General features: G+C 40.9%; 5 protein-coding genes and 2 long non-coding RNA genes across 9 annotated transcripts; 4 read left to right on the top strand and 3 right to left on the bottom strand.

Annotated features, from left to right (window-relative positions):
• The first annotated feature begins 3,644 nt into the window (after positions 1 to 3,644).
• On the top strand, positions 3,645 to 10,967 carry LOC111949261. Its single transcript, XR_002875274.1, has 3 exons — positions 3,645 to 4,053; positions 4,125 to 4,169; positions 9,216 to 10,967. It is a non-coding gene; the product is annotated as an uncharacterized LOC111949261 (long non-coding RNA).
• A 1,213-nt stretch (positions 10,968 to 12,180) lies between these two features.
• On the bottom strand, positions 12,181 to 16,152 carry LOC110017039. Its single transcript, XR_002875269.1, has 5 exons — positions 15,706 to 16,152; positions 13,560 to 13,898; positions 13,433 to 13,468; positions 12,751 to 12,838; positions 12,181 to 12,678 (listed from the first exon to the last, which is right to left on the bottom strand). It is a non-coding gene; the product is annotated as an uncharacterized LOC110017039 (long non-coding RNA).
• A 5,252-nt stretch (positions 16,153 to 21,404) lies between these two features.
• On the top strand, positions 21,405 to 25,852 carry LOC101175110 (Fc receptor-like A). 2 transcript variants are annotated; one of them, XM_020711457.2, is made up of 5 exons: positions 21,405 to 21,532; positions 23,305 to 23,562; positions 23,642 to 23,905; positions 24,513 to 24,645; positions 25,308 to 25,745. In XM_020711457.2, exons 1-5 carry the CDS (start codon positions 21,502 to 21,504, stop codon positions 25,357 to 25,359), a joined length of 738 nt encoding a protein of 245 aa, XP_020567116.1. In that variant the 5' UTR covers positions 21,405 to 21,501; the 3' UTR covers positions 25,360 to 25,745. The 2 variants fall into 2 exon arrangements, with proteins under 2 accessions (XP_020567116.1, XP_004079607.2); XM_004079559.4 differs by having other exon boundaries at positions 21,406 to 21,532; positions 24,513 to 24,656; positions 25,308 to 25,852.
• Positions 25,853 to 25,962: 110 nt separating this feature from the next.
• Positions 25,963 to 34,885, bottom strand: LOC101164928 (protein NLRC3). Its single transcript, XM_020711450.1, has 10 exons — positions 34,801 to 34,885; positions 34,049 to 34,157; positions 33,857 to 33,976; positions 33,238 to 33,357; positions 31,720 to 31,868; positions 29,860 to 31,633; positions 29,617 to 29,790; positions 29,366 to 29,536; positions 28,306 to 28,352; positions 25,963 to 27,631 (listed from the first exon to the last, which is right to left on the bottom strand). The coding sequence occupies exons 2-10, from the start codon at positions 34,123 to 34,125 to the stop codon at positions 27,087 to 27,089; spliced, it is 3,177 nt and encodes a 1,058-aa protein (XP_020567109.1). The 5' UTR covers positions 34,126 to 34,157; positions 34,801 to 34,885; the 3' UTR covers positions 25,963 to 27,086.
• Positions 34,886 to 36,568: 1,683 nt separating this feature from the next.
• On the top strand, positions 36,569 to 42,337 carry LOC101174866 (selection and upkeep of intraepithelial T-cells protein 6). Its single transcript, XM_023965976.1, has 6 exons — positions 36,569 to 36,902; positions 38,479 to 38,505; positions 39,081 to 39,449; positions 40,953 to 41,042; positions 41,122 to 41,197; positions 41,272 to 42,337. Exons 1-6 carry the CDS (start codon positions 36,830 to 36,832, stop codon positions 41,306 to 41,308), a joined length of 672 nt encoding a protein of 223 aa, XP_023821744.1. The 5' UTR covers positions 36,569 to 36,829; the 3' UTR covers positions 41,309 to 42,337.
• Positions 42,338 to 43,098: 761 nt separating this feature from the next.
• LOC105356317 lies at positions 43,099 to 48,359 on the top strand. The gene is made up of 5 exons (XM_011487198.3): positions 43,099 to 43,449; positions 45,367 to 45,624; positions 45,687 to 45,947; positions 47,975 to 48,106; positions 48,231 to 48,359. The coding sequence occupies exons 1-5, from the start codon at positions 43,419 to 43,421 to the stop codon at positions 48,257 to 48,259; spliced, it is 711 nt and encodes a 236-aa protein (XP_011485500.1). The 5' UTR covers positions 43,099 to 43,418; the 3' UTR covers positions 48,260 to 48,359.
• LOC105356326 (Fc receptor-like protein 5) lies at positions 47,821 to 54,468 on the bottom strand. 2 transcript variants are annotated; one of them, XM_020711456.2, is made up of 6 exons: positions 54,366 to 54,468; positions 54,178 to 54,273; positions 53,386 to 53,643; positions 53,043 to 53,306; positions 52,115 to 52,288; positions 47,821 to 49,214 (listed from the first exon to the last, which is right to left on the bottom strand). In XM_020711456.2, the coding sequence occupies exons 2-6, from the start codon at positions 54,206 to 54,208 to the stop codon at positions 49,093 to 49,095; spliced, it is 849 nt and encodes a 282-aa protein (XP_020567115.1). In that variant the 5' UTR covers positions 54,209 to 54,273; positions 54,366 to 54,468; the 3' UTR covers positions 47,821 to 49,092. The 2 variants fall into 2 exon arrangements, with proteins under 2 accessions (XP_020567115.1, XP_011485520.2); XM_011487218.3 differs by lacking the exon at positions 54,366 to 54,468 and having other exon boundaries at positions 54,178 to 54,351.
• Between the last annotated feature and the right edge of the window lie 4,578 nt (positions 54,469 to 59,046).

Below are 59,046 nucleotides of genomic sequence, written 5' to 3'. Positions count from 1 at the left end.
GTCATTATGAAATAAACTCCAAATATGCAAAATGATAGGAAAATTGGCAACCTCCAGAATAGGCAAAATATAATCAAATCTGCTTTAAACCTCATAGAAACAGTCACAACAGGGACACCTAGCGGCCAAGAAAAATAACTGCACGAATAAAACGAGTAAAGCATATAAAACAAAGGATTCAAACACGTTTTCTCAGTTACTTAATATTGAAAATACAGCAACTGGAATGAAGTGTGGTGTTAGACAGGGTTTTTTGGCAACTAAAGTCTCTCTCTGCTGCTGACCGGGAGCACATGGAAACAGGAATTAGCTCAAGAAACCCAGAAAACCACCGAAGAAGAAATGAACTTGGCATCACTTCCTGTGATGTCATCAACAATGTGCTGAGTCTTCACAACAAGAGTACTAATAATAATAATGACTTTTATTTAATTGGTGCCTTTCAGGACACCCAAGGTCACCTTACACACTGTAAAAAATGGTATATCTAAACCCATGATTACATGTGAAGATGTACGGGAGAATGCATTTTTATTATCACATTAATTGTGACCTGCATTCACACACAGAGATGGGTATCACTTAATTATTTTGTATTCAGATAATTTACAGTTGCTATTAATTAGTAACGTTTTACCATACATCCAAAACAAAAGTAAACAAAACTGTTAGTGCCAATTCAAATATATTTAAAAAATCCTCCTGATATTATACAGAAATCAGTTTTGTTGTTGAGCACACTGTGCAGTTTTTTTTTTTCCAAATAAATACCTATTCTATTTTGCTGCATTCTCATTGTGCCTCTTTGCCCTGGTTGTCCTCTGATTGCTGGGGTAACGCCCCGCTGCCCATCTTTCTGGTTCGCCTCCACAGGGTCTCACAATAAGTGGGGGTGTGTTTCTTTTTGTTTTCAAACATTGGTTTTAACTGTACTGAATGAATATCCCTTCTAAATTGTTGTCAAAGCAGCAGTTGGTTCCACACCAAAGACCCTGTGGAGACAAACCAAAAAGACGGGCAGCAGGGCGTTACCCCGGCAACCAGAGGACAAGCAGGTTAAAGAGGCACACATACCGATCAGTACTGGATATCACCTGAAGGGAGGGCTATTTTCTACGGTGGCCGAGAGGTGCAAGACACGCTTACATTTAAGATACAGCGACAGCAAATACCAGTACAAATGAACAAATCACGAAACACAACAGCAAATACTGAAACACAACAGCAAATCATGAAACACAACAGCAAATCACGAAACACAACAGCAAATACTGAAACACAAGAGCAAATCATAAAACACAACAGCAAATACTGAAACACAAGAGCAAATCATAAAACACAACAGCAAATACTGAAATACAACAGCAAATACGGAAACACAACAGCAAATCACAAAACTCAACAGCAAATCACGAAACACAACAGCAAATACTGAAACACAAGAGCAAATCATAAAACACAACAGCAAATACTGAAACACAACAGCAAATACGGAAAAACAACAGCAAATCACAAAACTCAACAGCAAATCACGAAACACAACAGCAAATACTGAAACACAACATCAAATCATGAAACACAACAGAAAATCACGAAACACAACAGCAAATCACGAAACACAACAGCAAATCATGAAACACAACAGCAAATCAAGAAACACAACAGCAAATCACGAAACACAACAGCAAATACTGAAACACAACAGCAAATCATGAAAATTACAGAGTCCTGAAACAAATACCGAATTACAAAAAAATAACCCCGTTACAAATGACCAAAACCAGAAACACAACAATGAAAGCGGAAACATGGCTTCTAACAGAAATGGACGTTATATAAAACTAATTGTGTATGATTTTTAAATGTTATTAATTACTGTTTTCTTTATGCGAACATTTTAAATACATGAAACAGTCCTGAAGCATTCTTGCTAGAGTGGTCTTAACGGAGAGGGAAAACCCTTAATACCGGAAAAGCAAAAACTTTACCTTGTTAAACGTTTTTGTCATTTTTATTGTAGTAATACAATTGAAGAAATGCTTTTGGACTGTCTCAAGTATTGAAAATGTCCACATAAAAAAGACAGTAATAAGAAAATGTAAAAAATAATACACAATTAGTTTTATATTACGTCACTTCATGATTTGCTGTTGTATTGCGTGATTTGCTGTTGTGTTTCGTGATTTGCAGTTGTGTTTCAGTATTTGCTGTTGTGTTTCGTGATTTGCTGTTGTGTTTCGTGATTTGCTGTTGTGTTTCGTGATTTGCTGTTGTGTTTCTTGATTTGCAGTTGTGTTTCAGTATTTGCTGTTGTGTTTCGTGATTTGCTGTTGTGTTTCGTGATTTGCAGTTGTGTTTCAGTATTTGCTGTTGTGGTTCAGTATTTGCTGTTGTGTTTCATGATTTGCAGTTGTGTTTCAGTATTTGCCGTTGTGTTTTGTGATTTGCTGTTGTGTTTCATGATTTGCTGTTGTGTTTCAGTATTTGCTGTTGTGTTTCAGTATTTGCTGTTGTGTTTCGTGATTTGCTGTTGTGTTTCACGATTTCCAGTTGTGTTTCAGTATTTGCTGTTGTGTTTCGTGATTTGCTGTTGTGTTTCGTGATTTGCTGTTGTGTTTCGTGATTTGCTGTTGTGTTTCTTGATTTGCAGTTGTGTTTCAGTATTTGCTGTTGTGTTTCGTGATTTGCTGTTGTGTTTCGTGATTTGCAGTTGTGTTTCAGTATTTGCTGTTGTGGTTCAGTATTTGCTGTTGTGTTTCATGATTTGCAGTTGTGTTTCAGTATTTGCCGTTGTGTTTTGTGATTTGCTGTTGTGTTTCATGATTTGCTGTTGTGTTTCAGTATTTGCTGTTGTGTTTCAGTATTTGCTGTTGTGTTTCGTGATTTGCTGTTGTGTTTCACGATTTCCAGTTGTGTTTCAGTATTTGCTGTTGTGTTTCGTGATTTGCTGTTGTGTTTCACGATTTCCAGTTGTGTTTCAGTATTTGCTGTTGTGTTTCGTGATTTATTCATTTGTACTAGGATTTGCTGTTGCTGTATCTTAAATGTAACCGTGTCTTGCACCTCTCGGCCACCGTAATTTTCCAATTCACCTTTTGTCAGTCACAAGCAGACCTGCTGTGTGACGAGGAATTGTGATAAAGGCTACACTAAAGACTAAAGAACAATAAGAATGCAGCAAACACACACAAAGGGACAATGTAAGGGCAGCAAGACCGGCCACAATGTCTGCACTGACAGGAGCAGAAACCCAAAAAGAGAGGCAGTGTCAGGCAGGAATGAGGGCGAGTCAGGTGCTCATACACCTGTAACCCAATTAGTTCATCCTGCCACATTTATACTGGCTTAATATTGCTTGAATTCAAAAACTCAATGTTTCCTTTTATTACCCTGAGGTTAAATAAAAGATCATTAAACACATAAAACAGTAGTTAAATTCATAAAGTTATATAAAGACAGTATTATTGCAAATAATTAGGGTGGATGTGCTAGTCTGAAGAAGTGGGTTTTGAAAATTTTTGGAAAATTGAGGGATGTTCTGTAAATCAGAGAGAAGGGAGTTCCAGGTCTGATGGGCAGAGTGGCTGAGTTCTGAACAACCAAATGTGTTTATCAATTTAACTATACATGCAGGTTAGTTGTGTTTTCATAGTGGTTTGTTAAAGTTTTATTTCTTAGCTTTGTTTAATAAAACAACGATTCAATCATTTATAATTCAATGATTTATTTAAAATAGAAAATATATTTTTTTTATTTGTGTTCAGAAACACAAAATTTGACCTTTAATTCTATTTTACTTTCTATTTTTGAGTTCTTTTGTTTCTCACAATCTCTTTGCTCTTCCCCATAGGATCTGGTCTGAGCTCTGATGTCATCAATGCCGTTGCTGTTTGCATTGTTTCCATTGGCATTGGTGTTGCTGTTGTTGGTGTTGTTTTTATTGTTTCTGGTGTTGTTGATGTTGTGGATGTTGGTGTTGGTGTTTTTGGTATTGTTCTTAGTGTTGCTGGTGTTTTTATTGCAGCGATCCTGAGTCCTTTTCTTTTCAAGGAGGTCAGTCATAAATAAATTACTTTTTTTTTTTTAACTGAACAGAACTGTTAACTTATAATCTCTTTGTTCAGAAACAGAACTGATCTCTGGACTGATTCTGCTTCCATCACTCTGAGGTGAGAACCATGTTTCCATTATTCATCTATTTGTTCCAACAAAATTAAAACAATTTTATTTCTAATTTTATCCTCATTTATAATCAGGTGATGATATTTTAGACTAAATTTATCTTCTAAACTAAACTGTTTAGAAGCTGAGATCAAGGTTCTGTAGAAAGAGACTGACTGATAACTTTAGCTGTGCTTTGCTGTCAGAGTTTATCACTTTAGTTTGTTTATTAGTTTAAAGCTAAAAAAAAACATCTAGAAAAAGCCGAAGAATTTCTGGAAATCCAAAAGAAAACCAGCAAAAAGCAAAGTTCATCAGAATGTTTTGATGCCGTTTATGTTTTTTTTTTTTTTGTGAAAGCTGCTGTAACTAAAGAAAAATGAACCACTGATGGTCACAAATCTGACTGATCGATTCTTTACACCCCATTAAGAGTCTGCTTCGTCGCACAATCCATATATCCAGCCATCAATCAATCAAACTTTATTTATAAAGCACTTTTCATAAAAAGGCATAACACAAAGTGCTTTACATTGAAAAAATTAACAAATAGGGCGCCCCTCCCCTTACCTACACTTCCCCACTCCTTTCACACCTCCTACCCCCTTAACTGATGGGAAAAGTCAAAGAGGAAAAAAGGCTGAGCACAAAAACAAGATGTTGGAGACGCTAATAATTAGAACCTCCCTCTCTGTGAACAGCTGCATAACAGGTTCCCATCTAGAGCCGCAGTGGCTGAACAGCAGCCGATCCAAAGGGAGAGGTTCCAGCTGAGGAAGCAGCGGAAATAATAATGAGGATGAAAAGTAAACATATTGATAATAAGGTACATTAAGATAACAAGTTAAAAGTCTAGTTTAAGTTCATAAAACAAGATGAAATAAATAACAATACATGAATAACTAAATAAATAAATATAATTGAATAACTAAATAAATAAATATAATTGAATAACTAAATAAATAAATATAAATGAATGAATAAATAAATAAATATAAATGAATAACTAAATAAATAAATATAAATGAATGAATAAATAAATAAATATAAATGAATAACTAAATAAATAAATAAAGTAGTAAAAAATTAGCTAAAAGCCAAGTTAAACAGATTGGTCTTTAGCTTTTTCTTAACAGCATTAATGCTCTCTGCGGCTCTCAGGTCCTCCGGCAGACTGTTCCATAAACGGGGACCATAGTGCTGAAATGCAGCCTCCCCATAGGTTTTGATTTTTACAGGTGCCAGTGCCAGAGGATCTCAGGGTCCGCGAGGGTTCATATCTTACTAAAGGTTCTGATAAATAAGAAGGCGCAAGACCGTTAATACATTAAAAAACTGTTAAAAGTATCTTAAAATCAATCCTGAAGCATATGGGGAGCCAATGCAGGGATTTTAAAACTGGGGTGATGTGAGCCCGTCTTTGGTCTTTGTGAGAACTCACGTTCTGGAGAAGCTAATTGTTGGTTTTTGGAAGAAGGCAAGCAGGGCGTTAAAATTTCATGTGAAATCATTGTGAAAACAATATATCTGAAATAAATTGTGATTTTTATAGTAGGTAAATGTAACCAGTACGGTGGTAAAAGAGTCTCAATACTTTTCACTTATGGAAGCGATTCTGTAGCATAAATAAAAAGCAAAGTCAAAACCAGAAATGCTTTTTCATTTTCAAAATGAAGCTGCATCTTTTGACTCAAAAATAGAAGGTAAAAGCAATCCACCAAAATGCTTTTTCATTTCCTTCCTCAACACAGCTTATTCTGTCACTTAATTAAAATGATAATGAAAATGGTATTTGACATTTCATATTCAAAATGGTTTTCTGGTAAATGTGTAGCATAATTCATTTAGAAATGTCTAATTTGACAATTAAAATGGATTAACAGAAATGCTTTTTAATTTTCAAAATGTAGCTGCATCAAATGGCTCAAAAGGAAAATGAAAAATCAATATTTCAAAATGCTTTTTCATTTTATACTTAAAACCGCGTATTCTGTGTCATAATAAAAACGAAAATGCAAAGAGGGGATTGCATTTGCATTTTAACATCCACCCCGCGCACCTTGTCACAATATTCATTTCGAAAAAGCATTAGCAGAGGGGAGGCGGGGTGATGACGTCACTGCTTTCTCCGTGTGTCCGGCCGCTGACTGACACAAACGCACCAGGAGCAGACTGTGTTAGTGGCAGAGAAGACAGTTTTGTGATGGTTGTGAACTTCTGATGAGTTTCCACAGATTCTCAGGACTAAGTAGCTGCATGTCCGCCTTCTGCGGTCCTCCTCCTGACGCACCGCGGACAAGCTTTTTTCCTCGGACCGCCAGCTGCCTTCGCACAGCGGAGCGCGAAGCTCCAGATCGCTGAGGTGGAAATGCTGCTGCGATCTGAGAAACCATCATATGAATTTGTGTTTCCAGTGGTGTCCAGAACAAAATAAAGACTGATGTAATGCCCAGATATTTACACCTTGATCTGCAGCTTCGCGGTGAATTTGCTGTTTGATGACAGCTGAAGCTCCATCATCAGACAGCAGATTTATCGATGCTAAACGTTGCTGGTTGGACCAAAAACACTCACTCAGCGCGAAGCTGCAGGAGACTATCTTCATAATGTGCTTCTATTACTGTCATGATTATATTTAAGCCCCTGCTCTGCTCGATCATAAGTTTTTAAATCAGTGCGGTCAGGTCAGACGACACTGAAGTTGGCTTGCGATTCACAGCTTCTGATTCAATATCTGATCCGATAAGATCACCTAAAACCAGGTCCTGTTCACAAACCGCTGGACCTGGACTGCTCAAACCTGGATTCCTGGATCTTAATGCTAAAAATGCAGCGGAATGTTCCTTTAGTGCCCTCACGAATCAGAAGCTGTGAATCGCAAGCCAACTTCAGCGGCCGGACACACAGAGAAAGCAGTGATGTCATCGCCCCGCCTCCCCTCTGCTAATGCTTTTAAGAAATGATTATTGCGCCAAGTTTCCCAGGGTGGATGTGAAAATGCAAATGCAATCCCCTCTTTGCATTTTCGTTTTTATTATGACACAGAATAAGCGGTTTTAAGTATAAAATGAAAAAGCATTGAAGTATTGATTTTTCATTTTCCCTTTGAGCCATTTGACGCAGCTACATTTTGAAAATTAAAAAGCATTTCTGTTAATCCATTTTAATTGTCAAATTAGACATTTCTACCGTATTTTCCGGACTATAAGTCGCTGCGGAGTATAAGTCGCACCAGCCCATAAATGCATTATAAAGTAGAGAAAAACACAGATAAGTCGCACTGGACTATAAGTCGCATTTTGACGGGAAATTTATTTGACAAAATCTGGGACCAAGATCTAATAACTTGCACAACCTCATATGACACAATCATAGCAGACTTTTTATCTCATAATTTCACAGTAATTTTTTCTCATATTTATTTATTCCTTTCATGAAGCATCATTGTCCAACTAATACTCTGTTTTCATCCTGTATCTGTAGAAACAGTTGTCATTTTTATTGCATTTCTGAATCTATGAAATCATTGGAAAATAGAATATTATGTTTTTAGCCTTCAAGATCTTACTGTAAAAAAAAAGGTTTGCTGATTCTCTGAGTCACTTAACATACTCTTAACACTTAACATACCTCATACATCAGATTGACCCAGAAACATCATCTCTGTTCCTCACAAATAAACATAACAGGAGGGATAACAATGTATTTATTTCAATTTATTTCTAATATATGTCGCTGCGGAGTATAAGTCGCACCCATGGCCAAACTATGAAAAAAAGGGTGACTTATAGTCCAGAAAATAGGGTAAATGAATTTTGCTACACATTTACCAGAGAACCATTTTGAATATGAAATGTCAAATACCATTTTCTTTATCATTTTTATCATTGCTTTTTCCTTTTAAATTTGAGTCAAAAAATGCAGCTTCATTTTGAAAATGAAAAAGCATTTCTGGTTTTGACTTTGCTTTTTATTTATGCTACAGAATCGCTTCCATACTCACTAAGTTTAATTTTATTTTTTATTTTTTAAGTGTCTGAGGGATTCTAATGTAGAAAAAATAAAACAAATGTCTTTTTAAAAGTACCACTGCAGTAAAGAGGGTAAATACCATAAGTACAGGCACAGTGAAGGGGGGTAAATAACATAAATACTGGCAAAGGGGAGTACATATCATAAGTACTAGGAGGAAAGGGGGGAACATACCAAAACATACCAAAAGTACCGGCGCATTAAATGGGAGTACATACCAAAAGTAATGGGAGTAAAGGGGGGTACATACCATAAGTATAGGCATAGTAAAGGGGAGTGCATATCATAAGTACTGGTGCAGTAAAGGGGAGGGTACATAACATAGGTACTAGCGCAGTAAAGGGGGGGTAAATACATTAGGTGCTAGCGCAGTAAAGAGGGGTAAATACCATAGGTACTAGCGCAGTAAAGGGGAGGGTACATACCATAGGTGCTAGCGCAGTAAAGGGGGGTATATATTATCGGTACTGGTGCAGAAAAGGGGAGGGTACATACCATAGGTACTAGCGCAGTAAAGAGGGGTACAAAACATAAGTACTGGGATTAAAGGGGGGTACATACCATAGGTAATGGCGCAGTAAAGGGGGGTACAAAACATAAGTACTGGGATTAAAAGGGGGTACATACCATAGGTAATGGCGCAGTAAAGGGGGGTACAAAACATAAGTACTGGGATTAAAGGGGGGTACATACCATAGGTAATGGCGCAGTAAAGGGGGGTACATATAATAAATGCTGGCACAGTAAAGCGGGATAAATATCATAAGTCCCAATGCAGTAAAGGGGGGTACATACTGGCGCGTCGTAAGAAAGCACTTTTCTGTTTAGGAATCTGGTCACATGAGGACCAGCTTTAGTGGGTGGAGTCATGAAAGTTTGGACTGTGTTTCATATTTATTAAATTAATGTTATTCTATCATTAAATTGATTATTTTATTAAATTAATTTTACCGAATATCTTGTCTTTACCGTGGATGTTCTCTGCTGTCCTGTCTGTTCCTGGTATGGTTGTCATCGATCAGAAACGAGAACCCAGGAAGAACCATGAGGCACGGAGAAGAATATTTTACCAAAAACCCACCATGAGCACAGAAGACAATGCATGAAACCCAAACAATCACGTGTTGCATTTTTCTGATTGATGATGTAGGACTAATATGCAGAAAATGATGCTTAAATTTGTATATCTGAATATTTCTTTATTCAAATCTTTTGTAAATCAGGAGCAGACGAAAAAATTACTCTAAAAAATATTGTATTTGTCACGTAGACAATTCGCTGAGCGGGGCCACACGCTTACTGCTCATCATTTAGAGGTCAGTAATCACAACCACAATTCACACTTAAGGCAGACCGGATTCTAAGGTGAATTTTAAATGTGCCACATGCTCCAAAAAATTGGGCAAGGGTCACTTAATTAGCTTTGATTCGGTTTAGTTTGTTAGATTTATGAATTTCTCGTAGATACACCATCAACAATCAAAATTAAGCAGTGTTGTTTTTTTTTTTCTTAATATATTTTTTTATCAGTCTACCCACTAATACAGTTGCTGTGTTGAGATGATCCAATGTGGTACAATGTGTCTTTTGTTTTGAAAGGAAGTCATGTGAGTTTATGTAAAACAGTAAAAACTCTTTCAGTTAAAGCTGTGTTTTAAACCAGTTAAATTCCTGATCTGGTCCTGGTTTTCAGTCTGTCTGTGTGAACAAATCAGCTTTAATCCTCATAAATAAAAGAAATCAAACAAATGTTTCTAAATAGATTGGAGTCATTATTTCAGGTTCTTTGATTGTTTAAATTACATGTAGTGTTTTTGTTGCAGATTCTTTGTTTGCTGTTGTGAAAAAGTGAAGGAAAAGTAATAAAAACAAAAAAGTTCCAAACATTTTTGGAGATCTTTTTTTTAATGAAATTCACGAACAGATGTCAAAATTTTAATCCAAAAATACATACACCATGACAATATAATAATGGGGAGTAAACAGGAACAAATTATCTACAGCAATGTGGTCAACGATAAATATCTTCAGCCATTACAGGTCATGCTGACGTCACAGAAGAAAGTCACAGAATACATCAGTGATCCGTGAGGCAGCCGGTTCATTATTGATCATCCGTTAGCGTTAGCATTAGCATGTATTGTCATGATCTGGAGTTTATGACAAACACGTCTAAATTCAAGTCCAGCAGGATTGAAAGCAGCCTGTTTCAATGTTCTGGATCTTTCATGCTACGGTCACAAACACAACTGCCACCGCGTGATGGGGAGGCGTCCGCACAATCTGCTAGATTTCACACCATCGCACGATTTTTATGAAAATTGTTGGTTTGATCATGAATGTAGACGGAGGTAGTCTGGCGGCCATCAGGCGTACAGAATGACCCTATTTTTATAAACCCCCAGGTACTGGGCGACCAGTGGCCCTTGACACGAACAGCCACTGTCCAAAGACATTTACACATCGTCCAATCAGAGCTGCTACCGGCTGGTAATGCTGGCTGCCACCGCCATGTGGCAACCAGACTTCATAAGGTACATGGCCATTATTGATAAAGTGAGTTTTTTTTGTTTTTGCTGCCATCTTGACTTTTTCTCTCGGCAGAAATCTTTGTCACAACGTTACAACGTCAAAGTTTCAACGGCTTTAACTGGGATATAAGTTCAAGTTTTGTGGTTATTTTAGACACAAGTCAGATGATACGCAGTTGTATTTATCCATGAAGCCTGACCAGAATGACCAGATAGAGCAACTGAACGCCTGCATCAGAGACATCAAGACCTGGATGACAATTAATTACCTCCTCTTGAACCCAGAAAAAACTGAGGTCATTATACTTGGTCCTAAAAACCTCAGAGATACTCTGTCTGCTCAGATAGTCTCCCTGGATGGCATAAGTATAGCCCCCAATTCCACAGTTAGAAACCTTGGGGTTTTACTTGACCAGGATTTATCATTTAAGGCTCACATATCTCAGGCGTGTAGAACTGCCTTTTTTCACCTGCGGAATATTGCTAAGATCAGAAATATACTTTCTAAGAGTGATGCTGAAAAACTCATCCATGCATTTGTTACGTCGAGGCTGGATTACTGTAACTCCTTGTTAGCAGCGTGTCCTAAGAGTTCCTTAAGAAGTCTCCAGCTTGTTCAGAACGCAGCAGCTAGATTGTTAGCTGGAACTAGCAGAAGAGATCACATCATTCCTGTGTTAGTTTCACTCCATTGGCTCCCAGTTGATTCTAGAATCAAGTTCAAGATCCTCCTGAAGCTGGGGTAACTATGGTGCACTGGGGTTCTGTCCTCTTTTCTTTTCTACTTCTACCCTTCCTCTATTCTCTATTCTTGATCATCATTTATCATTCAGTTCTCCATGCCTCTGTTTGGTGCAGTGATTCATGTATTGTCCCTCTTTTCCTCTCCCCTCCTGGGGAGTGGGAGTGCTTCCAGACTCCAGTTGGCTCATCCGTGCTCCAGTTCCTGACCGTTTTCCTCGCCTTTGCTCCTGCTCCTACACCTGGCTGTGGATCCTGTCTCCGGCTCGACTCGCGCCCCTGACTGTCCCCCCAACCCTTTCTGGATGAAGCTCCTCTGCATGACTTGAAATGTGTAGTTGTAGATTTAGATAAGTTAATTCTTCTCTAAGAGTTCTGGTAAATCGCCTGCCCGTCCTGGGGGAGGATCCCTCCTTCATGTGGGCACCCCTGAGGTTTCTTCGTTTTTTCCCAGAATCCTTTTTTTACGAGTTTTTCCTCACAACGAAGGGGGGTCTAAGGGCAGGGATGTCCAGTTTGGCGTAGTCTGTTTAGTTAAAGTTTTAGTATTATCCTATTGAATTCTATGTATTCATGATCCATTTGATTTTATGTTTAACTTTTTCAATTACCTATACGAAAGCCCATCCAGATGACTGTTGTTGTGAATTTGGGTTATACAAATAAAATTGAAAAATTGAAAAAAGTTGATAGCGACTGATCACCTAACAAGATGTTTTTTGCTCCGTAAGTGCTGGGCTGCTCAGTGGTGTAGTGGTTAGCACCCTTTCCTCACAGTTTGGTTCAAATCTCAGAGTTCCTCCTCCTCTTCCTGCAGAGAGGGAGCATTCACTTTAGGACAAAAACTCATGGTCATCATTTCATCTGCATGCTGTCATTCTGTTACAGCAGCTTTCACAAAAACAGCATCAAGACATTCTGATGAACTTTGTTTTTTTCTGGTTTTCTTCAACTTTTTCTAGACAAACTTTTTCTAAACAAACTAAAGTGATGAACTCTGACAGCAAAGCAGAACCAAAGTTTTCAGTCAGTCTCTTTCTACAGAACCTTGATCTCAGTACAGTTTAGTTTAGAGGATAAATTTAGTCTAAAAATCATCACTTGATTAAAAATGAGGATAAAATAAGAAATAAAACTATGTTTTCATTTTATCTGAACAAATGGATGAATGACTTAAACATGGTTCTCACCTCGATGGAAGCAGAATCTGTTTCTGAACAAAGAGATTAGAAGTTAAAATATCTGTTCAATAAAAACATAAAAAGGTCATTTATTTATGACTGACCTCCTATAATATATAAATGCCAGGATCCCCCCAACAACAGCAGAAACAACAACAATGGCAGCGATACCACCAGAGCTCAGAGCAGATCCTACAGGACAGAGATGATGAAAAAAAAGAGAAGAATTACAATCAAATGTCCTACATTGTATTTTCAAAGTCATTAAGGTTTATGACACACATAACGAACAAAAACATGTGTTGTAACTAAAAAGAATGATTTTTAATAAATGGTTGTACTGATAAATAAAACTGAGAAAAAAACTTTGATGATCAGAAAGTATCAAACTAAAAACATTTAGAAATATTTGACAAAAAATCAACAATTTTCCTCCAAAGTAATGGTAATCCACTAAATATCATTGAAATGCTTCCTTTAGGATTGAATGTCAAAGTCTCAATAAAAATGGATCAGCCTGCTGCTCTGGAGGATTCAGATGTTTGAGGAATCAGAACTTTTTCACATGTTAGAATCTAGAGTCACAGCAGCTTCTACTTTAGTCAATCCTCCTTCAGAGTTTCTGCAGAACTGAAGGTAAAAAGGTCGTCGGGTTTTAAGCAGGGTCACTCAAGACCCTACACTCTAAACATCAGAAGAAATGAGAAAAGATGGTGTGAAAAAGTCTCAGATTCTATCTGATTCTACAGGCCTCAGTGTCAAAGGACAGGAAGGTGTTTTCCTCACCTGGAAGGTCGTGTGTCGTATTGTCCGTCTGTAGAACTGATCAGAAGTCGTGTTAGATCATATTTAGCTGGTTTCATGTTTGAAAAAAACAGTTTTTGGTTCATTCTGGTCTAAAACAGCAGCTTACTCTTTGTCAAGGTGACATCAGAACACATGAACGGCTTCTGCGTACGAAGACAGAAGGAGTAGTTTCCTTCATCCTTCTTGGTGATGTTGGTCAGTGTGAGGGAAACGATTCCATCCTTCAGGTTCTGGCGGTTGAGGATGGTCCGGCCTTTGAACCTCTGGACTTGAGGGTCTGGGTCGTCCTTCCTACTCCGATACACGTGAACAACATCTGTTCCATTTGTCCATTCCAAGGTCTCATTCGTCAAGTCAGATGGAGGTTCCACTCGACATGACAGAACCACGTCCTGACCCAGATGTGCTTGGACCGTCGATGGAGAGCAGACCACTTTAGGAGAACCTGAAGACAAAAAAAACCAGGTTGAGTTAAGTGGAATGTTTTATCATTTTTGAGGAAAACAAGCGCCTGCGCTCACTGAGACGTTTTTTATTTTTATATTATGTTTGATCCATTTTCGTTTGTGAGTCGGCCTGCTGTTGATCCAACCAACCGTCGCTCCAGCATCATGTGACCCAAAAGGGAAATGAGCGCTATCAGAAGATAAATGTGTTCAGAGAAAAAGACACAACGGTCCCGGTTCTACAAGAACAGAACTTCATCATGAAAATCAGATCTGCTGAAACAACAAATTAAAAGTTTCATTTCAAAAAGTCTGAAGTTCCATCTGCGTTCCTTAAACTAGAAGCTGAGAACATGACGTTGTTCTCCCTCATGGTTAGATGTTAGCAGGAAAAATCTCTTCTTTTGCTTTTTAGATAATAAAAACAAATGTGTTTCATAAATGAAGGCGATGTTCTGTTACGACTGCTTTGATTTAAAAGATAAGATAAGATATTCCTTTATTAGTCCCACGATGGGGAAATTTCCTTGTTGCAGCAGCAGTTCAGGTACAGAGAGTGATATATAAAGAAAAAAGAAAAACTATGGAGTCAATATACACACATATATACATAATATACACTCATACATTTCCAAAGAATTGCACAGGATGACCATATAATCAGTTTTTGCACAGGGTAAAAGAAGTATGACAGAGCTGATGATGATGGTTAACGTGGTTTACTGGGAGCAGCTACGGTTGTACAGTCTAAAAGAATCTCAGACTAAAGCCTCTTTCTCATCAACTATTAATGCAAACATTAAAATTATAACCTAAACATACATAAACACATGCTGTAGTACTGCTAACACAATACAAGCTAACTAGAAGCTAAGCGACAGACGAGAGTTTTAAAAAGAGTTGTAAAGAGTTTTAAAAAACCAAAAGTTGAATCAGAAAAATACCTGCTGCTGCCCGGATCAAAGGGAGAGGAACGACAAACAGGATCTGAACGATCAACATGTTTTACGAGTCACAAACAAATTTGTTTCTTTGTTAGCTGGCAGTCGGCTTTCAGGCCTGACGCGTAACAAAAAAAGATGGCGGAGGATCAGGAAAGTGGAAAAATACTGACGCGTCTATATAGCTAAGAGCTGGGTCCTCCAGGTATCCGTGTTGTCTTATTGTTAATTATTTTTTTCCATTTCTTTTCTGTTCTCTCGTGATCGGTCAGCGGAAAGGTGACGACAGACATACATGCGACCGAAGAGAATAATGATGGCATTCACTCACAAACGGGAAGAAAGGGAGTGAAAACAAATCTAGTTTATTTTTCTTAATAGAATCTGCCAGAAGAGAATTGAAGATTCAACAGGATCCACATTAAATCAACAAACAGACCAGAATTTTCACGACAGAAAAAACCAGGCAGAACTGGTAAAAAAAAAAAAAAAAATGTGGAACCAGGTTAACCTTTACTCTGATTAAAAATCTTCTAACTCAAATTTTGACTCTTTTTGTTTTTCCAGAAAGCAGAAATCAAGATGAGGACTTTTTTTTAAGTCTGTGACACACTTTGTGTATATTTGTCAAGTAAGTGTACAAACAGAATTCTAAACTTATTTTAACATAAAAACGTAGCTTCGTTCCCAGACAGACATTCAGGTAAGCAGGAATATTTCAGCCTTCAGAGGTTTTTAGTTGTTAATAAAAGGTGACAAACACAATCTTTGGAGTTATCAAATCCGTGGATCAAAAAGGAAAAAGATGAACGACCAAAACAGAACCATAAAGTCCGGTTGTTGAAATTTTATTTCAGAGACTTACCAATGATTAGAAGAAAAAACCTTAATTTAACAGAGAAAACATCCCAACTTGGTTCCAGATCAGCAGCTCCTCTGGAGATTTTGTCAGTGAAAAGTACTTTTTATAGGAGGAGGAAGTTCCACTCTGATGACTCCCCCACACTGATCCAGTTAATGTCAGAAGTTGGAGAAGATGGAGAAAGTTTCTGTTTCTGTGCTAAAAGATGGAGGGACTTGTTTTCCTTCTTCTCAATCAGATGGAATAGTCAGTACTTAACCCCTACAACTGAGCAGTTTCCATCCATTTTCCTTGTCAAGAAGACGTTAAAAAAAGGTTTCAGATCCAGAATGGCTAGTCTGACATATACAATGACTGAGTAATAAATGTTTGTTTCTGGCTCCCTGAAGCCAACCGGTTCCACCAGTAACCTGCCCCTCCCCCCCTCCAGGGGGAGGAGTCACTCAGTTCAGTTCTCATTTACATTTACAGTATATGTGATTTCCTGCATGAATGATTCTCTGAACCCAGAACATCAGCTAAGGAGGCTGTGTTCAACAAGTCTGGTTGTGGTATGAGTTCACATTTGTCCTCTGATTTAACCCTCCCCAGTCTAGGACAACTCTCTTTGGCTCAGGGAAGTCTGTTAAGGTCATGAAGGAGAGGTACAGTGGGGAAGTATGTTAGCCGTTAAATGGCAACATGTAGTTTCCTGTTATCATATTCCTTAGTTAAAGCATCTTTCTGCACAGATTGTTCCTTTTACCCTATCTTGTTGATAAAATCAGGACTATAGAGATTCTTAACATCTGGAATAGCAAACATTTCACAATCATTTTTCATCCACTATTAAAACCTAAACTGCTGGTCTGTTTTTTTTAAGGTAAAGGTGGTCTTCCCAGAATCCACTAGTCTCTGCAGGTCAAGCTTTGTATTGAAAGGTCCAGTGATTCCTTTGCCTTCTCATCAAAACTGTTTGAACCTTTGCATCATATTTTCACTTTTCTCCTCACTTTGTCTGAGGCCTGTCAGCGTATAGAAAGTAGAGGTCATGTAGAGCTTTGTTTTTGATGGATAGTCTGTTGTGTAGAACACAACGTTCTTTGGAGTTTGACCTGTGAGTCGACTGAACGATGTTTTGTCCTCACTACCGTCCCAGAGTGTTGAACCAAACAATCACATCCGCCAAAGAAACTAGAGTTTGGTGTCAAATGTTCTCTTAGCAATGTTAACATGTTCCTGGTGTGAGCAGGTCTTTAAACCCCCATCTACTGTCCTAAAGGTGACTATCCATCTTCTCAGATCTTCTTGAACCAAAGTTGAATTGTTACTCAAATGGTCACCTGTCCAGTTAAACTAGAGTCCTCGTTGGGAAGTAATCACTACACAACACGTTGGTTTAGATGATCAAATTGCATGGTGACCCCTCCTGGGTGTAACTCGCCCTTGGTCAACAGAAGAGGGATACTCCCCAGCAGTCCTGTGACCTGAAACAGGTTTAGAAGAGGTTGGCACATGTTGAAGGCTCTACTTTTAATCCCAAATGTGAGGAAACAATCACCTGATATTTGTGGGTCTTCTGTGAGATTTATTTAAAAAAACCTTGTCCTCACTTCCTGTGGTACACGTCCCAACAGCAGCTTCATTCCATCTCTGTGGGACGAGGAGAGGATGGAGAAACGAAGCTAATGCTGCTGAAGACCCACAGAAGACCAGTTCTGGAAAACTGTAAGCCACAAAACTGGTAAAAAAAAACACAGAATCAAACCATGAACACTAGAGAGAAAGATGTGGAAAGATTCCAACGTTCAGCAGAAATACTACATTTTATTTTCATACACAATACTCTAAAATCTTAGTATTTTTACTTTGAAAACGGTGACGGAGGTCTGATTGCAGGATTGTTGCTGAATACAGTTTTGGATCCCATTCTTCAGGTCATCTCAGGTCACTCCCACTCTGTAAGCAGAGAGCAACAGTCTGAGTATTTCCAGGAAACATGAAGAATGTCCAACCAGCTCTTTTAGGACGCCACTGAAAACGTTTAACCTCAGGATCCAGCATGAGGAGGATGAGTGAGTGAACTCCTGTGGCCATAACCTCAACTCTAAAATGAACCTCCTGTTTTCTTCCACTTGGTAAATCTGAGCTGTGCCATCTTTTAACAGACAACAGTAACCTTTAAAGTCAGAAGATTGAAACTATTTGAGTGTGCAGCTATCAGAACAGGGTCATTTGAGGACTCCTCTGTATTTCTAAAATGTCCATGATGATCCACGCCTTCACTAACTAGCAGCTGAGTAGGCTCCAGTGACCCCGTGACCCTGGACTGGAAAAAACACTTATAGGAAATAAATGAATGACTGGATTCTGCATTCATTAGCATACGAGGCCGGGCTTGGTTGGGTTGAGCAGCTTCTTCATAACAGTTAGTGTCATCCTGACATCTTTCTTGAAAAGACTAGAGCAGGGGTGTCCAAACTACGGCCCGCGGGCAAACTGCGGCCCGCCGGTCTGTTTTTATTGGCCCGCAGCAAATTTTAAAAAATATAATTGAAAATGGCCTGGACATGGCGCTGTTGCACTTCTCAGTTTCAACACTAGATGGAGTCGGTCACAGAACGGAGTGTGTGTGCTGAGCGGGGCGCGTGCCACGAGAGAGAGAGGGAGAGGAGCGCGTGGAGGTGGAGATGAGTGTGTAGGGATGGGTACCGAGCCCCGGTATTGAACCAGCCCCGGGGCCACATTCTTCAAGACCGCAGTATCGTTAAGATCTGACCTGAACGGTTCTGCTATCGGTACTGGAGAAGTCACTTTATTTTTTGTGTCCCACAAATATAAATGTTATCTAGCATATGTAACTCATCAAGTCAGTCAATTTTCCTTTAATTATGATGATGTTAATATCGCTGTTTTCGCTGAACAGGAGAGGTCTGTGCGCACGGGGGGGGGGGGGGGGGGGGGTGTGTTCAGACAGTACGCAGTACGCGCCGCGCGCACACACACAAGGTAGGCAGCGCACACACAGTCAGTGGTGATCTCGTAGGGGACACGTGAGCGCCCCCCGACAAAAATCATTTTATCCCCTTATACTCTAAGAACATCCATTTCCGTGTAAAATTAATAAAGTTTAACAGCTGCTTCCTAAAACTGAATAATAATTAATAGCTAGTGATATTCGTCATATGTAAAGTTAATACAATTTATTTGGTTTATTGGATTTAAAGAAAAGTAAATAAATAGAAACTAATCTGCATCAAAGTGAATTTGTTTCCATCATTTAACTTAACTTAACTTAACTCTGGGTGTTTGACAGACAGAACAGTCTATTCAAGGTTGTGGAAAATGGACAAAATATCAAAGGAAACATCACGCTCATAAAGAATAAAAATAATGAAATTAAATAATTAAATAAATATCCCATCTGGAACATTCTCATGTATAAAGTAAAATGTTTTGTTAAAAAAACAATGTTGTTGCATAATGAGGAAATAAAACACTTCATGTTCTTAATTTGTTGTTTATTTATTTTTCGTCCCAAAAAAGTATCGATAAGAGTACCGTATCGTTAAAATACCGGTTCGATAAGCAGTATTGCGCGGAGTGACAGTTTTTGATATGGGCGAGGTGGGCAGTGGCGGCATTTTCCATGCCCGTTGCGACTAAAGACGCAGCTTTGAGCTTTTATTTTGACATGCCTGCAGCTGCCAACACTTTGAACTTGAACTTTGTAACAGCGGATTGTGAAATATGTCTTTATCCTATTCCCTCTTCACACTTATGGAGCAGAAAAAAAGAAGATGAAATAAGTCAGAGTGAAATAACGTAAAACAGGCACATGAAAAGGAATTAGGCAGAACAAACACCCGTGCTCAACCCAATTTTGACAAAAGCAGGCAATGGGGATTATTTCCCACAATTCCCTGCTCCGTCACAGCAGACCCGACGTGCACGTGACCACCGCCCTCTGCTGCAAGACGCTTGGGCCCACACCTCTTTGCGGTGGTGTTTGGAACATAAGTCAAAAAACTCGAGAGGGGGGCGCAACTCACCGGTGGCTGGCTGAAATCACACTAACAGGTGATTGGGAGTCTTCTGACAATCTGACAATCAACTCTGGGCCGCAGCTGCGCGCTGTCGTCATGGAGACGGAGCCGGAGGAAAGGGGAGGGGTGATGGGCGCAGACCATTTTTTATGGATTGAGTTTTTTTGGAGGATTTCTGCTGTTGGTGTTGCACAAATTTACGGAAATGCCAAATACCTTTGGAGTAATTCCACTGATGAGTTCTATGATTTAGTTTTTAAGGTTTAATCAGACCTAAAAATAGTATTCACAATAAGTTTTTTTTAAGATCTAATCCCGTGGGGTTACTCGCCCAGGGAGTAAGTTAGTGTAAAACCACCACTGGGTCGATATATTGTGTGTTCAGAGGACGGAGCATTTTAATAAATAGCATTCTGAACTGTGAAAAAGTATTTCCTTTATGTTTGGAATTATTTTTGTTCATAGCTGCATATTTTCTCACTGTGTGTATTGTAAAATGAAGCTTTTTAAATTGTGTGCATTTAATGTTAAAATTGTCCTCGTTGGTCACCCATAAGCCCTTTTATTGGGGTCTACTTTTCTGAGAAAACAGTCGTCTCTTTATAATCTACAAAATCCTGCACTCTGCCAGTCAACCACACTAACGGCTATGCATGTAAAGATCTGCTGGCTTCAGCTGCTCAATAAATCCGTTCTGAACTGCCTGGTTGGAATGAGGTTTCATTGTCTGAGTGAATGTTTCATTTTGACGTGTGGCACAGATCAGCATCACTGCTCCCACTGAGAGCAATGTTCTCCACATTATAGGTGAGTTAGAAATACACAGTAATCATCTGTCAATATGTCACCTCTGTGTGCGGCCCGGACCTTTGCTCATTTTTCTGTATTTGGCCCTCACCAAAAAAACTTTGGACACCCCTGGTCTAGAGGATACCTGAAAAAATAAAAAGGTTGTTTACGTTTTTGGGAAGAAGACTGAAAAATTTCTTTGGGGTGAGTCACAGAGTAAAGTGAGTAAACAGTAAACAGAGTAAACAGATGTTTAATCTTTCTTGTGAGGAGAGAATGCTCAGATGACATCAAGCAGAACCGGCACCTTTTTGTTTTGACTGACCTGCTGCAGCCGCCAGTGGACGTGGTCTCTGTGCGTGTGTATAGATATATGTGCAGGTGTGTGTGTATAGATGTGTCAGTGTGTATATAAATGTGTAGTTGTGTGTATAGATGTGGGTGGATAGGTGTATGTGTTTTTTAAAAGCTTTTATGATTCACGGGTCAAAAATGACCCATCCAACAATCTTAGTGCTCTCTTGGTGTTCAGGCCACATGGAAACAAAGAATCTAATTTTTTCTACTGATGGACTCCATTTAGGAAATGTAAAGTATTCAAGTTGGAAAAGTACAGGTTAATGTATTTTTACTTCAACTAAACTTGGTAGTGGGTCACTTTTCACCCACCAGACAACATGAGAGGTAAAAAGGACCAAAGCAGTGAGACAGCAGCAGGCTGCCTCTGACGTAAATACAGGTTTCTGGGGAGCCGTCAGTCTGCAGGTGACCTCTATGCATTTCCTCTACAGGTGTGAAAAAAGCCAAACACTCGAATGACTGCTGCGGTTTCACTGTCAAGAAGGAAGAAGCTGTACGGAAAGTTATGCTGAAAGCATAGAACACTTTGAAGGATGTTTTTTCAACAAAACTAAAAAAACAAAAGGGGGGGGGGGTCGTTACAGTTCTGCAGCGATGTGGTGACTTCCTGTCAGAAGACAACAGGATGGAGGTCGCTCAGCTCTGCCTCATGCTCTGTGAGTACAAAACATTTCAGATTAAAGATTATGTTATAAATCAGAGAAGCTCATACGCTAATCGATTCCCCCGTTAAGGGATCAGTAAAGTTTTATTCAATGGAAAAGAAACTATGAATGTTGAGGAGCTTCATGTTGTTCATTCAAGTTATTTCTTTCTCAAAGGTCTCTTAGAGGAAGCCTAAGGTGGCAGACGGAAGTAGCATCAATTTCTTAGTACATTTAATAAATTAATTAGATCAGTTCATAAAAAAGGGCTTTGATCGTTGGATAACTGGGTTGATTTCTGCAGACAGTCGACAGGTGAAAGTTCACCTGAAATCCAGGTGGGATCAGAGCAGCAAAGCCTGCTCACCTGGATAAGTTCATCGGTGACCCGAGTCGTGTTCTGTAACCCAGAACCCAGAACCCAGACACGACTCGTAGGGGAAATGAATGGTAGCATTTCTACTGCATACGGTTGCATATCAGTCAAACACACGTGCTGTGCTACATTTAATATATTTAATATCATTTTATTACATGACACCAGGTTCAGTATAAACCTACTGGTTCATTGTTTCTTGCTGTTTAGCAGATTATAAAAAATGTTTTTTCTGAACGTTTTGTTCAAATGGTGGGGAAAGCGAATCGTGGCATCCCCATCTTTTACCAATTATAAGTAGAGTCAGGCATGGTTTTAACAAACAAATTATTTATTTCAAACATGCAAATGACAAATGTGAAAATAGAAGAAAATAAGAACAATTCTTTAGTTTAAACAACAAAAACAAAAAACAGTGATAATACTTTCAGTTTAGCAAGTTGGAAACTTTTGTGGACTGAAACAGTCTATAAAATTGAAACACTTCTCATAATTAGACACTTTCACCATAAAAAAACAATAAATTAAAAATTTGTAAAGCAGTATTTAAAGCGATCATTAGGCCTGTATGCAGACGTGTGCATGGAGACGTGTGCATGCAGACGTGTGCATGCAGACGTGTGCATGCAGACGTGTGCATGCAGACGTGTGCATGCAGACGTGTGCACGTCATGACAAAATCGGCCTGTGCAATACGCATATCACAAATGTGATCATTGTTGACTTTACATGTTTATACACACTGGAAATTGTCACTTTGTGCCTTAGAACCAGCTTCTGTGTTCAGAACACTCACATTCACGTGTCGCTATGCAAGGTTTTAAGTTAAATCTAAGGCTTTAAGTTTAAGGCTGTATGTGCAAATCGTTCATTTATCGCTCACTGAAAGTTGAGCCGGTTGAACTTCTTGACACCTAAATCACTACGACGCTGAACTCTGACCAATCAGACACTCGGATTTGGTTGTGACGTACAGGTAGGATCCTTTTCAAAACACGCAAGTGCCAACCGTTGTAAACATGATCACAGAAATGAATAATTGCGCTTTTTCTGCCCTTCTGGAATTCTACGATAGCAGATCTTTCAAATATCTGAATAGAGCTGTGGAAGAAAAAGCCTGGAGCTAGATTCACTAGATTCACACCGCTTTGACGTTTTACACTTAGGCGCTTTCAACTGTAGGTGGCAGACATATGTAAGCAGCAGCAACAGCAAAAGAAGGTGAAGCCCCTCCCTGCTTATCCACTGTAAACACTATGGGCTAAACACATGTTCAAGAACCTGAGTTTAGTGCATTCTGGAACATGTGTCAAATACTCTGTTTGTCCGTAGCTTTAGTGTAAAAGCAAATGTAAAGTAAAAAAACAAATGATTTTCTCTCAAACACACTAACCTCTTCTCTTTGCAGCGACTCTGAGCATCTCTCCAGAGCGGTCGCAGTTCCGCCGCTATGAGACTATCTTCCTGAACTGTGAGGCCAACTCCACCGGCTGGACCGTGAAGAGGAACACGTCTATGCGCTTCAATCAGAACTGTCAGTACGGATGGGGGATCCCCGAAGAGTCCTCCTGCAGGATCGACACCGCCTACCCATCAGACACCGGGGTGTACTGGTGTCAAAACGATCACGGGGAGTGCAGCAACGTCGTCAACGTTACAGTCACTGGTGAGCCTGAACCTCCACTCGGCCTCTGCAGGATGCCAGCCAAAGGCGGACCTTTGACTGGACTGTGGTTACATTTCAGAGTCACCTGTGATCATGGAAAGCCCCCCGTATGGCGTCACTGAGGGGGACAGTGTGACTCTGCGCTGCTCCTACAAGGAAGAACACCAAGACTCCTCAACCTCAAACTTCAGCGCCAACTTCTACCAGGATGGGGAGTTCCTCGAGGAGGGAAAGGAGGGGAGGATGGTCCTCACCTCCATCTCTCGGTCTTCTGAAGGTTTCTACACGTGTGAACACTCGTCCAGAAGGAAGATGTCAGCAAAGAGCTGGCTGGCAGTCAAAGGTAAGTCTGCTGTTCAGGCACAGATGAAGTGATGAAGATGAGGATAAGATGATGGTCTTGTGCTGAGAAGATACATCTTAGAAAATCACAGAAAAAAAGAAAATTGACTCAAAGACAAAAAGTTATTTAAAACCAGTTAATGGAAATCAGAGACACAGAAAACAATCCAGAGGGACCTAAAAGACTTTAGGAGGCCCTTCATCAGGGTCACATCACACCATCAGAAGCCATTTCAGCCAAAATGGACCTCAAGAAGAACAAAGAGGAATGTTGGAAGCAACAGTCCCCCCCCCCCACCCCCCCAAAAAAAAAAAAAAAGAAATGCATGCAGAAACATGCTGAATGGAGACGGGTCTTCCAAGCTGAGACCTGTTGGAGCAGCAGACCTGCAGACAGGAGCAGACGTCTCTCTGACTCTCAGGTCCACGGACTGAAGTGTTGAGTCAGCGGTCGGTCCTTGATGGTAGTTCATTCATAAAATAATTCATTTGTTTGAGGTTATTTCAGATAAATTGTCTCACCCACATGTTCCTCGGTTTACGTTATCAGGTTGTTCCAGAAGTAAAAAACTTCATGAGCTGTTCTTGTATTCTGTTAATGCCCACAGCCAAAGTAAAGCTTCCTGAAGCTCCTCCCACCCCTGATCCTCCTCACATCATATGGATCAGAATCACTGCTGGAGTGATGGTCTTCGTCCTACACATCACGGTCTTCCTCCTGTGCCTGTACACCTACCGCAGGTGGGCTCGAGGTAACGCACTAAAGAACACGCTCTTTTCAAAGGTTCTAGCCGAGGAACCGTCGCCGTCCTGCTTCCACTTCTCAGCTGTTCCCTCTGAGGATGACGAGCAGAAGTCCAACTCTTGTGATGAATCTATCATGACTGGCAGCCGATGTGTCCTGTTCAACAAATCTTTAATAATAGACATTTAATAGACATCTTGTTGCTGGTGGGATTTGAAGACATAAAGTCTTCTGTTTAAATAAGTTAATACAGTCTTTTTTGGCTAAATATGATCAAGTTAGGAAACGTATTTTCAGAACTTTAAAGCTCAGAATGAGAAATGAGACATTTTTGTGTCAAATGTGTGACCTGTGGCTCCTTGAGGCTCTGTGCTGTCACCACTTTGATCTGGGACTTTCCTGACTGTCAAACATTGACCGTTGAGGTGTGAAATCAACAGGAAACACTGCAGAGGACAATTGCGACTTCAAGAACTCGACATGAATCCAGGTTTAGTCTTCCAAAAAAGCTGCAATTTTCTGCTGAAAGAGGAGAAGAACTTTTGGGACAGTTTTGTTTTGGCTCTGATGAGGATTTTTGTGAATATCTGGACCTGTGATGAGGTCAGTAGGTGAAATGAAAACAGCTGAAACACTTTTTGTGTTGTTTTTTTTGCAGGTCGAGGTGTTGCCAGAAAATGAGAAACACAGAAGATGGAATCGCGACTTAAACCTGCTTTTCTTCTGGAATTCTCCTGACTGATGGCCAATTTTCAATAGAAAAAGTTAATTTTGCAGTGAGTCCATTGAAAGAAGCAGAAGATGCTTTATTGCTGAATATAGTAGCTCAGTCCATGTGTGAACTGGTGTTGGCCTGACATCCTTGGTGTATTTCAAGAATTTACGTTATTAACGATGAAAAAATTCTCCCCTCCATACTTGATTCAAGAAATACCGACTCGTCGCATTTTCGGGCAGGCACTCTGCAGAGTTACAGGTTACTCCCATAAGGCGGGTCAGTCAATTAACTCACCTGCTCAGTGTCCTATTTAAGCCCAGGTGCCCAGTTGTTCATTCTCTTTCTTACCTTCAGCGCTCATTCTTCGCCCCTACCTCCTCCCCGGCTTCCACCTGTGGGCTCCGTTACGGGGTTTTTGTTACCCGAAAGTGTAAGAAAAAAAGAATTATCTCAAGGAATTGAACGGAGCCTTATGCCAAAACGAAGTTGTGAATCAAGTTGTGAATGCCAACTTAAAAATGTTGTGAAATAAATATTCTTCTGCAAGAGTTGTCTGACTGAAAGACTCCAAAAATTCCACAGCGCAGTGAACTAAATGTGCAACAAACATAAATGACATCTTATTTTCTGTGTTTATCTCAGCTTAACTTTACATGGAGTTTTACAAACGGAATAAAAACAAAGATGCTTCTTCAAACTTCTTAAACCCCAGCATCCTGATCAACAGCAGGACTTTACTGCCCCCAAGTGGTAACATTTTATAAACATTCACAGAAGATACTTGGCTAAAGATGTAGTCTAAGAACATGAGGAAAAACACAGTAGAAATATGATAGTTCCAGTGTAAACAAAAATATTTTTAAAAAAAAGACAATACGATATCAAACCCACCACCGAAAAAATCTATGCTCAAAGAAAAATCTGTGGTGTAAAATTAGGTTTTAGGAACGTTGACTTGTTTTATGCATCATTGTGTAGAGAGGTGGTCTTTATTAATTATTGCAGAGCTCGTCTTGAACAACTGAAAATCATGTGTGACGATTCGGAAGATTTCAATTTGAGAGTTTTCTACACAGTTGGACGGCAGCTCACTAACCAGAAACGGAGCTTCAGAGAGCTTCAAAAGCTTCAGAGATTTCCACAGCTTTAAACTGAAATGACATTTAGATCTTTAACGGACTGGAGGGTTAAGATCCTTTAGGAGAAGCTTCTGTGTCTGTGATGCTACGTTCACACCAGGCCCATAAATGCAGGTTTCACTTCCAATAAAAAGTCGATGTAAACACGTGTATATGTGGATTTTAGACTTCTGCTTTAAAAACTCTGAAGCTACATTCACATCGGCTGCGTCATCTCGTGTTCAAGCAGCCACTTTCACTGAAAAGTATCTGTAAACGCTTGTCAACTTGAATTTTGGGCTTCCCACTTTCATGTTATCAACCCCGGCCACCAATAAAACCAGACTGGATCCACTGGGAAGGCAGAACTGCTTTGTTAAAGCTTTGGACTGTGACAGACGGGCTTCTCATTCTGCAGGAGCCTTACAGAAATTCTCATCTCCTGTCTGGTTCTTCTCTTTGTTAGGGAAAAGCCAGAACCCTGACAGACTGTCCAGTGTGCACCATGAGCTAAAACTGCATTCAAGAATACCAGTTTAATTTGTTCTCAAACACAGCACACATGCCTGCTGTGTACGTAGCTTCAGGACTGCAATGAGACTCAGCACAGACTCAGCCAGGAGCCTGACCTCAGCTCAAAGCCGGGATAAAGAGCTTCGGTGAACGTGGTGTTGAAGGTGTAGATGTGCATCGGTGAATCCGACACTCTGAAGAAAGACAGAGAGCCGGCAGCGTAGTCCACATAAACCGCTGCTCTGTGAGACTCTGCAGAGGAAGAGGAGGATGAAGAGAAGGTGATTAAGGTCTCCCTGTTGTCATGGCGGATGCAGTAACTGTCCCAGTCATAACAGATCAGGCACCAGGACTGGCGGTTCTGTCCAAACCGGCAGTTGTTCTTGTCTTCTCCCCTCCCGATGCCTCTGTAACTCACGGCCACCTCCACTCTTCCTCTCCATTCCACCTCCCAGTAGCAGCGCCCGCTCAGTTCCTCTCTGCACAGAAGCTGATTGGACCACCGATCGTCAAATCTGTCCGGGTGGTCGGGATATGGCTGAACGTCCATCACGAATGTCACCGCTTTTCTGTCCTCAGAGACTTTGAGTCTTCTGCTGGCCGTGTTCGTGTCGATGGTGAGAGGACAGTAATCTGACGAAGAGAAAAGAAAATCTATCAGCTGTTCATTTGGGACACCAACCAAGCCACGCCTGAGATCGATATAGCTGACATCTGGTTTGTTCTAGCTAAAATGAGTCTGGATTGATGCGAAGTACGGACATCAAAATGCAAGCAACAGTAGAACCAATCGCCTGGGCTGTGGCTTTAATCATTGACTGCATCTGAGAAGTGGACCGGGTGAGTGTGATGACGAAATCTATCAAACATTTTCAACGTTGGACGTGGAGGCCAGAAGGCTCCACTTACTTTTATTGAGGCATGTGATTGGTCAGTTTATAACATGAATAACTTGAATACAGAAAAAAAACAACATCATGAAAAAATGAGAATTATCAAGGAGATATTAAAAAAGGTGTCAGGTCCAGAATGCTTCTTCTGACTAATAAAATGACTGAGTAACAGCTGTTTATTTCTCTATCGAAGTCTATGGAATTTTGGCTTCTTGGATCCAGTGGGTACATCCTGTTTGGAACACCAAGGGGAAGGGCCACTCAGTTCAGTTCTCATATACAATCAATGGACCACCCATGAGAACTGGACTGAGCTCTTAACCTAAGCGGAAAGCTGAAATGAATGGATGACTGCTTTCTACTGTCAGCACGGATCACCCTCAGGGATGAGGAGCTCTAAGAGGAATGACTTACATTTTCCTTTTCCTGGTTTCAACCACTGATCGCCTGCTGGTCCTACCCTGGAGGACAGAAGGGGAAAGTTAGACAGCGGGTGTCAGCTCGTCCTGCACTGAAGGGTGTCTCGATCTGAACCTGTTTCCTTATCATGGTGAGGGTCAGTGGCATAACACTCTTAACTATGATTGACTCAATAGTTAATTTCCACTTGTTAGAGACATTTAGAAAAATCAAGCATAGAAAAATAAAATAATAGTCATAGTCAATAAAAGTCATTTTCACACATGTGGGTGTGTCAGCTGGAGCTCAGGGGGTGGAATCTATCCAGTTCTAGTTACAGGGTTTCAGGTTTCCTTTATCAACAAGTTAATCTGGATGGAATAAACCAGCACCAACTTATTTTCTACGTCGTTGTTGTGTTTCATGACAACATATTTTGTGCTTACTGGTTTGTGTATGCATGTACGTATGTGTTTGTAATGTGATTACTTAGTGTAACCATCAAAGCAGGAAACCTTACAACCTCTTCCTGAACCCATGGCTGGCAGCACTGAGCACAAGAACCTACAACACCAGAACCCCAAAGTCACCAATCCAGTCACCAACCCAGCTGTACGGCCCCAAATCAAAGAATCAGGAGACAAAGAAACCCCCATCCGGACAGAAAAATGCCAACCTCCATTTCTTGGAGGTCTGACCCAAAACCTGGATGTTCAAAACCCAACCCCTGCTTTTGAACACAGCTTGACCCTTGCCCTGACCCAAAGAATACCACAATGCAGTGCACCTCCTGGATCGGACCTCACCACTGGTAATCTCACCAATTTGGACAATCCTAGATGACTGAGGCAGAGGGTAAGTCTGCCTATCCAGTAGCAACAGGGCAGATGGAAAAGTTAAGATCTTCTCAGATCAACTCCTGCATAAGCCAAGAATCCACAAATCAGAGCAGTTTAATTGTTTTCATTCATTTATGTCAGAGTTTGGTTATGAAGTTTAAGTACATTGAGATTCCCATGATCTATTTTTCCTGAGAATTGTGTCAGAAGTTGTGTGTAGCTGTACCAAACCCTACCTGAGCGTGTCCAGTCTCCAGTGTGAATTCTCCTTTGCATTTGACAGCTCCACCGCTGCCCCTCCTGGATGGTTGTAGCTTAGGTTCAGCGTTCTCAGATGGGATGGATTGGATCTCAAAGCTGAAGCTAAAGCGGCGCATCCCACCTCAGTGATCAGACACCCAGAGAGGCTGCAGACACACAACAAATACAGCATCACCAGTGGGCTCAATAACTTGTCAGGAGCTGAGAAACTCTTTGGTGGCCTGACCTGAGAGTCTCCAGTTTACAATGAGGACTCTGCAGTCCATCAGACAGAACTTTTACTCCTGAATCCTGAAGGTCATTGTTGCTCATATCTAAGTCCCTGAGGTTTGAAGACCGGGAGCTGAGAACCAATGACAGAGCTTCACAACTTCTCATTGACAGGTTGCAGTTACTCAATCTGAGAAAAAACCAATAATAAATTAGTCAACACTTTAAAGCATATTTTAAGTCAACGATGAATACTTACAGTGCTATTTTTGAGGCTTCAACCACTGGCAGCAGCTTCAGAAGAGCATCCTCTGAAGTAGGGTACTTCTTCAGGTCAAACACCTCCAGATCGTCTGATAACATCAAGATGAAGACCAGAGCCGACCACTGACCAGGAGACAGGTGATCTCTGGAGAGACATCCTGACCTCAGGTAGGTTTGGATCTCCTCCACTAAAGAACGATCATTTAGCTCGTTCAGACAATGGAACAGGTTGATGCTCTTTTCTGCAGGCTGGCCCTTCCTGATCTTCATCTTGATGTACTCGCATGTTTCTTCGCTAACCCGTGTGGTACTTTCCACCAGTGTCACCAGTCCTTGTAGGAGATGCTGATTGGGTTCCAGAGAAAGTCCCAGGAGGAAGCGGAGGAACAAGTCCAGGTGTCCGTTTGGACTCTGTAAGGCCTTGTCGACAGCACATTGGTAGAATTGTTTGGATCTGCTTTGAGTCAGTTTCCTGTCACCAGAGTTTGCTTGTTGCTCTTCCATTAGATTGTCTCCAGATGTGACGAAGGTCATATGAACATGGAGAGCAGCCAGAAATTCTTGAACACTCAGGTGGACAAAGCAGAAGACCCTTTCCTGGCACAGCCCCTTCTCCTCTCTGAAGATCAGCGTGAAGACTCCTGAGTATGTGGAAGCTTCCTCTGCGTTGATGTCACAGTCCTTCAGGTCGGACTCGTAGAAGATCATGTTGCCTTTCTGCAGCTGCTCAAAGGCCAGTTTCCCCAAAGACTTAATCATCTGCTCACTCTCTCCAGTGGTTGAATCGCTCTCATCTCCTTCCCCATACTTGAGCTTCTTGACTTTGGCTTGAACCACCAGGAAATGGATGTACATCTCAGTCAGACTTTGGGGTAGTTCTCCTCCTTCTCTGGTATTCAGCTCGTTCTCCAGAACTGTAGCAGTGATCCAGCAGAAGACTGGGATGTGGCACATGATGTGGAGGCTTCTGGATGTCTTGATGTGGGAAATGATGGTGTTGGCCTGCTCTTCATCTTTGAATCTCTTCCTGAAGAACTCCTCCTTCTGCTGGTTATTGAACCCTTGGATTTCCGTCACCATGTCAACACACTCAGCAGGGATTTGCTTGGCTGCTCCAGGTCGTGTGGTGATCCAGAGGCGAGCAGAGGGAAGCAGGTCCCCCCTGATCAGGTTTGTCAGGAGCTCTCCCACTGAGGCAGGCGTGGTGATGTCCGACAAGGTTCTAGTGTTCCTGAAGTCCATCGGAAGCCGACTCTCGTCCAGACCGTCCAGAATGAACAGGACTTTAAGGCCTTCAAAGTTGCAGATTTCTGCGTCTTTGGTTTCAATAAAGAAATGATGAATGAGTTCCACTAAGCTGAACTTCTCCTTCAGCACGTTCAGCTCTCTGAAAGTAAATGAAAATGTGAAGAGGATGTCTTGGTGGGCTTTGTCCTCGGCCCAGTCCAGAATGAACTTCTGTGTTAAGACTGTTTTCCCGATCCCAGCCACTCCCTTTGTCATCACACTCCTGACAGGATTTTCTCCTTCCAGTCCAGGTTTAAAGAGGTCCTGTTGTCTCATGGTTGCTTCAGCCATGACCACCTTCCTCAAAGCTGCTTCAATCTGCCCGACCTCATGCGTCTCACTGGCCTCTGGAGGCCCTCCCTCCGTCATGTGGAGCTCGGTGTAGATCTCGTTTAGAGGAGCAGGCCTTCCTTCTTTGGTGATTCCCTTGAATATGCCCTGGAGTTTCACTTTCATCTTACCCTGAAGGCGTACTCGACAAACTGTCGCAAACGAACAAAGATGAAAACACGAAGAAATGTTCATTTGTACCAAAACACAAGAATTTGAATATTTAGAGATGTTTTACTTCTTAGACGATTGTCCAAGTCCTGATCTGTTGGGAATTGGACTCTGTGCTTCAGAGCAGGCTCTGTGGAACTTCCCTGCTCTTCATCATCTCTCTCTAGAACCTGGTCATCTTCTCCTCGCTGAGTGGCGTGTAGATCAAGGAGACAACTGTGAAGAATAACAATAAAAATGTCCTTGATGTACCTCTATGGACTGAGAGGTCAGTTGAGTTTGACGCCACTGTCCTCATTAATTCTACCTAAAATATTTTTAAATGAATCTTATCGAACACAAAGAAAGTCTTTAACCCTTTTGTTCTTTAAACTACAGAAACTCTTCAACCGTTTATGTAAATAACGTAATTCCAGCGGATTCTGACGTGTAGAAAAGCTTCACTTCAGATTCTGTTGTAGAGAAAAAGACATTACTAAAGTAAAGTGTTAGCAATAAAAGTCCTGGCTGGGTGGCTCGGTTGGTAAGGTAAGCGGCTACCATGCAGGAATCCAGGGTTCAATTCCCGGAGAGGAATAAACAATGGTACTGAGTCAAGTACCATTTCAATGGCGAGCAATAAACATCACCCAGTGAGGGTCCTTAGGCAAGGTCCTTAGTGCTACTGCCTCCCGAGCATAGTTCAGCTGCAGCTCACCGCTCCCTCAGGGGATGGGTCAAATGCGGAGACAAATTTCCCCATTGTGGGATCAATTAAATACCAATTATTATTTTCTCCGCGTCAGAATTAGCCGATTGACATTGATCACGTTAGCGGACAAATCCTTACAGTACGTCAAAACCCATAAGGTGTCGCCTGCGACGTATCCGGTAAAGTAAAGAATTAAGGAGGATAGTCAATGATAATATTTCCAAGTGAACTTAAAAGAAAACATTACATTATTCAAAGTCCAGTGATGTTTTGATCAAAAGTATACACACTTTTGGAGTTTCTCCCTTCTGCCAAGTATGATTTCCAAACTGTAAATTATCTGCTCAACAGTTAGTGTGTCTGTGCCTTTGAGAACAGTCAGCCACTAAAAGCCGTACTTCATCAACCTCAGCCCCACATATAAATGCAGACTGGCAATGCCAAAGGTGGTATCAGAATTCCCTCACTACTCCCCCGGTTAGCGCTCTATACCGGCCCTTTGCCATTTTTTCAGGGTGTTTGAATCCACAATTCCAAAATCCAGCTTGCTGGAAATTTCCCAGAAGTCTTTTCCCAGTGTGCATCAGTACTTGGAAGAAGATAGACCACCGTGCATTGCGTTAGAAAAAATCTATTCATTGAAAGAAATGTATGTAAATTTAATTTTTTATTAATCCTCCAAATTTTTCCTTATTTGAACCCATTAAATTCATAAAATGTTCCTAATTGTTTGCTTTTTCCTTTGGCGAATGGGTGACATCATATTTGGGGTTTAAAAGAAAAAAGTGTTGAGCAAGTGTCTGAATTGTGTTAAAATCCAGGACACTGGATATTCCTACACTATATAGTGTTTTTGGGGCTATGGTCCCAGACCATGTTTTAAAACCAAGTCACCTCTCTGGAGAAGAAGTTCCACCCTTGTTGAACTGAATGATGACATCCTTTGACATGTCGCTCCTGGAAGAGTCAAATTGGGGTCCAGATCCAGATTCCAGTTCGGATCCAGGTTCATGCCTTTAAACAGTGAATATAAGCAGATGTGAGGTCTGACCAAGGACAGTTGAGGACGGTTGTGTCCAAATTCCCTCACCACTCCCCCGGTTACTGCTCTATATCGGCCCTTTGCCATTTTTTCAGGGTGTTTGAATCTACAATTCCAAAATCCAGCTTGCTGGAAATTTCCCAGAAGTCTTTTCCCAGTGTGCATCAGTACTTGGAGAAACATAGACCACATTGCATTGCATCAGATAAAAATCTATCCTTTGAAAGAAATGTATGTAAATTAATTTTTTAAATCCTCCAATTTTTCCTTATTTGAATACAGTAGATTCATAAAATGTTCCTAATTGTTTGCTTTTTCCTTAGGCGAATGGGTGACATCATATTTGGGTTTAAAAGAAAAAAGTGGTGAGCAAGTGTCTGAATTGTGTTAAAATCCAGGACACTGGATATTCCTACACTATATAGTGTTTTTGGGGCTATGGTCCCAGACCATGTTTTTAAACCAAATCACCTCTCTGGAGAAAAAGCTCCACCCTTGTTGAACTGAATGATGACGTCCTTTGACATGTCGCTCCTGGAAGAGTCAAATTGGGGTCCAGATCCAGATTCCAGTTCGGATCCAGGTTCATCCCTTTAAACAGTGGATATAAGCAGATGTGAGCGCTGAGGTCTGACCAAGGACAGTTGAAGACGACCTTCTCACCTCTGTGCTTTGGTCTGGATCCCATCAGTAGATCTGGAGTGAGGGAGGCCTTCCTCTCTGCTCTCACAGTGCTCCATGCTGGATTCACTTCCAGATCATCTGACACCAGCTTCAGGAAAAAGAAAGTACTCTACCAGCAGTTTTGACATTCCTCCAGAAGATGGAGCTGCAGCCCAACACACGCCGCATGCACAGACCAGTTATATTTGCAAAAAGCAAACTGAAAGTTAATGCTTAACGCCTGAACATTTGTGTTTCATTCATTCTTTTTGTTTGTCATTAAAGGAAAGTGTTCCCAAACAGGTTTTAAATGAAATATGTGAAGGCGTATCTTGTTGAGCATCAATGTTTATGTGACTTTGCAGCCAAACAAAGTTCCATTAAATCTAAAAGTTCCATTAAAACACTTTTAAACGTGGAAACACTGGTTTTCCACATTTTGCTGCCAATTTTGTTGGATATTTTCTACTGTAAAAATATTTCATATTTTATTTTGAAAATTCTCACAGGAACAACAAACGACTTCTTGTGTTGCAACGTGTTCCTCCAGAAAATGCGTTCCAGAAAGAGAAAAACACGAGTCAAACGTGTAAAAACCAGCAGAACATGGAAACGTGTTGTTTCCAGGAAACTGACGGTTTTCTCGGTTTGTCTTTTAGAAAAGTCAAACTGCACTGAGAGTTTAAGGTCTCAACCACAAAGATACAAGTTACTGAGGTTAAAGGTCATGAGTGGAAAAAAGGCAAACTTACAGATCTGAACGGGATTGCAGAAGTGAAAAAGATAGAGAGCAGAGAACTCTACACGACCTCTGACCGGCTGAGGCGCCACTTCCTGTTTGAAGCAGACTTCCTCCTCTAACAGCTCAGGTAGGAGGAGCAGCACAAACAAGTCATCAACTAAACACGTTTTTTTCAGGCCCCGCATTCCATAACTGGAAGTAACAAATGCTGCAGTTCCTCCAAAGACCTCTGGAGGCAGCTTTCCATAGGGAGCTAAAAAGTCCAGACTACACCTAAGTAAATCCAGGGTTCTGAAGTTTTCTTTGTGTTTATTTATGATTTATGAAGACTCCTGGAAGAATTACCCATCAACTATATGCTCGTCCCTAGGTTTTAGGGTAAAATATATCTGTCTTTGAAGACAACCTACATGTCTGATAAAGTTGTTTCAGGTAGAATAAAGCAGACGATGCTACAGGGTTGGATGCTGAACTTCTACCAGGTGTGATGCTAATAAAGTCCACCTGTACGGGGGTTGACCCATACGGGTGCTGCGTGTTTTTGGGTTGTCCGGGTCGGTGCAGGGTTGTAGAGAGGAAGTGCAACACTTCAACAATGTTGAGGCATTATAGAGCTCGGCATGGCGATGAAGAATTGGCAGATTCTCCAGGTATCTTGAAATTCTCCCAGAAATTCTCAAAAATATGTCACTACCCACAAGAGGCTTTGTGTGAATCCGAAACATTAAAAATGACAGTTCTTTAACAAGCCTGAGACCAAATATTTCCTTCTGCCTTTTAGTTCCTAACAGGCAAAGCAGTAGAGGAGGCCGCGGTGAAGATGACCATAGACTGTCAGCCACTCATCACTGATGAAAATGATGAAGCTTGATGCACCGTCACACGTTCACCGCCTTAGAGCAAAGACACTACACAAACATTTGTTCCTCAATACAAATGCATGAAGGCAGCCATTTTTAATCTGTTTCTGTGTGACTGAACGCTGACGTTAAAAACTTACATGCACTGAACTGTCAGGACTTCTGTCTCCCTTTCCGGCCACCAGAGGGAGCCATTTTCGGCATAATGACGCGGTTTGCGTCTGCACTTCATTTCCCATCAGCCACCGCTCACTCACCTTCGACCACAGCTGTTCTGCATTTTGTAATCTCAGCTGGTGTATTTATTAAAGTCTTGTTTAGGGCTCGCTGCCGTTCTGAGCATTTCTACTCTGCTGTTTTCAGCGTTTATTTATGGCCTTTGTCCGTCTTGACTTTGCTCGTCTCGCCTATGCCTAGTTTTGTTTGCAGGTCAAACTATTCAGCTCCGTTTTCATGTGAACAGCACTAACGGGCTCCTTGAGCAGTATTTATGATTTAGGGGTTTTGAAAATGAGAAATCACCTATTTCCCACTTACTTCACTTACTTTCTTCACTACGACCTGTCGTCCACATCATGCTGGCAGAAAAACATTTTTCCTCAATAAAAAAAATAAAATAGCCCTCATTAAAGGTCTGTAAAATTCCTATGCCTGCCATGAGAATATTATTTTATACATTAGAAAACTTTGCTTTAAGACAATAAAACTGCTGATCAACAAATCTTTAGAAAACATATTTCAGATTGGTTTTCTAGATTTTTCATTTGTTATATTACCAAAGAAAATGAGGAAGTTAAACTTCTGACCTCGTCTCTGATTCTGTACTTTACTGAAGTCTTTTACTCAGAAAATCTTCCCTTCATCTTTCTATTCCCTTCATTTTTCTATTTGCTGAGGTTCATCTTTCCAAACATTTGGATGTGCATCGAATTTATTTTTCAGCCAAATACTTTACTTCAAAGCTGAATATTGTCCTGTTTAAAAAGTTAACTCTCATATTGCTGAGTCGTTTGTGACATTTCTGAAGAAAGCGAGACACACCCATACCTTTGTTTGTGTTTTTTCTTATCACCAAGGAAGTAAAGCAACTATTCACTCTGTAGACACTTTTTGGGTTAGAGCTCATCAGCAGCCAACATGAGAGGACAATTTTCTGTCTCCTGACTATCTGGAGCTATCATGAAGGCCACAGTTTCTGTCTCATTCTGGATTTCACTGCTGCTTCTGTCTTTCTGCTGCCGGCCTGCTGAAGGTAGAAGACTCATCCAGTCTCTGTGACCCTCTCTAGACTTCCAGCTTGTCTAATGACTGTGTGTTCATGCTTTCTTGGTGTTTAAACTGTTTCCTTGAGGTTGAAATAATCCTCATGGTTTAGAGTTCAATCTTGACGAAATCTTAAATCCGAACCAATTAGTATGTTTTTCTTAACTGAAAGTATATTTCAATAAGTAACGATTTGTCCGTCCCTGTGTTCTGGTCTGTAACATCAGTCATTATTCTAATATAATATCAGAATCAAAAACACATCAGGCTAGTTTATAAGCAGTTCTAGGTTGTTCCAATGACGCAAAATGGTTTGTTTTAATTTTGAAAAAAATTGATTGAAGGATTCTTTAAATCATTTTTTCTAACAGAGCGTGTAGTCCACGTGCATAGATCTTTTTTAAACTGAGACATCCTAAACATATACTTCAGAAAACCCTTTTAGATTAGTATTACATCTGAACCAGACCATATAAACATCCAGCAACTTGCTGCTTTACGCTGCTTCATGGCATTCATGGCAATCACCCTCCTATCCCTTGTTTCTAACATTGCTCTCTCTTTTTCCCTCCTTCTCTTTTCTGATTCCAACAAAAAACTGTTACAAATTTCAGTAAAATAATAAAGTTTGGCCCCGATTACAAAAGGGGTTTATTCAAATATATATCTTTGTCAGAAGATTCAGAACCCCTGTTGTAACACTAAAATCTGTCCAACACAAGAGGCCTTCAGCTCTCATGTGTTTGTTCAACTGTTGGACAGGAAAAGTAAAAAAAAAAAAAAAAAAGATCTTATCAGCTGTTGGTTAAAACACTTTACAAGTTTGACTTTTTTTCCTGGGCTTTCGATCTTTAAAACTTTCGGTTTGGCTTGATAGAAATCTCAAATCCAAACCAGTTAGTAAGTTTTTCTTAACTGAAAGTGTATCATTATTCTATTGTATTTACAGAATCCTATTGGTTAGAAATGTTCCTAATCTGTCCCCAAAATGTGATGTTTGGTTGGAATTTAAAGAATCCTCTTGAAGTTAGAATAGTCAGAAAATCAATAATTTCATGTTTGTCTTTATATGAAATAAAAACTAATCATTCTTTTATTTTATTTTTTTTACTTTTTTTTTCAAATTGTGCAACTCATAGAAACCAACAATCCAAAACAGATGGCACAAATCACTGATCAAACATAGATCATCAATACTATTATTGTATTATCATAACAGCAACAACTAGAATTCCCAACTAAGCAACCTTTAGTTTAAACATTCAGATCCCTGTACTCCACCACTGATGACAAAAAAATAACCTGTTTTCACATGAAGAGACTTTATAAAGAGATTTTTTTCCATGACATAAACTTGTTTGAGTTTACTTTTCCAGACGATTCTCATTGGACATTGAAGTGCGTCTTCATACCTTATCTCATCCAATTTTGCTCTGGTTTTAGCAAGTTGATCAAGTATCTCATGTTTGTCATGTTGTTTCTGTTCTTTTAATTTATAGCTACAGTTGTTTCTTAGCTCTTTCTTTCTTAAGCTTGAACTTATATATTTTTTTCTCTTGTTGTAGCTTTTCCTGCATTCCATAAAGAAGAAGGTGAGACCATTCCATTCATATTGAGAGAAAAATAGTCAAATAGAGCTGGTCTGATTTCCTCTTTTGTTTCAATGTTAGCCAACAAGGAGACATTGAGTCTACCTTTTCGTATTTACTTCTGTTGCATTGCCCCTTATCATTGTAACTGGACTGTGATTGGATATTCCCTTAACCAGTGAACCAAGAATATCTCTTTTGGAAATTATGAAATAATCTAATGTTGAGTAGCTTCCATGTTCTATGACATAAAAGTAAAATCTTTCTCATGTGGGTGGAGATGAAGCCATGTATCTACTAGACCCAATGATTCCATCATACTTGCAAAACTTTTCGACATCCTTGTTTGAGGATATAAAGACTTTGGCATCAATCAAGTCTGTTGTTCAATACAAAGTTTAAATCCCCACCCATAATAAAAATATCTCTTGCATTGTCTGCTAGAGGCAAAAGACATTCAAAATGTAACTAGCTGTTGACTGATCGTTATGTCCATCACTGCTGACAGTTCCATGTCAGCCCTTCCTGAACCGTTTGTTGGTGTCTGACACTCTTAGTTACGTGTCTTCTTTTTCCAGGTGAAAACCGCCTCATTGGCTCCGATAATCCAATCATCGTCGCTCCCGGACAAGATGTTATCTTGCCGTGCCGCCTGGAGTTGGAGATGGACCTGCTACATAAAACCATTGAGTGGTCCAAAGAGGGAAGTAAGACAGAGCCAGCCAGGAGGCGGAGCTGGAAAACCTACGTTTTCCTCTACAGGAGAGGAATACAAATTTCTGCCATGATGATGCAGTTGTACATTCAGAGGACGTCACTGTTTGATGAAAGGCTGAGACATGGAGACGTGTCGCTCAAGATCATGAATGTGACGCTCGACGACAGCGGGACCTACGATTGCTTCCTACCCGAAAGAGGTCAAAGGGCCAAAGTTCAGCTGGTTGTCAGTAAGTTTGGAATGCAGTTCTCCTCAGTGTCAGTCTCAATACACCCAAGTGGACCCTGGTCCAGGACTGGAACCGCTCTTGGACCCTGCTTTCGAGGCGGTGTCAGTTTGTTTCCAATTGGACTGAGCTAAAGTTTGGTCTAAGATTCCTGAATACGGAACGGAACAACTGAATCAAATGGCCACCGTAGCCGATGTAAACAGAGCAGGAACGCAGCAACCGATGAGCCATGGACAAATGTGAAGCAACGATTGTCGTGTTTTCAAACTGAAAAAAAAAGGATCCAACTGCTTACTTGTTCTAACAAGTTCTAAAGAAGGAGGGATTTGTAAGGTGGTCAATGCATTTGGGGTAGGAGCAAGCTGCTGCACCAGGCTCTGATTGGCCAGTGAGAGGATCTGGCTAGTGGCCTGGATTTTCACAGCTGAAAACGCTTTTTACATGCTTTTCTGTGTCTCGTTACGCAGCATACGCAGCTGTGACATCGTTTTATAATCTACCTTGTGCTTCCTTAACAGAATTCTCTTAAACACAAACCATAACGCCACGATGATGAGACACAGCAACTCATTGTAATGTGGTCAGATGAATGCAGACTCATTAACTTTCCACATTGCTTCTCACTGTTTTCCCAACAATCTATATGTCACACTTATCAGCATACCTTAATAACCGACATCTCCTCATCCCGGCAGTTGCTAGCATCCTTTGAATTAAAGCACACACATCTCCTTGCCTGTGACCGCCTTGCAGCCCGCTTCCAAAGTACCAAAGTAATAAGTAAAAAGTTTTGTTTCCAATGTTCAAAACTGGTAATCGAAAGATAAAGTTATAATACGTTAACTGTACCGATAAGCAGTAGTAATCTTAGGTATGATTTAGGTATGGGCGGTTGCCTGGGGCGCCAATTCACAGGGGGCGCTGTATGTCCAATGGACATTTCATGCCTCTAACATCAGTGTCGAAGTTTTATATCACGTTGAAATTAATTGAGGTGTTCTTTGCGTGGTTTATTGGTACTTCTTCCGTGGTTTTAACATGGTTCCTTTGGGATACATCTGTGAAAATTTTACGTCAAGACCACAACTTTTCTCATTATTCCCTCGTATATTCACATATGACCAGTTGTCATCTGTGCAACATGTGCAGATTTTAAATAGAGGCTGCAACACAACCTTAAGCTGATGACCAAGTTCTGGATAAGCAGATGGACGATGGATGGATGGTTAGCCGACATATACAGTACTCAGTGTAGTCTTTATTGGTAACGGCGGGGTACAGCCTGGACACATCGTCAGTACATCACACATGAAAACCACACACACACTCAAGGAGCAATGAGGAATTGCCAATCCAACTGCCCTCCGTACAATGTTTGTTCATTAATTACTGTTTATTTTTTAATCCTTCTTACCTTAAACTGCAGCATATAAACAGTACTCAGCCAACCATCAAACATTGTCATGTAGTTTTTTGTAAACTGGACAACTTTCTGTGTTTTAGGCCCAGATATTCCAACCTCAACAACAAAGATGCAGCTGTATTTCAACAGCCCCACAAGCTTTTACAGATGGGACGGGGACTCTCAGAGAAGTAAGCAGCAGATTGGTGTCTTTATGGTCACAATTAAGACTTTTTTCCTAACTTGAGTTTTTGTTTTATTTTACATCAGATGGACAAACCAGTGTGTTTGTATGTGTTTTCCTTGGATTCTCCTTAGTTTTATTGCTTTGTTTCATCATACGACGGTAAAACAGCAAGACTTAAAGATAAATTAATTATTTTTTATCTTATTTTTTGAAAATCTGTTCCTTTTTTCCAGATATTTGAATAACTGGGCGCCATCCAAACCCAAGTAAACCAGTTTTGATGGTTTTCCGATCCTTTTGCTTCTTAAAAAATGAAAGACAGCATCAGAAGCGCTAGAGTGCCGGAATGACCGCAGGAGCGGCAGAATGACTGTGGGAGCGGCAAACTGACTGCAGAACCACCGGATTGACCGCAGGAGTGGCAGAATGACTGTGGGAGCAGTGGGTTGACCCTGTGAGCGGCCTATTAGTGGTCAGGAGGTGCTCTGCTCCTAATGTGGACCACCCTCTTCTTCATCGTGGATTCAGTTCTGCTCTGACTTCATGAAGCCTTCCTTCACCCTGGATGTTGAAAGCTTTTCATTCCATTCTGTGTGTCCGTGGGAATGGCTGGAAAGTTATGGCATCGATGTACATATTAAATGATGATCGACAGTATAAGTATTTTACTTAACAGAATATTTAGAATTAGACTTAAACCTTTTTCTATTTCACATTCATTAAACTTCTATACTACAGTTTACTTTTTGTTATTTTTTATCTCTTGTGCATAAAAAAAATTAATTTATACAGTTTTCAGTTGAGTTCCAGCAGAGTTTCAGTTAACCTTTAGTTGAGTTATGTATTGCTCGGTTGTCAAAATCACGTCTTTCCTGCATGACAGCAGCCCTGAACTATTCAAAACTTGACACAGATAAAACTTGACGCCTCTTGAAGCAGCGTTTTAGCCTGAAGGAAAGTTCCAGAAAGACCTGAAACTTCACTCTGGTGCTCCGTTTTTCCCCCTTTGGTCCAACTTCCTGTTGTAATGTTTACGTTTATTAGGTTTCTTTTCTATCTCTGTCTCCACGTTTCTGCTTTAAAAACATTTTCAAACTCTGACTTAATGACTTCAGCAGTTATGATTTAGAGATGGTAGTTTTGGACTATTAGTGTTTAGTTTTCACTCCCTCTTTTAGCTGTGGGTTGACCCCCTGAGCGGCCTATTAGCAAACTCGTTTAGGTATTGTTAGGATTATGGGATGGGTTAAGAACCATAAAAAATATTACAATTATTTGACTTCGTCTAATATATGAACCAGTTTTCTTATGGAGAAACAATGACAATAAAAGTGTTGTTTTTGATGTTTTTAACATGTTCTTGTAGCATTTTTCTGATGGAGGACATGAATTAGCCTAAATTTCCATTTTTAAATGTATCTTTTTATCCAAATTATTGTAAATCAAGATCAGAGGAACAAAAAAAATTGTATTTGTGACGTGGAAACACTTTGGCTGGGGCCATAAGCTACCTGCTCCGTTTCATTCTGATCATCCACTGTCAGACAAACAGATCCATGAACGTCTTTGTTTTCCTGGTCTGAGCTGAAATCTGGTTCTAAACTGGAATGTGGATAGCTCTGATATTGATCACCTTTTTTGTTAGGTTGGGGTTGTGAGGGACCGTAAGCTAGCAGGAGAGAGTAACAGAGACTGTCTGGCCCACAACTCAGAGGTAAGTTAGAGAGACAAAGGAAACATCTTTCTGGTTGATGTAACAGCCGAGGACGCTAAAAGGACTGACCAGCAGGGACCAAATCTTCATGTTTGTGTTTGCTGTTAATTAAATGATCGCCTCCTTATGGCCACAAATTTGTAGAGAATGAATTTAACCAATTTGGGGTGAATCAAATCAACCCATGTTTTCATTATTTTTTAACCAGTGGTTCGTTGATAACCAGCTTCCACCACACTGCTCATTTAGACAGAATAATGGTTAGAAGAGTCTGAGATGCTTTTGGGCTGCAGAGCAAACAGAAAACAAGAATAAACCACCCCCCAGTGTCTTCAAACTGGGTTATCGTGTCTAAAAGGTGGAAACTTGCTTTCGTTGTTTGTTCTTGTGGTTTTCATACAGGAAGAAAGACCTGAGATGGACCAGATTCTCCCATTAAAGAGAAAAAACTCTCAGATTTAACACAGATTTAATAAACTTTGATCGTCTTTAAAAGCTCCTCAGTTTTTAGTGAGAAATGTTGGAGCTCCAACTGTTCTGAAAAACGACTGGAGTCATGGAGGACACCACAAAGGGATGGGGGGGATGGGGGGGGACGGGGGTCACTTCCTGTGTTCAGTCAAAGTGCTGCGGTTTTAAAAGTCAAGAGGACAGAACGCCATCAGAATGGCCATCACGTCGCTGTGCATCACGCTTGGTGAGTTTAAGATGGTTTTGTACTGTTTTCTGAAGACAAACTCTAAAGATTTACTTTATTTTATTTATTTGAATGGGAAACAACTTGATCTTTTTAAAAACCTTTATGAGGAAAGGCTCGATCGAAACCACGGTAACCATTTATGACGCTAAAATCTGCCTCACTGATGGAATTTGGTGTTGAGTTTTTCACAAAAAGGCAAAAGTTCTTCATCTAAACGTGGAGCTGCAGGAACGCAGCGGAACTTTTCAAAAAAAGAACTTTAGAAAGGTTTGATCATAGGTAAAGAACGTGATCTTTCAACTTAGTGACTCCCTCTTACCTGGGGAGGGAAGCTATGCAGAGACAGCCAACCAGGAGGTGTTAGAAGTGAGGAGGAGGAGGAGGGTACTTCAGGCCAAAGAAGGAATCCTCAACAGGTTTTACTGGAAAAAAAAGAAGCTAAAAATACTTCTGAACTCTCCTAAAGTCCTTCCTAAACCTGTTGGGTTTGCATTTCTAAAAGTTTTCCTCTACAGTCCAAACAGGAGCTCAGAGCTTCTCTGAGACCAGCAGCTTCTTTTCTGTTGCTTTGAAGAAACATGACACCGATCACATGTCCGGACTCAGAGCCCAGCAGCCGTCTCCTGTCAGACCCAAGAACCAGAGGAAGGAGGCTGATCTGGCTGACAAGACAAGATCATTAGCTGGAAGCGGAAAATCGTCAAGATTTCAGAATTATAGCACCTTTCCCAAAAACCTTTTAGCATGAATCCACGGTTTAATGTGCCAGAAGAGCTTAAAACAGGTCAATCATTTGTAGCCCTCTTAGCTCCAGTGTTTACATTCCTTAGATCACCATAACCTTTCAACCCTTAATGTGGAGTAAAATGGTTTATTCTGTAGCTCAGAAAAGCAGCTTTGAAAAATCAGTCATGTGTTGCTACTTTTCTCTGCGAATCATCTGGTTGACGTTGATCACGTACAGAGTTATAGTATGTCAGAGAGCACAGTAGGCTACTGGATACTGTTGGGGGAAGGCGGGTACACCCTGGGCAGGTCGCCAGTCTGTTGCTAGGCCCACTGGGGTTGGAGGCATCTAGGGCATCAACCTTGTGAGCACGTACTTGGACAGGCGTCCAGCCGCAGATTAGCTGCACGGCAAAAGAGTGGCGACCATAAAAGGAGTGTGTTTGACTGAAATGGGGAGGGGGGTGAGATGTGAACTCCCGGTGGCATCAACTGATGTCTGTTGTTGTCTGCAGGCAGGTCCTCTTGAATAAAAGAGGGCGGGGCCTTCCAAATTACAAGAACTAAAAAAAAAAAAAAAAAATTATAAATCACGGATTTGTTGGGAGGAAAGCTACAGACTTCCACTAAAACTTAACTGCAGCATCCTCCAGAAACGAAATACACGAGAGAAATCTGATGAACGCAAACCAACGATAGAAATATGTTAACGTGTTTGAGTTCTCACAAAGGAACCACGCTCCACCGGGACGAATCAGCAATGACCTTATATACATGGCTGAATCTTGGGGCTTTCATCTAGTATCTTTTGTGTTCACACTGATGTAAAACCACGAAGTGCATCAGCCAAACGTTTATGTATTACATAAAATTTCAGCTCTGGGGCTCAGATTTCAGCCTGTAAACCAGAAATCTCCTATGGGGAAGAGATGAAAGACATTAGATTACCTTATCGACACGGTCACCTTGGCTTTAGTCACATGCACCTGTACGGTTGACCTGCACCGGTGTGGTGCGTGTGGTTAGATCAAAAGCTTGGCTGTTGATCAACCTGATTTGGTTGAAGGAGGCTCTGGATTGGCCTTATGTTTGCTTAAATTGCATAAAAAGCATATATGGATTGATTTTATCCTGTTTGCTTTGCACCGATACTGTTGTTGCTCCATCTGTCTATCTGTCGTCCTGCAGCCGTGCTGAGCATCAGACCGAACCGGTCTCAGTTCTTCCAGTACGACAGCTTCGCCGTCAGCTGCACAGCGGACTCCAGCGGCTGGACCGTGAAGAGGAACACGTCTGTCCACGTGGATCAGGAGTGCCACAGGTCTGGGGGGGTTCCCGGCGAGTCCTTGTGCGTCATCGAGATGGCGTACCCATCAGACACTGGGGTGTACTGGTGTGAAAATGAGCGAGGGCGGAGCAGCAACGCCGTCAGCATCTCTGTGACCTGTAAGACAAGCAGCACGTTTTCTACCAGAAACTTGAGCCGTGGGGTTAAGTGTGTTTCACAGATGCAGGTGTGATCCTGGAGAGCCCTCCTCATCCTCTGACGGACGGAGACAACGTGACACTCAGCTGCTTCTACAAGACTGAAACCCGACGCACAGCGACCTCAGACTTCACCGCAAACTTTTACAAGAACGGCGTTCTCCTGGGGTCAGGAGCGGCCGGGAGGATGATTCTCACCGCAGTCTCCAGGTCTGATGAAGGTCTCTACAGGTGTGAGCACCCTGACGGAGAAGAATCCGAGGAGAGCTGGCTGACAGTGAGAGGTACACCTCTGACCTTCGTGGCTCATCTTTTCTGTCTGAACGGTGTCAGGTGTGTGAATTCAAACCACAACAAAGGGAAAGGACAGAAGTTCTCTGATCATCTGTCATCCTCAGTGTTGCCAGATAGAGTCACGGCTTTCCAGCCCAAAGGTCATCCGAAAACCACCCAGAGGTTAATCACTAAGCCTGAAAGTGTAAAGAAACGACACCTTTGCTCAAGCGTTTGACATAGACCAGTGTCAATCATCAGTAGTTTGCTACATCAGAGAAATTCCAATGATTTGGTAAAGCTAAAGGTTTATGCTTTTCAGCCACAGTCAGGTCATTAAGGTAATTCAACCCGGAAGTCTGCAATCCCCCCTTTGTTTCAGCAGAGGACGGGCAGCTTAAAGCACAAAGTACATCATTATTTTAAATAGAATGGATATACACTAATGTGTTTATATTTGATAGTAAAGGAGAAAAAGGACAAACCAAAGTCCCAACGATGGAAATGTTTGTCATTTGATTTGACTTTTCAGCACTTTTCACTCAAATAAATCTGCTGCAGCAGACAGGATGTGTATTTTATTTTGACAGGAACTTGGATGTGCTGCTGCCAAAAGTAAAAAGAAAAGAGGCCCTCAGTTCTCATCTCCTTGCCCAGCTGTTGGACAGGACAAGTTAAAAAAAAGGACATTTTTCTCAAAGAAAATGAAACAAAAACTTTATAAACAATGTGTCTAACAAACATAAAGTGTATTTTTAAGTCTACTGCTTTCACGGCCCCAGACAGACAGCTGGAACATTTTATGAGCTAAAGGCCCACAAAGCTAAATTAGAGTCAGACGGTCGGGGGTCATTAACAGGCAAAAGGAGAGACAGGGGCACCAAAACACGGGCGATATTCGGGGCAGGCAAAGAATCAGAATCAGGACACAGAAGATCAGGTCCAGCTATAACGCTCAGTAAAGAAGACAGAGTGACACAAACACTGCTTCACTCAGTGCAGAGCTTAAGTTTGCTGTGGTTGATGAATGAACGAGAGTCAGGTGTGCTGCATCCAGGAAGTGTGTGCTGGGGATGCTGGGAGTTGTAGTGTGTCAGAACTCCTGCAGACAGTTCCCCCGGTGACCAGAGGGGGAGACAGAGCTCAGCCTTCTGTCAACTGCCACAGTTTCCGTTACTCCATTAGCAATTAGTCCAGTCCTATTGTTCTTAGCCTAATCTATCTAGTCCACTTAGTTTTGTTTTTATTCTAGTAAAAAAGAAAAGAAATGACTGGACAAGATAAAACTAGTATAATTGCTAGTTTGAGGGACAAAGGAAATTGTAGATGTATACTTTAAATAAAAATACACTTTATTTTAATACCGTAAGTTTACAATCATTTTGATAAATGATTGGTTAAACTGTACTTCAATAAAGAACTTAAAAAAAAAAACCTCCAAACTGAGACCAAACTTGCCCAAAGCACATTCTGCCCATAAAGTCTGAATGTAATCGGCCCAACGAGGCATTTCTGCTAAATCCTTGTAGTTTTCTTTATTTGAAGACAAAAAAACATGACAAAAGAGACATATTCTAATACTTTACAACTTTTGGTTGAATAATTATAATAAAATTTGCTTATTTTGTTTGTCAGAAAAATTTTGAAAAATAAATTAATTTAGCTAAAAAAAATAAACAAAATAAAAATCATAAATAAACAAACTGCTCCTTTTACCGACTTTCTTTTATAAAAATAAAAATAGCCAACAAATAAAAATCCTTTAGTCTGTAATTTTACAATAAATTCCAGAATGACTTCATCGTTTACATTGTATATGTGACACGTTTAATTATCAAAGTGATTATAATATTTCATCAACTTAAAGACAGAAAAACAAGTTTCAGTTGAAGCTGAACTTAAAGACGGTGAGTTTTCACACAAACGCCAGCTTGAAAAATGAAAATGTTATTTTTTTTTGGTAACGTTTCCAGCAAAACTGTACTTTCAAACCAAAACAGATGTTTTTCTTTCATTTTTTATGTTCTGTGTTCTCCAGACAGAGCTCAGTGTGGAGCTGCAGCTCCTCCTCTCATGTCCAGGACCAAACTGCTCATCAGTTCTCTGCTCTTCATCTTCTACAATGTCTTCCTCATCCTCTTCTTCCTCAAATACAGACTGTGGACTCGAGGTATGAAAAAAAAAATGCTTGTCTCTGCTTGTCCTCCTCCCCCGGCTGATGGTGTGGTCCAGAGAAAGAGGAGCAGGTAAAAAGCTCCAGCTGATCCTCTGCTTTGTCTCCTTGTGACCTGCAGAGGTCAGCCTCGGACTGACAGAACGTTAACAGAACCCAAACCAGCAAATGTTCTGGTGGTGATGATCCAGAGGGTGGAGGACCGCCATCCTCACCATCCAACCCAAAAGAACTTCTCTTATCGTTAAGAAATGTTTGTTAAAATTGAAGGAAGACATTTCCTGAACTGTGTTGCCCCCAAAGCAGAGGGCGGAGCTCTCCTGGTGGGGTTTCTGGGGTCACTCCGAGGTCGTTCTGATTCCTAATGTGACTCTGGTCTGTGCTGCAGCTGGAAATGATGCTGGAAGATGGAAAAGACGTCGTCTCACAGTGGAGACGTGAGAGGAAACCAGACGTCTGTCGTCTCTGTCACTCCTATGCTGAGAAACATTCATGCTCTTTAATTTCCACTTTTCTATCTACAAATAAAGGAATAAATGGATCAAACTCAGCGGCCTCCATGATCCTCCAGGTCTGTGGAAGCTCATCCATGAAGAGATTCACAAATGAAAAATATAACAAAATCTGAAGAAAAAGACTTTAAAAAACAGAATCGGGAGGTTGTGTGTGATTTTTACCAAATCCTTATCCAGATGCAAACAGGAAATTCCCTCTAAAATCCTGGCTTCAGTGTGTGTGTGTGTGTGTGTGTGTGTGTGTGTGTGTGGGTGTGTGTGTGTGTGTGTGTGGGTGTGTGTGTGTGTGTGTGTGTATAAACCAAACAACATGACAAAGAAACACCACTGACAAACACAGGACACACATGTTGTCGTTGTTGTCGGGCAGTTTTTGTACGTCCTCACAACTCCAGCTGTACCAGGTCAGGATGATGACATCATTGGTTCATGATTTCCGTGAGACGACGCCAAAATAAATCTGTCAGGTCAACACCGATGAAGACGAGGAGGAGGAGGAAGAGGTTTGTGTAGGTAGACGTTCATGTCCTTTAGGTCCACTTCTTGTAACTTGTTGCGATGTACGGCTAACAGTTTGACGTCAGCTCGGACTGCAAGAAGGGAAATCCACTTATACATATTTTTCAAAATAAAAGCAGCATTAAAGTGTTTTTTTAATCTAAATGTACTTTGACAAGCAGCCTCACCCTTTGAGGAGCTTTTATTTTCTGTATTAGCCCCGCCCTACTTGTTCACCAATTTAAGTTTATTTCTTCTTCTTATTGTGAAGAATGTTTAAAAAAGGCTTTTTTGTTTGAACAAGAAAGATCAGTAACCAAGCCTAAAAAAAGAAGTCAGAATTTACCAAAATAAATCTTCATTTGCAACGATATGAGGTGAAAAACCTTCAAAATTCCAACAAACCAAATCCACATTTTGATCTGTTGATTGACATCATTGCTGAAGGACTTTTTGAAGTAATTTCACAAATATCCTAGAACTTTTTTATAATTAAATTTGTGCAATTACTTCATGCAAGTTAGATCTTTTCAAAATAAAAGCAGATTACGTTACACTTATCATTCTTTGAGTTACATTAACAAACTGTGAAAATTTCAAGAAAGAAAAAAAACAAGTAAACAGGGACTCAGATGACAACCATCTAAACGCCAAGCGGCGTCCATCTGGTAACGGCGCTTCACGCTGATTTCCAGGATTTTTGTTTGTTTGTTTGTTTTGATTTTCGAGAAGGATTTTCAAACTAAAGGATCTCCATCTTCCTGTTTGAAGAATATCTGCTGGTCGTTTGGATCCACAGCTGCTCTGATGTTCCTGATAATCCCATTGACTGTATCAGAGAACTGGACTGAGTCAGTGTGACGCCACCCATAGAAAACAGTTGACTTCTGGCTCCAACCAAAAGATGTCAATTCAGTCCTGATTGTTCTTTCTGTGTCACAACCACCACCATGTTGGACCCAGACGTCATCAGTAAGTAGTGATTGGTCCAAGTCCATGTCAACGTGAGCTTATTGGAAGGCCACACCCCTAACATTTGAATGCGGGCTAGACGAAATCTGTCAATCATCGTTTTGAATGTTGGACATGGGGGCCAGTAGGCTCCACCTACTTTTATTGAGGCATCTGATTGGTCTGTTTATGACCTTTTATTCCTGTTTATTTCTCTACAGACGTTTCTGGGTTTTGGCTCCTTGGAGCCAGCAGGTACTTCCTGTTTGGAACGTCAGGGGGGAGGAGTCACTCAGTCCAGTTCTCATGTTCAGTCAATGGATAATCCTCCTCATAAATACTTTTTAAGTGCTTTAGAGAGCTGAAAGTTACTAAAAAGTAGTATACAAATGTTGCATTTCATTTTAAAGTAATTATTTTTCCTCCATCGTTATGTCTTTCAGAATAAAACACAGAGTTACATACGTGTTGCTGATTCTTTTTTTGTTCCTACGATGAAAAAGCTCTGAGGTATTTTTATTTAACTGGTAAAACCACAACATCATCACACCCACAATCAGTAGCCTTTCACAGCTGCAGAGGCTTGGCAGTGCGATCGTGCCGCTGCAGCAAACGCCCAAACATGTCGCTGTGTTTCTGAGCTGAACATACAGGAAGTTCCTTTCACATCAGCTCTCAGAGTGTCCGATGCCGCCGACGCAGCGTCCAACCACAAACAAACCTCAAGAGACATTGCGAACATTTCCCAGAAGACCTGGGGTCTGACTGCACTTTAATCATCAAGGTGTAAAGTCTATTCTGAATTGTGTCGGAAAAACAACTAGTACAGACAGAATAGATGCTGGTTGCTAGGGGCAACTGGTCACTTTGAGTTAGAGAGAGACAAAAACACGTCTATCAGCCTCAGACATGAAAGGTGTATTGGTGCTATGGTCAGTTTTGATGATACGAGTTGCCCAACCATCTGCTCACAGCATTGTTAACCCTTTAGTACCGGAGATGTCGCCAACAACACCTCGAAGTAGGTGTTGTTGTTGGAGTTGTGTTAATTGGTCAAAACAGTTACATTAGTTCAAAGCGCGTCAGGGGTCAAAGTGTTTTCCATTACCAACATATATGTTGCAGAGCCAGATTGAGAAGCTGTGCTTGCAACTTGAAGTTGATTTGGTGACACAACCTTTTATCCAAACCAAATACGAGTAAAAAATAATAATAAAGTGAAAGTTTTATTAAAAGAGATCCGGATTATGAACGGTTCTTTACTGAGATCAAAGTTAGTGCTGTTAATCTCCAGTTAACTTCATAAACAGGAAAAAGAAAACACTTTTTTTGTCACTAAAGCCTTAAAAAGAAAAACCACAGAACATCTATTAATCTCTTGAGAAACTCCTGGATCGTCCCCAGCTTTAAGCTCTGTGAATTTAAACTAGAATTCTATGTAAAAATGAGTTTGACATCATGTAGACACATTATGGTGCTCCCTCCTTATTCGCAGCAGTTACGGTTGAAAAATATTAACCATCTTTATTTTTACAATAATTCTAAATGTTTTAAGGCTGTAAAGCTCCTCACTACACACTTTATGAGCTAAGTATACCGTGTTATAGAGACGGACTACTGTACACACTAGAAATGCAACACTTCACAGGATTCAGTTCAATGGTGTAGCACACGGTTCGGTTTTAAACCCAGAACGTTGGCATCCCTAGTAGACACTCCAGAACAGTCTCATAGTTTCAGCCCAACTCTGGAGCAAAACAGAGGAACCTTTATGATTCAGGCGTTGTTTGGTTCCGGGTTCCACCATGACTCGAAGCTACTAAAGAACCTCAGAAGCAGCAAATGATGTTGAAGTGTTTTGTTCTCAGTTGAGTCCAAACAAGTTCATAATTCACAGACTTTTCTTGTTTTTACAGCTTTGACTTTAATTATTGCCCTGTGTTCAATAATTTTAGACACACTAACCTCATCAAACTCATCAAATTTCATCAAAAACTCATCAATTTTCTCAGAGGATGAATTAATAAATTGTTGGTCCTACCTTTAGCCCACTTCCGGTATTTGTAGACACAACAGATGGATGGGATGCTGTACAGGATGAAAAGCAGAGCACTGCATATCATCATGGGGTGAAACATGAGTGTAGAAGAAGATGTAGGAGAAGATGTAGGGGAAGACGTAGGAGTGGCCGCCATGCTTGTTGGATGAAATTTTTCTGCAAAGAAATAAACAAACAAAATGTGAAGGAATAACTCAGTTTGGCATATTAACGTCTTATTTTACTTCAAAGGTCAAACATGAAGGTGTTGACAGTTAAAATGCCACTTTTCTTTAGAAGAGCTACAACTCAGTTAAGTGCATTCAAGAATAAAATCCTATTAGCTGATTGATCACAAATAAACTCCCTTTACATTATCAATACCAATAAATCTTGAGCATATTGTTGCCTTTTTTTTGTTTATAATTCTCCCCTCTCCCACTATTATTTTATCACCCTCCAACTTATTTACCCCCTTTCTCCTTTCTTGTACCTCTGCCCCCCATCTCTACCATTGCACTCTCTTTCGTGTCCTATCCAAAAAGAAATGCACACAGAAATAGTAAAATAAATTTTAACCTTAAATACAAAAGGGGTTTATACAAATATACTCCTCCTGTGTCTGAAGCTACACAACCCCCTATTGTAAAATCTGTCCAACACACGAGGCCTTCAGCTCTCATCTGTTTGCTCGGTTGCTGTAAAGGAGAAGTTAAGTAATCAAAAAAAGTTATCAGTCAGAACCTACTATAACTTGATCCAGCTAATCATCAGTGAGCAGAACAACCAGACCCTCAAGGACCAGCAAGGCCTGGTCTACACTATTTAAAAGTGCCAATAGAGCAGAGGACCACCTCCCACTGTCAGCTGGCTCTCTGGAGACTCTTCTTGGAGGCATGCTTACACTTGTAGAGACCTTCTTGAGACTTACCTTTGACTGCCAGCCAGCTCTTTGTTGACACCTTCCCTTTGGACGGGTGCTCACATGAGTAGAAACCTTCAGAAGACTGAGAGATGGAGGTGAGGACCATCCTCCCCTCCTCTTCCTCTCTGATGAACTCCCCATCCTTGTAGAAGTTGGCGCTGAAGTTTGAGGTTGAGGAGTCTTGGTGTTCATCCTTGTAGGAGCAGCGCAGAGTCACACTGTCCCCCTCAGTGACGCCATACGGGGGGCTTTCCATCATCACAGGTGACTCTGAAATGGAAACACAGTCCGGTCAAAGGTCCGCCTTTGGCTGGCATCCTGCAGAGGCCGAGTGGAGGTTCAGGCTCACCAGTGACCGTAATGTTGACGACGTTGCTGCACTTCCCGTGATCGTTTTCACACCAGTACACCCCGGTGTCTGATGTGTAGGCAGTGTCGATCTTGCAGGAGGACTCTCCGGGGATCCCCCAACCGTACTGACACTTCTGACTGGAGTGCAGAGACGTGTTCCTCTTCACGGTCCAGCCGGTGGAGTTGGCCGTACATTTCAGGAAGATAGTCTCATAGCGGCGGAACTGAGATCGCTCAGGAGAGATGCTCAGAGTCGCTGAAGAGAGAAGAAATTAGCATCTTCTTTTATTGATGACGGCTTTGATTAACTCAATTCAATAAACTTTATTAGTTCCAAAGTGGGGAGGAATAGGAATAAAGCCTTAGTCACATGCAACCGTAGGGCTATAATAATGGCTTTAAATCAGCAGATGACAGAAAACAGAAAGGAGTTTATGGTATCATGAATCTTAGGCTGAATCCGATTTCTTCCCCTACGGCTTCTCCCTACCCGACATTCAGCCCTAGAAACGGAGAGGTATGGAAAACAGAGGGTGTCGCACATTGTGAAACAAGTGAATAAAAGGTTCTCTTAAGTTATTTCTTAAAGGCCCTCACATCCTCAAGCAGGCTGTTCTGGTGGAATGAGGCATCGCCGTGGGTTTTAGTTCTGACCCAACATGGAGACCACCAGCAGACCTGAACCTGAGGACCTGAGGGCTCTGGGGGGATCATAAACTAAAAGCAGTTCTTGATAAAAAAAATGTATCTATGAAGACTTATAAACTAACAACAGAATCTTTTTACTCACAGAGAAGGACGCACAGGGAAGCGAGTGCCATCCTGATCAGCTGCTTTCTTCCTCAGTGTTCCATGTTTTCCTCAAATCCAGAAAATGATAATTTCCCTGAAAAACACAGTCAGTGCAATAACAGCGTCTGAGTTCAGTGGATCCAGATGCACGAGTACAGGTCACGGTAACTCATGGAGGTGCTTTACCTCACGAGGCAGGAGGTTCTTTCAGTTCAAACCCCCAGTTTCCTCTGAGGTGAGCAGAGGAAGTGAGCAAACACACAAACCTATTTCCCTTCAACCCCCATCAGTTTGCTGAAATGACCTGCATAAACACCAAAACTAAATTTAGTGCAAAAGGTCAAGAAAAAAAATCTCTATCTGGTGTTTTATTTTACTCATTATTTTCCTCAAAAAAGCATCTTATTCTGAAAATCTAAAGCAACTATAATGCTTCAAGACTGGTTTTATCGTTACAGTAATTCAAACTGTGCATAAATCAAACATCATAGCACCAAATCAGTAAAAAACATATTTTCAACGCTGCCTCGTTTATCCACTACAGGCAAGTTCACCTTAACACACCTGGACATCAGGTGGGAGAATGCCTATTGAGACAAAAATGTGAGACAACAAAGACAAACCTGATTTATTTATCCCGAACACCCCCCACCCCACACAAAGATAGAGGAGCCAAAATATAGCCGGGCCCAGAGGTGGTCAGGTTCTGGCAGGACTGAGTCAGCTCGACAAGTCAGGACCCCTATCGATTGCCTAACCGTAGGCCCCACCCACTGAACCTCCAAGGTCCAATACCCATAAAGTTGCCAGCACCCTACCCCGCGCCTATGGAAGGCATCACCTGAAGCAACTGCGGGCCCCATGAATGTTGCACCTTCCCGTCCCAGGGCTAGAAAGGGAGTGATCCTAGCCCCAGGTGCAAAAGGGCAGCCCATCCGCAGCAGACGGGCAAGCGCCAGCCCCCCGGCTCAAGCAAAAAGTCCACCCCCAAGCCAAGCTAGACTCCCACCCAATCGCTCCATCCACACACCCACATGACCAAGCAAGGAAGACTACGTGGCACCCCTGCGCGCCCCACCCAGGTACCAAACCAGACCCCCAACCGACAGAGCCTCCACTGTCTCCACCTGACACCAGAATGCCCCAACTCCACACCCAAACCCTGCAGATAGACAAGGAGCTGCAATGCCCAGCCACCTCATGAGGTGTAGTTTAGGTGCAACAGTTCTGATAGTTTGGGGGAGATATTTGATATTGCCTGGTTTGACTGGTATTGAGTCTTTGTTCTGCATTTCTGTCCAGTGAAAATAAAATAGATTTATTTCAATTGATTGAGTAGTCTGATATGGAGGAGAGTTCATTAGTAATTGTTGCAGTTTCGTTCACAGAATGGGAAATATTTAGAAAAGGTAAGATGTCATCTGCATAGAGACTAATTTAATGATGGCTGTGTTTGGTTTTAATTCCTTAAATGCTCTAATGCTGTCTTATTGCTGCCGCTAGGGGTTCCCAAATCCAGGCCTTGAGGGCCGGTCTCCAACATGTTTACCAACCAACTGATCCAGGTAATCAGCAGCAAATAAGGCAGGGTTTCTGGAAAACCAGCAGGACACTGGCCCTTGAGACCAGGATTTGAGGACCCTGCGATAGAGGCTCAATGAATATAGCAAAAAGAGAGGGGAAGAGTGGGCAACCCTGTCAGGTTCCTCTTCCAAGAAAAAAACTGTTGGAAGTCTGTTTGTTAGTTCTGACTGATGTATTTAGTTTGTGATATAATATTTTGATCCAATTAATGAATGATTCCCCAAACCCAAACTATGGAGGACAGCAATGAGGAACTTCCAGTTTACTCTGTCTAATGCTTTTTCAGTGTCCAAAGAGAGTATGGGCATATCCTGGTTTTTAATACTGGCAAAGTCTATTAAGTCAGCGGATGTTGTTACTTAAATATGTTTGCCTTTGATGGAGCCAGTTTGATCAAAGTGAATTCTGTGCTCGTCCTTTGCAAATAATTTTTAAATCTGTATTGATTAAAGAAATGGGGCGATGGCTTGAAGGACTTGTTGGATCTTTGTCTGATTATAGAATGATTACATTGGCTGAGTTCACGTTAGGTGGTAGTTATTGGCTTTCCTTGATAAATGTGATAATTTTATAAAACGTTGGTGCAGAGGCGGTTCTGACTAGTTTAACATCCTGGGGGAAACAGTGGACTGCTCCCACCCCCCACACTCATGCCCCTTTCCAGCCATGCCTTCAATAACTCTAAACCTGCATACAGAAAACACAAGAATACAATATGTTTAACATTATACATTTACATACATTTATATTGCTTCATACAGTATACATTTCTTTATTTTTTAATGATAGCATCATGAACCGAGACTGATGATGGAAGACAGAGCCGTGGCTTTTAAAGTATCTCTGACGGTCCTTCAAGACCAAAGTCAGCCAGACACCTCAATGGCTTCCCCTTTAAGAAAGTCAGAGTCGAAAGGTTCCAAATTAGGAGCCGGTTCCTCTTTTGGAGGTATCGACCTATCAGACAATACCTCCAAAAGAGGAACTGGAACCCTGTGGTCTACAACATAAAACAGAATGACATTTCCATGTCTAGATTTTCTAAAAGGATTCTACTCCAATGTTGTGATGTTTCTATTCAATAGTAGAAGCAGAGAAATGATGACTTAAGTCAGGAAAATAGATTTGACTTGTTTTTATGTTTCATTGCAGTCAATCTGCTGCACCAGGAGGATCAGATTAGACACAGTGTGTATTTTATTTTGAAAGGAACTTGTGTTTGCTGCTGTTAAAAGTAAACATATTAAAATCATAATTTATAGATAAACATAACGTTGTTCTGATAAAGTTATTGTAAATATTCAAAAGCTGTTACAAAAAGTTATAGATTTATTAATGAGCTCAAATTTAAGATGGTAAAAAAAAGTATTGTTCTTAGTAGTTCAGTAGAAGCGGTAAGTTTTTGCTTCCACCCTGAGATCTGGATGGTTGCATTTCTCCACTAACACTGATGCTCACTGGCATCTCAGGCAGGAGACGGCTCCACATGTGAGAAAGTCACAGACAGGCTTTTAATAGCAGCAGCTCCACTTCTTGTTTCAGTCTCGGTTCAGTCTTGATGTCAGCAGAATTCTGGTCTGTTTCTGCTTATGCTCTGTGGATTTTAATATATATATGTATATATATAGTCTAAAAATATTTTGTTCTTGTGTTTGTATGAATGCAGACTTTAGGTTATTGAGGGCATGGCTGCGAAGGGGCATGGGGGTGGTGGGGTGCCGTCCAGGGAGTCAAACTGTCCAGAACCGTCTCTGTTAGCATAAGATGAGTAATCTAAAGGTATGCGATGATTCAAGCGTTGAGCAATCGAGGCTGGGCTCCGAGCGCCCAGTCCCCAAACTGTTTTTTTAATGTATCGAAAATCAAACTCTTAAAGTTTAATTGTTTAAAGTAATTTCAATTCACAAAAAATGGAAACAAAGTGAAACAATTTGTTACCAGATTTCAAAAGAAGTTGTGATTACGTCACATGAGTTATTTGGTGGTTATGTGACCTAAAAAAAGAAAGTTCCAAAAACAAATCAATAAGTCACATGACCTCAGTTTTTCAAGTTGCAGAATTGTTATATTGAGTTGAAAATAAGTTGCCAGATCTCAATATTTTAGAGGAGTGAGGATACAAACTTGAAGTCAAGTTAAGACATTTTTTTTACTCTTTATTTTTGCAGAATATCAGCTGCTCAAACGACAGTCAAGGTTCGAATCGGACACAAATCAGAACAAGAAGAAATGTCATCTTAAATCAACCACTTTGTTTGAAAACAACAGAATGAGTTCAAAATGTTCTCAGCCTCCATCTCCTCAGACGTAGAAAGAGACTCAAAGAGAGACATAAAGAAACGGACAGAGACATGAAGAGAGACTTTCTATGGCCTTAGCTCCATTCTGTCAGAATGTAGAGACCTTTGCTGCCCTCTGCTGCCCCCCAACAATAAAAGAGCAGAACACTGAGGTAAATATAGAAAAAAGAACAGGAGTTCGGTTTTGTGAAGAAAACGACCCTCAGTCTGTCTCTAAAGGGATTTATTCACTTATTTGCTTTTTTATTTTTTGAAGAGAAAAAGGGTTTAAACCTCAGCTTCCCTTTCACTAGTTTCTTGTCTGCTTGAGTCAAGCAGCTCCACGTCTGTCTTCTGCTTTAAATCTCATCTTCATGCAGGACGTCCAATTGGACATCCTCTGATATATACATCGCTGCACATGCGTGTTCAAATTCACTGAGTGCAAATTCTGTCTGTCATCAGAAAGTCGCTTCCTGCCCCGCGGCATGTAAAGGCCCCAGTAAAAGACCTCTCCGGACAACCAGAGTGTTTATGGAAGCCGCCATGCGTGTGTCCTCCTGCTATCGCCTCTGCAGTTCCCGCCCGATAAATACGAGTTCATTAAGGAAGCTGGTTGTTTTTTCGTGGCACTGGCTTCATGCGGAGCCATCAGCGCTTTGGAGATGCCATGCTCCCCCCATTGCACGGTTTACAACAAGACATACGATAGTCGCTGCTTTCTGTCTTTATAAAACGCCTCATCTGTTAATACAAAAGTAATAATAATACTTTATTAGTAATAACTAATAAACATAACTAACAGACATGTACTAGCAGTATTTGACTCAAAAGCAGCTCACATGCCAAAAAAGTGGGAGTTCCCCTGCCTTAGATAAATCATTTTCTCGTCACACTCCCTCAGTACAGTTCTTTAGTTTTAATAGTTCACAATCAGGTTAACTCAACCACAAGGGGGCGCACTCTGGTGATGTCATGTCCCACATCCACCAGATATTTCAGAA

The sequence above is a fragment of the Oryzias latipes genome, chromosome 18 (genome assembly GCF_002234675.1).
Source record: "Oryzias latipes chromosome 18, ASM223467v1".
Classification (NCBI taxonomy): Eukaryota; Metazoa; Chordata; class Actinopteri; order Beloniformes; family Adrianichthyidae; genus Oryzias; species Oryzias latipes.
This window is presented reverse-complemented; position numbering and strand designations above follow the sequence as displayed.

Coding starts and splice junctions, on each gene's coding strand:
- LOC101174866 (XM_023965976.1), top strand. CDS start 36,830: ATGAAGGCCACAGTTTCTGTCTCATTCTGGATTTCACTGCTGCTTCTG. Junction 38,506..39,080: donor TGCATTCCATAAAGAAGAAG/GTGAGACCATTC, acceptor TTCTTTTTCCAG/GTGAAAACCGCCTCATTGGC. Junction 41,198..41,271: donor CTTTGTTTCATCATACGACG/GTAAAACAGCAA, acceptor CCTTTTTTCCAG/ATATTTGAATAACTGGGCGC.
- LOC105356317 (XM_011487198.3), top strand. CDS start 43,419: ATGGCCATCACGTCGCTGTGCATCACGCTTG. Junction 43,450..45,366: donor GTCGCTGTGCATCACGCTTG/GTGAGTTTAAGA, acceptor GTCGTCCTGCAG/CCGTGCTGAGCATCAGACCG. Junction 45,948..47,974: donor GAGCTGGCTGACAGTGAGAG/GTACACCTCTGA, acceptor TGTGTTCTCCAG/ACAGAGCTCAGTGTGGAGCT.
- LOC105356326 (XM_020711456.2), bottom strand. CDS start 54,208: ATGGCACTCGCTTCCCTGTGCGTCCTTCTCT. Junction 53,644..54,177: donor TTCCCTGTGCGTCCTTCTCT/GTGAGTAAAAAG, acceptor TTCTCTCTTCAG/CGACTCTGAGCATCTCTCCT. Junction 52,289..53,042: donor GAGCTGGCTGGCAGTCAAAG/GTAAGTCTCAAG, acceptor ATTTCTTTGCAG/AAAAATTTCATCCAACAAGC.
- LOC101164928 (XM_020711450.1), bottom strand. CDS start 34,125: ATGGAGCACTGTGAGAGCAGAGAGGAAGGCCTCCCTCACTCCAGATCT. Junction 31,869..33,237: donor GGAACTTCTTCTCCAGAGAG/GTGACTTGGTTT, acceptor TATTCTTCACAG/TTGTCTCCTTGATCTACACG. Junction 29,791..29,859: donor GAAGCCTCAAAAATAGCACT/GTAAGTATTCAT, acceptor GTTTTTTCTCAG/ATTGAGTAACTGCAACCTGT.
- LOC101175110 (XM_020711457.2), top strand. CDS start 21,502: ATGGAGGTCGCTCAGCTCTGCCTCATGCTCT. Junction 21,533..23,304: donor TCAGCTCTGCCTCATGCTCT/GTGAGTACAAAA, acceptor TTCTCTTTGCAG/CGACTCTGAGCATCTCTCCA. Junction 24,646..25,307: donor TGCCTGTACACCTACCGCAG/GTGGGCTCGAGG, acceptor TTTTTTTTGCAG/GTCGAGGTGTTGCCAGAAAA.